The following is a 70,045-nucleotide window of genomic DNA, read 5'->3' as shown; positions in this document are numbered from 1 at the left end:
GGAAGTGAGCGTAACTGAATACAGTGAAGTGATAAATCACGAATATTTTAATTAACTGGTGCATTTGTCAATTAAATTTGCATATGGATAAAAACAATGGGTCTGAAGTAAACAGAAGACTTCCTTTGGTTTTAGAACCTGTGGCCCTCCAAAGTTACAACCCTCATCATCCTTAGCTTCTGGCCATACTGACTTGGCCTATGAAGTCCTGCAACACCTCAGCCGTGCACAGCCTCCTGTGTGCTTCACATCCAGTGTGCTCCCACCACAGGTTTGTGAAGCTGTGAACACACAGTGTTGGCCACAACCCACACCTATACTGTAGTTTCTTGAGAAATGCTGTGTCTTCCCTAAAACAGCTTTGATTCCATTTGAAAACATAGGACATATATGAAGTCATCCATGGCCCCTTTCCATCCACTGGTGCAGACAGACAGAAGGAAACTTGGAAACACATCCAACCACACTAATGTGTAAAATGGTGACCATCGGGTCCCCACCCATGTTTTAATTGATGCATGTGTCATAGATGGAGCACTGATCATCAACAGGATTTATAGTTACTTGTATTAAAAATAATGGGTTGGATTCAAAGGTGTGCAAGTTGAAGGCGACAAGATCCAACCTATCTATATATCTATCTGTCTGTCTGTCTGTTTGTCTATATCTCCTGACTAATCCCTGTAATTGAGTGATTTAAAAAGCTATCCTCAACTGCATGTTGCAGACTTACCTAGAAGCAAGCATCTCACTATAGTCTAAGAACAGGTTTTCCTGCAAATCACCTTGGACTTCTCTTAATAGCTGCACAGTATGCCAGTAAATGAATGACTCAACTGAGATAGACCTTAAGACTGTTGGCATTAGTAACATTCACTTTAAATGAATGCAAGGAGCCAAGGTGACAATATTAAGAATACTCCAGATAGAACCATTCTGGACAGCCCTATTAAGGGTTATACTCACAAGTGAGCAGAATTTACAATGTTTTTGGACGCTGAGAAAGCATTTGATAATGTCTCCTGGAATTTTATGCTTAAAGTAATGGAGTCTATGGGATGTGGGGACACTTTTATAAGGGGAGTGAAGGTGATATATACAGATCAATCAACAAAATTGATGGTGAATAATTTATTGACGGAAAATTGTAAAATAACCAAGGGAACAAGACAAGGCTGCCAGCTATCACTCTTATTGTTCATAGTAGTTTTAGAAGTATTGGTGCAAAGAACAAGAACTAATCAACAAATTAAAGGAATAAAAGTGGGACAAAGAGCAAACAAACTAAAGGTATTTTGAGATGATGTGATGATATCAGAAGAAGATCCAATAGAATCGATCCCAAGGGGACTCGATGAAATAAATAAATTTGGAGAAGTGGTGGGTCTCAAAATCAACAAGAATAAAACCAAATTGATGGCTAAGAATTTAAAAGATGATATTAAGAATAAATTACAAGAAATATCTGAGTGGATATCAGGGGAATCAGAGTGTTAGTTCTTCCTCCACTCCCCAAATCACTGCCCCACATGCCCTCCACAAGTTGACAGGGTGGGGGGAAATCTGCAGCTGAGTACATGGAGGTTCCCACCCATTTATGTACCGTATTTTTTGCTCTATAAGACTCACTTTTTCCCTCCTAAAAAGTAAGGGGAGATGTGTGTGCGTCTTATGGAGCAAATGCAGGCTGCGCAACTATCCCAGAAGCCAGAACAGCAAGAGGCATTGCTGCTTTCACTGCGCAGTGATCCCTCTTGCTGTTCTGGCTTCTGAGATTCAGAATATTTTTTTTCTTGTTTTCCTCCTCCAAAAACTAGGTGTGTCTTGTGGTCTGGTGCGTCTTATAGAGCGAAAAATACGGTACTTCTCCCTCTATTGTTAACCTCTTCTTGATCCATTGTTCTTAGCTGAAGAAATAACACTGCTTGCATGTAGCTTAGGAGTAGGGGGCGTGTTGTGGGAAGGCTGCTCCTCAGACATCCAAACTGGAGTCTCAGCGTTCCTGGATGGGGGCTTGAGCCAGAAAGTAATATAAGAAGAATATTCACGGCACTGAATCCAACCCTGAACGCTGACCCAAGGCTTACAGGCAGGGCTGTTTTTCAGCTGGAACTCATCAGAACTGAATTCCAGCACCTCTTAGGTGGGCGCCACTGCCATTCTAAGAGAAGGAGGGAGGTGCTCATGGCAAGCTCTGGCACCTCTTTTTCTAGAAAAATAGCACTAGTTATAGAGAACATTGCTGTGTACTAGTTTGAAAGCGTAGCTGCTGCTTTAAATGATGTCATCGCATGATGGTGTGTACCAATGCAAAACCCTGGGTACAAACCACTCCAGTGCGTTTTAGATGTTATGTGTGTACACAGCCTCTGTGAGCTGTGCAAGCTTCCAGCTCCCCCTTCTCCTTTCTTTTATTTACTCATGGGTATAATGCTTGAATTAGGATAAAGGATATGCCTTATGCCAAGGAGGCTTTTCCTCCTTAGAAAAGGCACACATTTAAATTTATAGGTGGCTTTTAAGCCACAAGGGCCCTCATAACAGTTTACCGTAAAATAATAACAGACCATAAAACCATCAAAAAGCAACTCATAAAAGAAAATGCAAAGGCAGAGCAACAGCTCCATCCCAAATTAAAAGAAAGGGGCAAGCTCAGTTTTCAAGAAAGCTTAATGGAATGTGTCATGCGTGTGTGTGTATGAAGTCTGACTTTTGCCACTCAGAAAGCCCTGTCTACATAGAAGTGGCCCATCAAGACAGAGGAAGCTGGGACCCCCTTGTAACTATGGGGCCACTGGGCAACTGTTTGGAACAGCAGAACACCCTGGAACACCCCAGAATTTCAGGGCTTTCCTCTGGCTGCGCACTGTGGAACTCTTGCAAGGTAAAGGTAAAGGAGCCCTGGACTGTTAAGTCCAATCAAAGGCGACTATGGGGTTGCGGCACTCATCTCACTTTCAGGCAGAGGAAACTGGCATAGACAGCTTTCCGGGTCATATGACCAGCATGACTAAACCACTACTGGAGCAACGGAAAACCGTGACAGAAACCAGAGTGCACGGAAATGCCATTTACCTTCCTGCCGCAATGGTACCTATTTATCTACTTTCATTGGCATGCTTTCAAACTGCTGGGTTGGCAGGAGCTGGGACAGAGCAACAGGAGCTCACCCCATCGGGGGAGACTCGAACCGCCAACCTTCCAATCAGCAAGCCCAAGAGGCTCAATGGTTTCACTTTGCAAGTAAAGACCAGCAGGGATGGATGGAGGGATGCCACTACCCAATCCAGCCCTACCCCCTGTTAGTTTGCCCCCTTAGGCAGGTATAGAACTGTGCTGTGCATTGCTTTAACTTTTACAATCCCTACATTTCTTATCAGGTTGTTAGCTGCCTTGAGTTCCGCTTTAGAGTGGTGTGGTTTTTTAAAAAATAAAGATATACACTGAGCACCATGCACAACAGCTACACATGCAGCAACATATAATTTCTGTTCCTCCCATCTAGTATTGTTCATGCATCACGTCAGACAGCTTAAGTGGGGGGTCCGCCAGGACAGCATCAGTGAGCGCACAAGTGCCTGCAGAGGTCTTTCTTGGCACTCCCGGGGTTTCTCTGTCCCCCCCCCCCAGCCACTGAAATGTGGTTTGAAAGAATCACTCTGCTGTTGCCAATATCAAAGGTCCTGGTGTGCTATGCTTTTCCTCCATGGCTAGATGCAGTAATGCTTCTGAAAACCAGGTTTCCCCCCGGGGTATCAGGCTGGCCACTGTGAGAACAAGGTGCTGGATTAAATAAACCTGTAGGCTCACTTTAAGCCTGTAGGCTCACTTTACGTTCTTCTGTGTGTGCTCGGTTGCTGGGTGGTTGTGGGGCCCACAATAGCTCCGCTGGGTTGTAAACGGGCACACAGGCCATTTACAATTTAAATTCACAATTCAAATAAAATACAAAAACAACAGTGATATAAATACAAAAATATATACACAACATGAATATACAACTATCGTGAGTTGTATGCATCTGTATGCACTATTAGTGGAGAAGAAGTGTCTCCCAAATCCAAAACACTGAATAGGGGAAACAGCAATGTTGTGGCTCCAAGCATAGACTGTTATGAATAAAGGAACAGGTAAAATACCTGGAATCTCCAGTTAATGGATCTTAGGTGGCAGGGCTGGAAAAGACATCTGCCAGGCTTGGAAAGCCAAAGTCACGGCCCATTAGATGTTAGTGGACGACTATTTCCTTCACCCCCATTACCTGATGAGAACTGGAATCAAACAATATCCAGAGAGCCCTTCTCTCTGTAGTAGACAGTTGACAGGATCAATGGTCTGACAGATTGCTTAACAGAAACTGTGGCTCAATGTTAGCAAGAGGACAATCTCTGCAGCTAAACTATGGAGGCTTTCATACACTTCAATGCTGAAGCGTACCAATCAATTTATTGTATCCAAACCTAAACTGATTGCAAAAGAATACATTCCACAGACATGCATTCCATTGTACTGTTCTTTAGGATTCTGATTTAAAAATAAAGGTCTGCGAAATCTGAACTTCAGTAAAGGAATTTAAAACTGAGCATACTGTTTGTTCCATCAAAAAACACACAGCCAGTTCATTCTGCAGCTTCATTTTGCATTGATAAAGATAACAAAGCATCTATTGTGTGTTTTTCCAGAACGGTGTTCCAGTAAATAGATCCATAGATCTTTCTTAAAGAATGTAACTGGCAACAATGCAATTGTGTCAAAGTCACAGGAACTAGAAAAGCAAGATTTAAGAAATGCCAGAGATAATTGCAACATTTGTTTGGTGACAAGTGTGAAAGCAAACAGCGCTCTTTATAAATCACTGGATCCAGTATTTGCCATCATTTAAACAACACTAGTGGTTTTTAACATGAGCAATTGGTGATGTTTCAGGCAACTATATAACCAAATCTTATCTAAATAATTCAGAAAGTTACCTAGATGTTGTGAAAAAGTTACTGTCAGGGCAATAAATGAATTTATTCAGTGTGTATATGAGCAAGGGAAGTAGACTCATGGGACTAAGATCAAAACAAGAAAGCCATAATTTTAAAACCATCATTTTGATCTCTAAAAGAACTTTTAAACAAAAATATACTTTTGTGGGGTTTCAGATATCAAAGCACTAGTGAGGAGAAAGATAACTATGCAGCCCAGCAGTGGGAGAATTTCATCTCTACAGATGTTGGATTACTGCTCCCATCATCCCTAACCATTGGGCATGCTGACTGATGCCCATCCAGCAATACCCAGAAGGCCATATATTAGCCGCCCCTGATATATAGCACACATTGTCCCTCATATAGTTGATTTCATATACCTTATACTAGCAATACATACAGCCGGACTGTAAAGTAGGACAATGATATCCCCATGTTTCAAACGAGGGACTGAAAGGAAGATCAGATGTCAAGCATTGTGAGATTTGAACTGGGAGCCATTTCGTTTGCCACTATGAGACATCATCTCTATTCCTACAACACTACAAAAATAAGCAAACGCAAACCAACTGTGTTTCCTGGTCAGCATTATGCCAGGTTTATACGACAGGGTTTTACAATAGGACACACCAGAAAAGGCACGTTAGACAGAAGAGGAGGCAGAGCTAATGGACCCGACACAAGTCCGAGCCTTATATTAACCATATACCTATTCTCACTTTAAAGGGGTAAAGGAAAAAAACAGGGCTTGATTCCAACAAGAACTTGCCCCCAAGCCTGTTCTCAGTTCTGGGTCATGCAAGGCTAATAACAGAGGACCCGTCAATCACAGGCATCTGGGATCAGGGGTAAGTGTTTTCAGGGCTAGAGATGCATTTTGGAAAAGAAACATTGCGCCAGGCAGAGAAGCCTCTCAACGATGGGGCTTTAAAAACAAACCTGCTAAGGGACTAGAGGAACACGGAAGCGAGCAACCCCAGATGTAGGGGGCGGGCTGCACTGTAAAGTGGAGGTTCAAAGCCAATGGCAAGGGACTCATCAACACGCAAGCACCGAAACGTAGGTCTCTTTTGAATTTATTCCAGGAATACTATTTCCACTCACAAGGTTGAGGGGGATGTCCGCTCCCCTACCAAACGCATATTTTTAGAAAGTGTGCATCAACACCACCACCACCCCACTCCACACACACACAAACACCATTTTCACACAAGAGGTGGGATAAAAATATACCAGCGAAAATTACCTTCTGTGGTATCAGCTTCTTGACGATAAGCCACCCCCCCAAAAGAATAATAAAAAGCCACCCCTAAGATTGAGGTCCGATCTTCAGCGCCGGACCCTCGGAGCGAGCACGTGCAGAGTGCCTTTCCCACGGCTACATAACCCCAAACGTTTTCGCCCCGGGCTCCCTCGCAGTCTTAAGCCCCGGCCCCTCTCGCGTGGGAAAGTGTGGGGCTCCCGTCTGATGCCAATGCCGCTCCGGGCAGGGCCGAGCCGCGGCTCCCCCCCCCCTTTTAACACGCGCGATCGCGGAGTGGGAGGGTGGGGAAGGGGCGGGCGCCCGCGGAGGCAGCGCGCACTTGACTCACCGCGTCCTGCGCAGGCACGCTGCCCTCCAGGACCGGCCTTTCTCCTTCCCTGCGCGGCTCCGGCGCCACGCGAGACAGTCGCCTCCTCGGCCGGCTATAAATATCCCGCGGGCGGACGCGGGGGAGGGCAGCCCGCCGGCAGCCCACGCCCTGGGGCCGCCCCTCGGGCCGCTGCCCTTAGCGGGCTTTCCCGGAGGACGTCTCCAAGGGATCGCTTGGCCAGGAGGAGCCCGCGGACGCCGGATCCGTCCCTCGCTGCTGGCTCCCTGCGACAAGGCCGGCTGCGGCTGCAATCCGGGCTCCCTCGCCTCTCTCCCTCCTCTCTTTCTCGCCTTCCCTTTCCAGGCCTCGCTGGAAGAAACTAGCGCGCATCCGCCGGGGGCATCTCGGATTTGGAGAGCTGGGCGCGCCGAGGGAACCAGGGCGCACGAGAGGCCCGGAGGAGGAGAGAGACCCTTCCAAGGTCGCCCGCCTCCCTCTTGTCGCACGCCGGAGCTGGCTGTAAGTCACCCAGAAGCCCAGAGATGCGTCTGGCATCTCCAGCTCTTCCCACGTGGAAGGTTCCTGGTAGCATAGACCCTGCAGGGTAGGACAGCTGTAGCAGTGGAACTCCTCAGAGTGAGCATCTGAGCTGAGGGTCTGCAACAGTACCAGCTTCCTCCTCCTCTCAGTTGACAAGGGTTCCAACTTGAATAAAATATTTCCCAGATAAGCCCTGCCTGGCAAAATCGATCACAATATGCAACACACACACACACACTATTTCAATGGCAGCGCCACTGTACATACACTTTGGGTGGGCCTGCCCCCCTAAAATATTTTTTTTTTGGGGGAAGGGTCCTCGGCCTCGAGGAGTTGGCTCAGGATCTTGCCTTAATTTTAAAATTATTAAAAATTTTATTAATCATTTTAAAAATTATTTAAAATATTACCTTGCACCGCTTTTCATCATTTAAGCATATCATTTCATGTTTATTACTGTTTTATGTTCTACATTGTTTTAAATTTCATATTTAATGTGTTTATTATATTGTGTTTTATGCATTCTGTTTTCTTCCTACCTTCTCTACTGGTTCTTGACCAAAATAAATATATGTACCAACTAACTGCTTCCTATGTTCCTAATTTGTAATAAAGGTGGATAAGTTCATGTAGCGAAGCATATAATCTGAAATTTCGGCAACATCTCTAGTTACTCTTTTTCCTGTTGGTTCTTTGTATTGACTTTTGAAGATGCAAACTGATTTGCACTTCTTATCTTGGAATGGATGGCCTTTGCAACAAGCCTGTGGGACCAGTGGCATAGCGTGGGGGATGCAGGGGGGGGCCGGCCGCACCGGGCGCAACATCTGGGGGTTAGGGTTAGGGGGCGCAAATCCACGGGTTAGGGGGTGCAAATTACTTGCCTTGCCCCGGGTGCTGACAACCCACGCTACGCCACTGTGTGAGACACACCACTAGGACAAACTCACGCATCACACATTTGTTTATGATGTACCATACAATACAATGCTTGCCTTGTTTGTATAATGGAAATGGTTCCTTATGCTTGTCCCATAAAGACACAGTAATTGGTTTCTTGACTTTGCCTTCAAGGAAGAGAGTTCTCTGGCACTACAAAATGCATCTGCCCTTTGAGGTACATATTTTATGTTTGCTTGTTTTCAGTGGCTATACTTCTTGCTATGTGTGCCAGCCGAACCGTCTCAATTTCTATTTATGTAACTTTTACTGCAACCCTACCTACTTTCGTAGAACTAAGTCTAATTGAATTCAGTAGGACTTCTGAGTAAACAGGGTTAGGATTGGGGCTTTAGGAAGCTTCACTGAAATCATGCTCTTTTTTATTATTAAAAAAGAAAGTTTTTGAGGATTCCAATGGAGACCCAAGTTATTGCTTGCTAAGCAAAATACCAAATCTCTACCAGAAAGAACAGTTTCTTCTAATCTGACAATACTCTGGTAAAATGTTTACATATACAGTGGTACCTCAGGTTACATATGCTTCAGTTTACAGACTTCACTAACCCAGAAATAGTACCTCGGGTTAAGAACCTTGCTTCAGGATGAGAACAGAAATTGCTCAGCGGCGGCACGGCAGCAGGAGGCCCCATTAGCTAAAGTGGTGTTTCAGGTTAAGAACAGTTTCAGGTTAATAACAGACCTCCAAAATGAATTAAGTACTTAACCTGAGGTACTACTGTATAACAACTATAGGCAGGCATCAACTACCTTGGCTATGACAGGACTTCCGGGATTGATGGTTTTCACAAGAAACAGGGCTGGCAGAAGATATTTTGCTGCCTATGGTAAAGGACAAAATGGCACCCTTTCCCATTCCATGTACAGAAGATGAATGTACTGTCAAATCAATATCCTACTTAATTTAACATGGCTGATGAGGCAGCATCTTCCAGTACATAAAGGCAGCAGGATAGCTTATTAAAGAATGCATGGCAGACTGTGTGGCACATGCCAGTGTGTCCTCATCTCACCTTGCTACTGCTCCCCGTAGCTCCAGCGTCTGCCGTCAGAGAAAGCTGCCTCAATCTGTCTAACAGTAGGGCCGGCTCTTACTAGAACTCTGATCTCCACGGAACAGAGACTGTTGCAAAAGGTGTACAGTGAGCTCAGAATTTTGTTTTCAGTTCTAGAATAAACTATAGCTTAGACTTTCCACACTGAATTGGGCCCAGATAGTAATTGGCAGTCAGTGCAGTTGGGTCAGGATTGGTGTTATATGCTCAAACTCAGGTGAGAAACCTGGCCGCTGCATTCTGCACCAGCTCTCCGCCCAGCCTTGAACAACGTTGTAATTTAACACCATGAGCAGAGTCTTCTATTCATTCCTGCAGCTTCTAAATTTGTCAATTCAACTGTACCACTATGGTGTCATTTACAGACAGAGAAGAGAAAAGCGAATTGCTGCACAATAGCTTTAGGACATAGTGTTCTATTCAGAAAGGAAAAGTCCATGATATGTATTCACTTCACAAGCCACAGTTTTCTGGAGTAGCAAAGTAACCCACTTTATCAGTCAATGCTAGCCAAGGTTATATATATATATATATATATCCTTGCATTAAAATCTATTAAAAATCTGTGTTGGGTTTTTTAATGTGAAATGCTGTCAGAGGCTGTACTGAGGAGGAATGGTGAGGACCGCTGCCCCCCCTTCGCCTCAACCTTCCTGAGAACAGGAGAACAGTATAGATTTAGAACAGTGGTTTGCAGAAGGTCATAGTTCAGAGGCTGCAGTGGGGAGAAGCTGGGAAATATTGGGAGAGGAACAGCAGGAAGAAGTACCAGGGGAGAGACAGATGGCAGACTAAGTGTCTTTGGAAAGCATTCCTGACCACCACCATCACCCCCTCCCAGGAACAGGCGAGCATTGAGAGTAGTAGAACAGAGAGCTCAGAGGCAGGAAGCTTAGAGTAGCTGGTGCAGGGGTGACTAGAAGAGATGGAGGGGGTGGGACTTTACTCAGAGCAACTGCATTCCTTCATCTCTCTCTGTGAATATTGAATAAATTACTTGGTGAGCATTCTTCTTGTTTATCTGCTTCTTGGCTGCCACCGTGGGACGGATGAGATTCCCTGAAGCCTGACAAATACAAGTAAACATCACATTTGTTGTTGTTTAGTCGTGTCTGACTCTTCGTGACCTCATGGACCAGAGCACGCCAGGCCCTCCTGTCTTCCACTGCCTCCCGCAGTTTGGTCAAACTCATGCTGGTAACTTCGAGAACACTGTCCAACCATCTCATCCTCTGTCGTCCCCTTCTCCTTGTGCCCTCCATCTTTCCCAACATCAGGGTCTTTTCCAGGGAGTCTTCTCTTCTCATGAGGTGGCCAAAGTATTGGAGTCTCAGCTTCAGGATCTGTCCGTCCAGTGAGCACTCAGGGCTGATTTCCTTAAGAATGGATAGGTTTGATCTTCTTGCAGTCCATGGGACTCTCAAGAGTCTCCTCCAGCACCTATGGACTCCATTGGACAAAGACAACAGGCATATAAAAACATCACATTTAGATCACCTTAAAAGTGATGACAGGTTACCTTTGACATTTCATTTATCCTCACCAAAGCCCAACTAATAAGAGATCCAGAAAATATACAATCAGCATGCTGAGGACACCCAGCCTTCTCCTTTTCATCTAATCCAAATTTGCAGGTGGATGCCCTTGACAGGTGTCTTGAGTCAGTAATGAGCTAGACTGGGCTAATAACTCAGCCCAAACAATATAAAGATGCTAATGCCAGCTTACAGAGAAGTCGGTATTCAGCTGCTGCATCCCCTTAAGCAGGCATGGGGAACCTCTGACCCAGAAGTTTAATTTGTCCTGTCATGGTCCAATTTGCCTGTGAGGTTGTATCCCCTAAATCATGACCACCTGCCTCACCACTTGACATCATATCTCAGGTGTGGGGCAGATGGGGATGCAGTTCCTCATGCACAACTGTGAGCCTTAAAGTGTTCACACAATTCTCCCTGGGCAAGGGAGGCTTGTGGTCACCAACATTCAGTTCACCGGCAACAAGGGCAAGCCTGCTGGGATTGGCTGAACTGCAGAGTTCCCGATGGAGCATCAAAATGATTGACAGGTGGGTGGTGCCCTTTAGACAGGGGAACCCAGGTTCCAGTAAACCCAATCGGGTTCCCCATCCCCTGCCTCAAAGATCAGCTTCACAACTTGGAGGTGCTGTTAGACATGGCCTGGAAAGTGATGGCAAAACAGCATCTGTGACCAGAAACACCTTTCACCAACTCTGGTTAGTCCACTCCTGGCAAAAGATGCTGCTGCTACAGTGATCCATGCCTTGTTACTGTGACGTTAGCCTGCCTCTGAAAGGTCTTCATTTTGTTCAAAACATAGCAGCAAGACTTCCTTGCCCAGTATACCTGTAGCAGCATCTCCACTCCCATTGTTCGGCCTGGACACTGAGGTCCAGCTCCGAGGGCCTTCTGGTGGTTCCCTCATTGTGAGAAGTGAAGTTACAGGGAACCAGGCAGAGGGCCTTCTCGGTAGTGGCACCCGCCCTGTGGAACGCCCTCCCATCAGATGTCAAAGAAATAAACAACTATTTGATTTTTAGAAGACATCTGAAGACAGCCCTGTTTAGGGAAGTTTTTAATATTTGATGAATTATTGTATTTTAATCTTTTGATGGAAGCTACCCAGAGTGGCTGGAGAAACCCAGCCAGATGGGCAGGTTATAAATTATTATTATTAGCTAGGACTAATTATATTGAGCATTTTATAAGGGGGCTTAATTGTCCTCACTGGTTTGCGGTTTGTTTCTGGATACAATTTCATGGTTGTGTTGACCTATAAAACCCTGTAAGCAGCTTAGGTCCTGCCCATCTGAACCTAGGCATCTCCACATAGGCCTGGCCATTTCCTGAAGTTGTCATTGGGCATCTCCCATTGCAGATCCCTCTAGAGATTAGGCAGGAGCTGATTACCGGAGGCTGGTCCTTTTATGTGCTTCCACATGGGATATAGAACTCCTTCCGATACATTTAGTCAGCCGCTGCTCTCTTCTATGGGGGAAAACCTTTGTATACATGAGGTTTTGCCTAGGCATCTCAGTCACTGTAATAAAGATGTGGTTTTATGGATTAACTGCGTGCTTCCGGGATCCAGAGCTGAAAGAGCAAAACTGTTGGGCTGACCCCTGTAATCATGAAAACAAGGTTAATAAAGATGTGATACTCAACCTTTACAAGACTAAGACAGACACATCACCTGGAATACTACTGCTTCCCTTTGCCTCGGGCAACAAAGTTGATTCTGCTGGCACTTGAACAGATGAGCAAACACTGTCACAGCTGAGTAGTCCTACTGAAGGACTGTGGGATGGCATCCAACCAAGGCATACACAGAATAGACTTCTTGAAATCAATGGACAAGTCAGAACATGTCTTAGGCCCTGATTTTCCATTTTCAAGAGAGCAGCATTGTGGAGTTCCGTCAGGAAATAGGTAGTGCAGTGGATTTTCCAAACCATCACCTCAAAACAAACTCTGATTAGGTGAAATGCCACCTACTCTTACATCAACCAGTTCAGTTACTAAATTATTATTCTGCCTCTGCACACCTCTCCGTAACTTTACAGGTGAGACAGGTGACTAAACAGCTTTCTTAGTAGCGGGGCATCTTTTCTGTGAAACTACCTTTATCCACTTTGTAGCTTGATGGCTCCTAGGCACCAAATATAAATGGGGATGTTTTAATGGTGAGCTTTAATTTCCAGAGAGGTAGCTGTGTTAGCTTCTTGCAGCAAAATCAACAAAGAGTAGCCTGGTACCTTAAAGACAAATCTATTTCTTATGGCACAGCTTTCGTGGGCACTTCATCCGGTGCCTGAAGTGTGATCCTGAATTGCAGGTGCATATATACATGGTTTGGGGTGGGGATTGCATACAATAAGGTCAGAAGGAAAGGCAATGCAAAGAAGTACAGGCACAGATTATTGCTTTATTAACAGTGAGTGTTCACACCCATTCTGACACTGGTAAGCTGAACATGTAGGAGATAATGTCTTGGTCACTGACTGGTAGGACCAGTGAGGCTTTACAATGCACCATGGCTGGACCCAGACCAGATTCTGGATCAGCTTAGCCGCTCCCTGCCTCCAAAATGTCCAAATGCCAGCTGTTGCCAGTGGGCATCCCTTCAGAAGTCAGAAGAGGATGCTCTGTGCCAGGAAGAAGCCAGTTTAGCTAGCACAGCTGGGCAGAAGGACACCTCAATCCAATTCTACACACTCACCGCACAAGGTAGATTTGGATTGCTCTGGGGGTATGATAAAACTGGATTATGCCAATTCAAGTTACAAGTGGCAGTACTGAACCTTGTGATGTATTGGAATACAGTGGGTTCACATTGCAATCTCCCTTTAAAGTTTTGTTCAATGTATGGCCACCTTCAGGTCAGTTACAGAGTGTCTTGGGAGGCTGAGCAGGACCTAATGTCCTCCCCCACATGCTCAGGAGTTCATTTGCCTGCTCATTTCCAATGCAAGCAGCCAACAATGCGCCACAAGGCAAACAGGCCGTTCTGCATGCAAATGAATAAAAGAACACAAATTTGACACGAGAAACAGCAACACAGAAAAGCCAGTAGGAGAGCATTTCGAATTACGTTGAAATAAATGTGTCTTACTCCTAGTAAGTGACTTAAAACGATTGTGGACTGGCAAAAACAACAAGCCCCTGCAATCCTATACCAAACACTTACCAGGGGGTAAGTCCCATTGAGTTCAACAGGGCTTACTTCTGAGTAAATCTGTAGAGCAACGGTGGGGAACCTCAGCCAAGTGTGGTCCTGTAATACTCTCTTTAGTCCTTTAGTTGGAATCTTCTGCCTGGCCACTGCAAAGGCAGGATGCTAGACTAGATGGGCTGCTGGCTGGATCCATCAAAAGCAAGCTCACGACTCTCACTGAGTTTGTATATACAGTACATACTTAAGGTACATATGTAAGAGGCTTGTTTATTATTATATTTTGGGAATCATTCAAGTTCTTATGTAGTTGCATTGTTTTACACTTTCTGGTTGCCCTGTGATCATATTATAAAGTCATCTTGTTCTATGTTATAAATCAAGCACTGCTTGGAGTTGTTTCTTTTTGTTTTCCAATGCATTTCTCACCAATAAAAAAATTCAGTGTGGAGCAAGCAAATTTTTATTTTTACAGTGTGGCCCAGAGAAAAAAGCTTGAGGACCACTGCTGTGGAGAAACTAGCCTCCTGTACAAAAGCAGACCCTCCAAGTTTCCCTATTTTCCAGGGACAATCCTGGATTTACAGAAGGCATCTCAGTTCTGATTTGATCCTGGGATGTCCCACTTTTCCTTAGGACGTCCATTTTCATCAGAGAAATGTTGGAGGATATGGAGTTATGCGACGCCTGAACCAAGGAGATCAGTAACTGTGCAACCATTAGAATACACCTGAAGGCAGCCCTGTGTAGGGCAGTTTCTGAATGTGTAATATTTTATTATGTTGTATATATGTTGAAAGCTGCCCAGAGTGGCTGAGGAAACCCAGTCAGATGGACAGAGTAAAATTATAATTTATTCTTATTATTCTTATTTGTTGTTGTTTGTTGTTGTTGTAGCAGGAACTCTTTTTAAAATAATAATAAGGTTTTTGTCATGGCGGGCTGGAATGGATATACACCCAATGCTTGAGCCAAAAAAATCCCCTATATCTGTAATCAATAAAGTCGTGGTCATTCCTAACCCAGGAGGACTCCCTTGCCCAGCGCCTGAGAGCCCCAGTCCTGCCACTCACTACCTGGCCTAGGGCAGGGCTGACAGACTCCATAAAGGACTGCTGCGCTGCTGCTGGGCAGAGAGGGCTCCTTTAAAAAAAAATTTTTTTTTTACCTATATCGTTTTAAACTGTGATATTAATGCTGTATTCTTAGTTTTAGATTTTATGTGGAAATTGTTTTCCATTTGGTTGTGTATTTTTTGATGTGGTTTATTGTTTATGATTTTTGTAAGCTTGTCATATTGTAAGCCGCCTTGAGCATGGTTTTTAACTGTGGAAAGGCGGCATACGAATAAAATGATGGTGATGATTGTCTGCTTGAGTTTATTAATCACATTTTACATTTAGTTACGGGGGTGGGATGGTGGCACTGCGACTGGGCCGCAACAAACAAACTTCGTGGTGAGTTTCTCCACCTTTTTCAAACAACAAAACCCCCACTGGTGATGATTATTATGGAAAAGAACTGGTGATGGAAAAGAACGTGCCTATTTTCATCGGAGAAAAGTTGGAGGAGTTGGAGTTGCCATAATTCAAAAAGTGAAGGGGGGGCAAAGTTATGGAGCTTTTTAATGCAAAATCTAAAGTTTTCGAGCTACTTTTAGGGAAATCTGCCAAAATCTAGACATCCGACGTGGGTTTCTATACGTCAGCTGGCGGTGCAACTTGCACAGGGACCGGGGGATGCCGGTTTCCAGCCGCGCCGGGGCGCAGGAAGAGCACATGGCGGCGGCGGCGACTCCGCCGCTTCCCCGGCGCCTCCAGCCCGAGTCCCGGCGCTGCCGCCTCGCCGGAAGGAGCCTCCGTCGGGGCCCAGGCGAGCTGGGCGCTGAGTGGCGGCGGCGCGTCACGTGCGCGTCCCGGGCCGGTCTGCTGGCTCTCTTTCCCCGGCGCCGCCTCCTGCCTTTGCCCCCGGCCCGAGAGGCGGCGGTTCCCGGCGGCGGCTGCTCGGCGTCATGTCCCACCAGACCGGCATCCAAGGTACCGACCCCCTTCTCGGGCAGCAGGACCCGCGGTTTCCCCCGGCGCCCCTCCCTTGCCGCTGGATCCTTCCCAATGAATGGCTCCCCGCCTCTCTCTGCCCTGCACGGCGATCGGGCCAAACTTCCGGCGTCTGAATGCAAAAGTAACTTGGAAGGAGCCGGTTCTCCCTTTCCACCCTCAACTTCATGGCATCCTAAAGCCGGTTCCGAAAGGGGAAGGGCGGCGGCGGCGGCTCAGCCTCTGAGCGCGCGCAGAGTGCCTTTCACCGCCTCTAGAATTGTAGTGCGGCAAGGGGGCCCGAGGGTCATCTAGCCCAACCCCCAGCACTGCAGGAATCTTGCCCACCGTGGGACTCGAACCCTGAGACTACAGACTGAGCTACAGCCGTGATTCACCCCCCACCCACCCACTAGGGGAAGAGGGTCCAAGTCAGTGGGTGTGGATTTCAGACGATCAAATTTGAGCCCCGGCTTGTGCATGCACACGCTCCCTCTTTTAAGATACCGCATGGGAGCAACTCCTGGGGCCGGTGTTGCTTTGCCCCCCCCCCAATAAAATATTTGAAGGGACTGCCCTCCCCCATAAGTGGATGGGCATTGCCATTCAAATGCGCCGCCCCCTGTGATGCATTACGCAGCCCACCCAATTTATCAGATTTAAGTTGGCATCCCTGGTGCACTTTAGTTTTTTTTAATTGCTTGTTTGCTGCGGACTCAAGTCCAAGGTCCGGGCAACTGAGTCTGATAGTTTGATCCAAACCTAAGGCGGCTAAAAAAATCAGAAGTCAACACACACACACACAAGCCATCCTGCAAAGCGGAGTTTTTGCAAAGTGCAACGTGCTCGGTTGCCCCCGGGGCGATGCTGGGGCGAGGGCGACGTGAGCAGATGTCCTCTTCCCGTTAAAGCCGGAGGGGGCGGAGCAGGCTGCCGCTGGCCTCCTTCGACCTGCACCTGCACGCAGAGTTGGCGACTGGCGTTGCTGCAAAGCGAGGAGCGACGGGGCTGCAAAGTTCTTCAACTCTCGCCTGCTTGCTTTGCGCTCCAGAATACCATATACAGAACAGGAATATATAACAGCCCGGTCCAGCATACAGTATATGGAACTGGAAGGAAAACCCACAGTGGGACTTAACTTCTCCCTAAGAGGAGCCTGGTGCAAATCCCCTTGAAATCTCTTAATTCCTAACAGGATCAGGGAGTTCCCAGGTGGTGGTGGTGGTGAGATCAAAGCATAGCTGGGTGAGGTGGAGTTTGGATGCACAGGCGGAAAAATTCAGCAACTGCTGGTTATTAATTGCTGTGTATTGTCTTGCTGCGGCGTGGAGAGAAGCTTTGCCAGTTAAATTGCTCCTTTTTTTAGATAGGAAAATTAAGTAGTGCCGGGGGGAAATTAATGCCGTATAAACGTGCAAAAGAGACTAGTTGCATCTTTTGAAAGTCTGTTGTGTATCGGTGTTCAGATTAAGATGTGTCATTTGGGCTGCGTGATTAGGATTAAGGCATGGTTTTTAATGGGTTTTCTGAAAAAAATCTTTCGCTTCCTAGAATGTTCTTCAAAACATTCAAAAGGGGAGAACTTATCCCTGCCCAAAGTGGCTTTGTGGAGCTGACACAATTCAGTGCTTTTGCTTTCCTTAGCCCAAGGAGGCAAAAGATCAATTTACAGCGGTTGTAGCTCAGTAGCTCATTCACGTGACTCTTTTTGTATGTTAGTTCCTGTAGGAAAATGTTTTTGCGTTGCTATGCATGACTCATCTATTGATTGTCATAGCTGGGCAGTTAAAGGCATATATATACCCCTAGGAAATTTCAAGTGATGGGTTGTGGCATCAGTAATTGAGAATGTAATTCTAACCCTATTTACCTGGGAATTTACTTCTGAATAGATAGACATGGTTAAGATAGTGTTTGTCAGCTCCAATTCTGTGCTTGCTTACCTGGACACAATCCACAGCACACTAGAGTAAACTGCACTGAAGATAGTGGGGTTTACTTCTGAATAAGCATGCAAAGGATTGTACTGTAAGTATAATGTTGCATTGTTTAAAGTTCAGATGAGCACTTTACTGCAAACTTTAAGGCAGATACCACTTAGTTTGTTGATCAAAAGGATGCTTATTTTTAAAAAATGAACAGTATATTTTATTGGTTAAACCACTTGGTGTTAAAAATAAATGCAACATTTTAATTACATGGAGCTTTTCATCAGGAAAGTTAGTTTACTTGCAGGGATATCGGTAAAAATTGCTCATATCTGTGCAGGTCCCCTTGTGACCTTTGTTGATTTGTCTGTTTGATAGAAAGCATTCACCTGTCACCAATCTGCTGTGAATTGTAGATTGACCAGTGTCCACAGCCAATACGCTAAAAAAAAAATACACCAGAAAAAGGTCCAAACACATCAGAAATTGTGGTTAAAGCTTTAGGCTGAGAGTAACATCATATGAAACAATGTAACTTTGTTGCATGGCAGCAAAAGAAATTTAGTAACACCAAAAGGAATTTAGGTGGCACAATTCCTTGCCTGAACCACTATCTTGATGTACACCTAATGAAGTCCACATTTCTTTGACTTGCATACCACTTTATACTTCAAGAGATCTCCTAAGAGGTTTACATATCTCGAGAAAAAAGTCAATATTTATGATAACCCCCTCTTCTGCTGATGCCAGTAAAGGTACATAGAACAGCTGAGAGCATTGCCTTTCAAACGTTTGCCAAAAAAAAAGAGTAATATAGATGATGACCTTACTTTAACATTTCATAATAGTCTTGGTCTGTACATCATCTTTTTGCCATGTGTTTCAGCTGTGCTCTATTGTACCACTTTGTACAAAGTGAATGGGGTCAATCTTCTTTCCTTTTGTATTTTTGCAGCTAGCGACGAAGTCCAAGAAACCTTTGCTAGAGCCAGAAACGGACAGTACAGGTTTTTGAAAATAGTTATCGAAAATGGTAAGTGGTTACTTTTCTAACCGTCAGTTTTCATTTACAAACTTTCATTTACAAAGAAGCATCGCTTCCCATCTTGAATATACCATTACTTGAACCAAGGGCTGCTTGTCAATAAGATTTGCTGAAATGTTCGCCACCTTAATATTAATTTTGTGGTTAAATAAAATCATAAACATAATTAACAGTGTAAACCTATACATGCCTACTCGGAAGCAATTCCCCCTGAGTTCAGTACGGCTTACTCCAAAGTAAGTGAGCATGGGATTGCAGAAGAAGAAGAGTTTGGATTTGATATCCCATCTTTCACTCCCTTTAAGGAGTCTCAAAGCGGCTAACAATCTCCTTTCCCTTCCTCCCCCACAACAAATACTCTGTGGGGTGAGTGGGGCTGAGAGACTTCAAAGAAGTGTGACTGGCCCAAGGTCACCCAGCAGCTGCATGTGGAGGAGCAGAGACATGAACCCGGTTCCCCAGATTACGAGACTACCGCTCTTAACCACTACACCATCACTGGCTCTCATGCAGGCTTAGAGTACTTTTTTACAATGGTTCACATAGGATTCATTGTTTTATGGTAGGATCTTCCCATCGGAGTCAAGGAAAACCAGCATTGACCAAAATCTCCTGGTATACTGGTTGCTTTGGGTTGTATCCAGTGCAAGTTCTACTCAGAGTAGATCCACTGAAATTAAGGACCACCTTAATTAAGGACCACTTACTCCTCTAACTGAAAGAGGAGGGTCTGTAGCTTAGTGGTAGTCATCTGCTCTGCATGAAGAAGATCTCAGGTTCAGTCCCCCCCCCCCGATATCTCTAGTTCCAGGGCTGGGAAAGAACCCTACCTGAAATTCTGCAGAGCTGCTCAGGTCAATACCACATAATAAATAATCTATAGCCATATTAATAATAATAAGAAGAAGAAATTTCATTTATACCCCGCCCTCCCCGGCCAGAGCCGGGCTCAGGGCAGCTAAACCAGTAAGATTACAGTAAAAACATAATAGGAAAAAAACAACCAATTTAAAATACAGGTTAAAATGCAATTTAAAATATTATTGAGACCTTATAGGCCTATGTTTTCCTCAGCTGTCAATCTGAAGTTTGTTTCTTTGATGGGTAACCCTGGTTCAGAATTTAAAGTGTTTCCATGATTATGATTATTATAATTATTTTAAAAAGTTTTATAATATATCTCCAAGGATAAATGCTCAATTTCTTCTTCAATCCCTTGTATCAGTTCTCAATTTCTAAATGCAAAATTGCATTTCAAATATCCCTTTTTAAAAAAATGATGAATATTCATATGTATTAGAGAAATATACAATCTTGGCCTTCTGTCTTTAGACACCTAACATTCCAGAGTAATTTTTTATGAAAAGATTAAACTTCTGGCTTCCTACCATTCTGTTAATCGAGTGAATTACTCTTTGTATTACTTCTTTACCCTCTTGTACTTAAGCATTGACTTAGTGTACATTCAGCAGATTTCAAAACAAAGTACAGTATCAGTTTTTGCCTACCATGTGCCAACTCTGTCTTCACAGAACAGCTGACTGTGGGATCAGCGAGACAAGCTGTTGGATCCTGGGAAGCGGATTACGATTCCTTTGTTCTCCCACTCCTTGAAGAAAAGCAGCCATGTTATATTCTTTATAGATTAGATTCTCAAAATGCCCAAGGATATGAGTGGATCTTTATTGCATGGTCACCAGACCATTCTCCTGTAAGTAATGGAATGAAATATCAAGTCACTTAAAAACACATGTTGAACTTCCAAGCCATGATTGACTGGTTTTGTGTTTTGTTTTTAAGCGAACTATTGACTTCCTTTTAATCCAGGGGTGGGCAACTTAAAAAACCCAACTGGTATCAAAGGTCAGCCAGCAATGTTGACCAAACTCTGTACAGCTGTACCTTGGTTTGCGAACAGCCTAGTTCCTGAACAAATCAGCTCCTGAACGTCGCAAACCTGGAAGTGACGGTTCCAGTTTGTGAACTATTTTTGGAATGTCTGACGGGGCTTCCGCAGCTTCTGATTGGCTGCAGGAGCTTCCTGCAGCCAATCAGAAGCTACAATTTGGTTTTCAAACGTTTTGGAAGACGAATGGGCTTCCAGAACAGATTCTGTTCAACTTCCAAGGTATGACTATATTATATTAATAGAGAGCTGGGCAATGTGTGCCCCTCCAGATATTGTTAGACTTCCATCTCCCATCAGCCCCAGCCATTATGATAAATGGTTAGGGATGGTGGGAGTTGAATCCTGGCAACATCTGTAACAGTTATTTGCTCTCACAACAAGTGTTTGAACCTCTCCTTCCCCTACACACCCACGTAGCCCCATAGTGCTCTCTCACATGGCTGTGGCCAGTATGGACATATTTTAACCATATGGATGAAGCCAGACTTAGGAGTCCTGGCTAAGAGACAACCAATTAGGTTGGAGAACACAGTTGATCTCTTGAATGTGATTGTGGCTGCCACAACTCTTGCATGGAATAACATCCCGGTACCAAGCTACAGGGAACCAGGCAGAGGGCCTTCTTGGTAGTGGCGCCTGCCCTGTGGAACTCCCTCCCACCAGATGTCAAAGAGAACAACAACTACCAGACTTTTAGAAGACATCTGAAGGCAGCCCTGTTTAGGGAAGCTTTTAATGTTTGGTGCATTACTGTATTTTAATATTTTGTTGGAAGCCGCCCAGATTGGCTGGGGAAGCCCAGCCAGATGGGCGGGGTATAAATAATACATCATCATCATCATCATCATTATTATTATTATTACCACCATGACTTTTTCTATGCCACTATGTGGGGCTGCTGTATTGGGCTAGTGGTTGAAGGAATGAGATCTTAAAGCACAACAAATACATTTAGGGAATGAAGCTGGTAACATTTGCTGTTTGGTTCCTCCAATGATACAGGGCTCGGTGCTCGTAGAGCTTTTACAAGCAGTAAGATGGCCAGTACTTCGGTCACAAATGGTGAACTGAGCTTGTTGGGGAAGGTTCACTGGGTTGTACCCAGAGCCAGCTTAGCAGTGTCTGCAGTGCACTGGCAGGCAGTAGTTCTCAAGGGTTTCAGGTGGAGCAGTCCCAGCTATACCTGGATGTAATGGTTATATGGGGTTGCTCGTGCGTAAGTTGCCGCCACTCCTGGCTAGGTGGCCTGGTTAAACCTTTCCTGGCTGGACAGCCCCTCACTTCGTGGCTGTTCAGTCGCTGGCAGAATCCGACAGTGGGCGTTTCTTAAACCTTTTCCAACATAAAAGTTGTTTGACGCCCAGTCTCCTCCTACTCTCCCTGCGCGGAAGTCTTCTGCGCAGGGAGGGCGTGGGTAGCAGAGGACCTGTGCTCTCCCCGCTGGTGTCCAGTGAAGAGTCTCTGAGCCTGCTCTCTGCTTCCCCCATTGGCCCCCCCTGCATCCCTGGTGTTGCACTGATTTTCTTCCCCAACAGGAGACCTGCCTCTCTCCCTACTTGGCCCCTCTCCAGCATCGTCATGGAGCCTCGCCTCCTCCTCTCGTTCCGATGGCAGTTCCCTGACACTGGAGATGCCAGGGATTGAATCTGAAACCTTCTACATGAGCTGTGGCTGAAGCTTGTCATAGCAGAAAGCAAGGCCCAGTGGTTTTATGCCTTTGAGGAGTCACTTTTGTCTGTAACATCCACTTATCTGGCTTCCAAGGCAAAAACTCAATCTTCTCTTGGCAGGTTCGTCAGAAAATGTTGTATGCAGCTACCCGGGCAACCCTGAAGAAAGAATTCGGAGGCGGGCATATTAAAGACGAAGTGTTTGGAACCAACAAGGTGTGTATTCTGCAGAGGGATTTGCTTTTGAGCGACACTTCGGAAGCAATATCTCTTCCATTTCTATGTGGCAACTGAAGTCCACTAAGTCCTGTGCAAGCGTTATAGGCAGGAGTAAGAAGCAGGGCGGGACGTGGGTGGCGCTGTCGGTTAAACCACAGAGCCTAGGACTTGCTGATCAGAAGGCTGGCGGTTTGAATCTCCGCAACGGGTTCAGCTCCCTTTGCTCGGTCCTTGCTCCTGCCAACCTAGCAGTTCGAAAGCACCTCAAAGTGCAAAGATGTCAAATCCCGCAGGGCCCTGACTCTTGTGACAGAGCATTCCACCAAGTTGGGGCCAGTGCTGAAAAGGCCCTGGCCCTAGTTGAGACTAATCTAATCTCCTTGAGGCTTGGGACCTCCAAAGTGTTGTTATTTATGGACCTTAAGATCCTCCTTGGGGCATACTAGGAGAGATGGTCCCGTAGGTATGAGGGTCCTAGGCCGCATAGGGCTTTAAAGGTCAAAACCAGCACCTTAAACCTGACCCTGTACTCCACCGGGAGCCAGTGCAGCTGGTAAAGCACCGGATGAATGTGGTCCCGCGGCAAGGACCCCATAAGGAGTCTCGCCGCAGCATTCTGCACCCGCTGGAGTGTCTGGGTCAGCTTCAAGGGCAGCCCCACGTACAGCAAGTTACAATAATCAAGCGTGGAGGTGACCGTCGCATGGATCACTGTGGCCAGATTAGGGCAAGAAAGGTAAGGGAGTAACTGTTGCACTCAATGGGTCCTTGGTCTAATCCAGCAGGCTTATCCCACATTCTTAACACAGGAGCCAAAAGGCCCACATAGCACTGTCATAAAGCTGTTCTTATAGTCAGAAGATCCCAAGTTGGGAAGCCTCAGAGGAGAATTTGGAAACTTGGGGGAAACGGCTGGGTGTTTTGTGTTTGCAGGACGATGTTTCGCTGAACGGTTACCGAAAGTACTTGGTAACTCAGTCCTCGCCTGCCCCTCTGACCGCAGCTGAAGAAGAACTTCGACAGATCAAGATTAACGAGGTATTGCGCTTAGGCTTGGGAGCCAGGCATTTCTGCAACGCTGAAGGAAAGACAGGAGTGTATTGTAGGCCAAATTGTGAAATAGCTTCCGAGAGCCTACCAGGGTGGGTGGAGGCTGCTTCTAGTCCTAATTACCTTGTGCATAAGCATCAGCACAAAGAATGCATCTCCCAGGTTTGGTTTTGAATATCTGTGACTGTTTATGCTTTGAGGGGAAGAATTTCTTCCAAGGCCCGCTATAAAACAGGAATTAAAATTTGCCACACTATATCCTGCATACATTCGTGAAGAAAGCAAAATGAGGATCTTACAGTAGCTCTGGAATCTCTCCTCCAAAAGTTTTTTTTAAATGTTTTTCTGGTGTCTACCAGCCCATCCGGGACGTGGGTGGCGCTGTGGGTTAAACCACAGAGCCTAGGACCTGCTGATCAGAAGGTCGGTGGTTCGAATCCCCGCGACGGGGTGAGCTCCCGTTGCTCGGTCCCTGCTCCTGCCAACCTAGCAGTTCAAAAGCACGTCAAATTGCAAGTAGATAAATAGGTACCACTCCAGTGGGAAGGTAAATGGTGTTTCCGTACACTGCTCTGGTTCACCAGAAGCGGCTTAGTCATGCTGGCCACATGACCCAGAAGCTGTACGTCGGCTCCCTCAGCCAATAAAGCGAGATGAGCGCCGCAACCCCAGAGTCGGTCACAACTGGACCTAATGGTCAGGGGTCCCTTTACCTTTACCTTTTACCAGTCCATCCACTTATTATTCCACATAAATTATTTGCATTGAAACAAATCCCCTTTTTTACTGTCTGACTCTCACACAGAAAGAGAGACAAACGTTCCACTCTCCTGTGTGAGCCCTATTTGGCACGCTGCCGTTTCCTTTTTGTGAAGAAAACCCTCTTAAAGCCTCATTAAGAAATAAAGGTTTTGATGAGTACGGAACAGTTTAAAGTTCAAGATTTGAAATTCTACCACGAGGATCCTCCTCCTCTTTTGCATATGAATTTTCCACATGGCTCTAGGTTGTGTGGAGCACAAACAGGATTCTCTAAGCTGTCACCTTTTTCAAGCTGCTTTGTTCTCTTGTTTTTCTTTTCAGGTACAAACTGACGTCAGTGTTGACACTAAGCACCAGACTCTACAAGGTGTAGCATTCCCTATAGCTAAAGAAGCCCTTCAGGCGCTGGAAAAACTGAAAAACAAGCAGCTTAACTATGTGCAATTGGTGAGTAAGCAGTTTCATCCTTTGAAGGTAATCCTGAACGTTATGAGCGTACAGGTTTCTCGTTGTTGTTTGTGGAAATAGAAAAGGGTCTCTGTTTTTAAAATTCCACATCTTATTACAAGCCGGATTTCTTATTACAAGTCTGGGTGGTGAACAGTTTGCCTCAATGGGCCAGATCCTTATCAGGATCAAATTTCACCAGTGAGGGTCATTTTGCCATCACATGATTGACAGGTGGGCGGGGCTGCCCATCTGCCACAATTCCTCTTTGTGGGATTCCTGCTTCGGAAGACCTATTGTCAACTCAATGCTGGCACTTTGGGAAGATCTGAGCATCGGACTAGCAAATTTCTTCTCTCCTCCCTCCCATGGAAATGGAGGCGGTGGGGAAACAAGGCTGGAGTTTGCAAGTGACAGCAGGGAGCTGGGCTCTTCCATTTTGCTGCTTTTGCATGCAAAATGTAGTTTTATTTCTCTCCTCTGCACCGTGTGACAGCGGTGAGAGAAAAAGTTGCATTTTGAAAGCAAAAGCAGCAAAGCAGAGAAGCCCCACTACAGTGGTACCTCAGGTTAAGTACTTAATTCGTTCCAGAGGTCCGTACTTAACCTGAAACTGTTCTTAACCTGAGGTACCACTTTAGCTAATGGGGCCTCCTGCTGTTGCTGCGTCACCGGAGCACAATTTCTGTTCTCATCCTGAAGCAAAGTTCTTAACCTGAAGCACTATTTCTGGGTTAGTGGAGTCTGTAACCTGAAGCATATGTAACCTGAAGCGTATGTAACCTGAGGTACCACTGTATTGCTGTCACTTGTAAACATCCACACCAAGCAGGTTCAGCCTCTCTTTTCATCAGCTGATTGTGGTGTGGAGGAAGGTGGGCAATCCTGCTTAATGTTGAGTTCAGTTGTGCAAGAAAGCTGTCGATTCCAAAAGCACTATTTGAAGCATTTCCCCACTTCTTCTTTCAGTGAAGGAGGTGGGTTGCTTCAGAGAATTGTTGGGCCAAGATCGGCCCACAAGATTTTCCCCGCTCCTGCTCTAGTAGTATTTTGCTTGAATCAGAACGGCTTTTGCTACGCATCTTAATTCCAACCAATATTATGTGTGCTAACAGCAAATTGATATGAAAAATGAAACGATCGAACTGGCTAGTACACTCCCAACGGAGCTGAAGGACTTGCCGAAAAGAATTCCAAAGGACTCAGCACGGTACCATTTTTTCCTCTACAAACATTCCCACGAAGGAGACTACTTGGAATCAATAGGTATGCAAGTATTTCTGTGTATGAACTTGATTAGGTCTTTATAGCAGCAAGATTGATTTAGGGGTTTTTTCCAGCTTAGTATCCCATATATATATATATATATATATATATATATATATATATATATATGCACACAGTGGTACCTCAGGTTAAGTACTTAATTCATTCTGGAGGTCCATTCTTTACCTGAAACTGTTCTTAACCTGAAGCACCACCTTAGCTAATGGGGCCTCCTGCTGCTGCCGCACCGCTGGAGCACGATTTCTGTTCTCATCCTGAAGCAAAATTCTTAAGCCGAGGTACTATTTCTGGGTTAGCAGAGTTTATAACCTGAAGCGTATGTAACCTGAGATACCACTCTGTGACACTCTCTCTCTCTCTCTCTCTCTCTCTCTCTCTCTCTCTCTCTCTGTGTGTGTGTGTATATATATATATATATGCAGGTTTTGGTGTCCTCGGGTGTCTTCCCGTGTAAAAGTTGGGGTGTCTATGCGACGTTTCGACGAGGTCTCACTCGTCATCTTCAGGCTGGTGCTTTCGGCTTCTTGTTACTGGAACAGAGCAGGATCTCAGTGTTTGAGTTCCTATAAATACTGTTGAGGGGGTGTGGTGTATAGCCTCCAATGTTCTGGGCAGAGAGGAAGTTCCCAGGCTAGTGTGCCTTTTCTTCTTTTGTTCCTTAATTACTTGAGGGATATCTTGAGTGATTTCTTGAGTGATATCCTGAGTACCACTTAGGTGGGTCATTAGGTGTGGATTAGTTGCTAAAGTCTTTGTGTCTTGACCTCTTGAACTTTGTGAAGAGTTTTTCTGAGAAGATGGCTGTACTGCACTTAGTTGTGCTCTGGCTTGGCTTCGTGTATAGGGGCGAGCTGTGGTTTTGTGGCCTGTGTCAGCCAGATCTGTGTAGGGATTGCAGGGGGGTGCAGCATCCGGAGGTGCCACCATGGTTTGGCTACTGGATGGTGTCTGTAATTTATCTGTGGAGAGGGTCTGGGTTTGGGTCTGGTGTGGTTGATTGGTGATGGCGTTCTGTGTGCCTCCACACCTAATGACCCACCTAAGTGGTACTCAGGATATCACTCAAGAAATCACTCAAGATATCCCTCAAGTAATTAAGGAACAAAAGAAGAAAAGGCACACTAGCCTGGGAACTTCCTCTCTGCCCAGAACATTGGAGGCTATACACCACACCCCCTCAACAGTATTTATAGGAACTCAAACACTGAGATCCTGCTCTGTTCCAGTAACAAGAAGCCGAAAGCACCAGCCTGAAGATGACGAGTGAGACCTCGTCGAAACGTCGCATAGACACCCCAACTTTTACACGGGAAGACACCCGAGGACACCAAAACCTGCATTCCTGTACCCGTGAAAATCTACGAAAGCATATATATATATATATATATATGCAGGTTTTGGTGTCCTCGGGTGTCTTCCCGTGTAAAAGTTGGGGTGTCTAGGCGACGTTTCGACGAGGTCTCACTCGTCATCTTCAGGCTGGTGCTTTCGGCTTCTTGTTACTGGAACAGAGCAGGATCTCAGTGTTTGAGTTCCTGTAAATACTGTTGAGGGGGTGTGGTGTATAGCCTCCAATGTTCTGGGCAGAGAGGAAGTTCCCAGGCTAGTGTGCCTTTTCTTCTTTTGTTCCTTAATTACTTGAGGGATATCTTGAGTGATTTCTTGAGTGATATCCTGAGTACCACTTAGGTGGGTCATTAGGTGTGGATTAGTTGCTAAAGTCTTTGTGTCTTGACCTCTTGAACTTTGTGAAGAGTTTTTCTGAGAAGATGGCTGTACTGCACTTAGTTGTGCTCTGGCTTGGCTTCGTGTATAGGGGCGAGCTGTGGTTTTGTGGCCTGTGTCAGCCAGATCTGTGTAGGGATTGCAGGGGGGTGCAGCATCCGGAGGTGCCACCATGGTTTGGCTACTGGATGGTGTCTGTAATTTATCTGTGGAGAGGGTCTGGGTTTGGGTCTGGTGTGGTTGATTGGTGATGGCGTTCTGTGTGCCTCTGGATCTGGTGTCAGTTTTTGTGGGGAGGGCTAATTTCCAGATGTCTGGCAAGCGGGATGTGTCGTCACGCTTGTTCATGTTGTGAGGGTGTTTCTCTATCTCGATGGCTTCCATGATTATTCTCTTGTGGTGATGTTCCATGTTAAAGAGCAATTTGGAATCTGCAAAATTAATTTCGTGTCCTGTTTCTTTCATGTGTTGGAAAAGAGAGGAAGTTTTTTCTTCTTTTTTGACGGCATTCTTGTGTTCTGCGATACGTGCATTTATTCGTCTGTTTGTTTGTCCAATGTACGTGGCTGGGCAGACTTTGCAGGGTATTTCATAGACCCCTTGGTTTTCCAACTGGATTTTATCCTTGGGGTTTCTGAGGATATTGGCTATTTTTTGGTTGGTGCAAAAGGCTGTTTTGATATTGTGTTTATGGAGGATTTTGCTAATTTTATCTGTAGTGCCCTATCTGTAGTGGAAATTAGCCCTCCCCACAAAAACTGACACCAGATCCAGAGGCACACAGAACGCCATCACCAATCAACCACACCAGACCCAAACCCAGACCCTCTCCACAGATAAATTACAGACACCATCCAGTAGCCAAACCATGGTGGCACCTCCGGATGCTGCACCCCCCTGCAATCCCTACACAGATCTGGCTGACACAGGCCACAAAACCACAGCTCGCCCCTATACACGAAGCCAAGCCAGAGCACAACTAAGTGCAGTACAGCCATCTTCTCAGAAAAACTCTTCACAAAGTTCAAGAGGTCAAGACACAAAGACTTTAGCAACTAATCCACACCTAATGACCCACCTAAGTGGTACTCAGGATATCACTCAAGAAATCACTCAAGATATCCCTCAAGTAATTAAGGAACAAAAGAAGAAAAGGCACACTAGCCTGGGAACTTCCTCTCTGCCCAGAACATTGGAGGCTATACACCACACCCCCTCAACAGTATTTACAGGAACTCAAACACTGAGATCCTGCTCTGTTCCAGTAACAAGAAGCCGAAAGCACCAGCCTGAAGATGACGAGTGAGACCTCGTCGAAACGTCGCCTAGACACCCCAACTTTTACACGGGAAGACACCCGAGGACACCAAAACCTGCATTCCTGTACCCGTGAAAATCTACGAAAGCATATATATATATATATATATATATATATATATATATATATATATATATATATATATGGTCTTCCAGTCTTAGAAAGGAAGTGCTTAATCATTCAACCTTTGCAACAAGTCTTATTAAATGATTATATTTGGAATAATCTTTCACCGCTTGAAACATTCTGCAGTTTTTATCTACTCCATGCCGGGCTATATGTGCAGTATACGAGAACGGATGCTCTACTCTAGCTGCAAGAGTCCTCTTCTAGAAATTGTAGAAAGACAACTGTGGATGCAGATCATCAGAAAGGTAAGGGGGTTGTGTAATTTTTGTGCTGCGCCATCCCACAGATGTAGGTCCCTGTATGCTTGTTCTTCTCATATATATACCTGAAAGATGGATGGAACAGACAGTGCTGAGCGCTGTTGCACAAAGACTTTGCACGTACAAAAGTGCAGGGGTTTGGAACGCAAATTTGGATGGCATGCCAAATCTTGGGTTCCCCCATTTTTTGCATACCATTTCACCAGCAGGCTGGGCCTGCTCAGCTGCCAATGAGCTGCTATCACTATGATGCAAGGCGATCAATTTTTCCTATGGATAACTAGATACACCTATGTCCATTGATTTCAATAGACTTAGGTTTACCTAATCCTGCAGAAGATTGGACTACATTTTTTTTTATATTATCCTTTCTATTCTCTGTTAGCCAAGTTTAACCAATATAAAATAACCACTAGTTAACTCTGATCCACCAATAGATGGTTCTGCATGCTATTTCATACAGCGCCATCAGAGTACATGGTGCTTTATAGCCATGCAGGGGGAAAAAAATCAATTATATTTTATTAAATTTCAACATTTTAAACATATACAGTCAAAACACAATTTTGCATTTTCTCTCATTTTTGTTGACTTCCCACCTCTTTTCCCAGTTGTTGTTTCTTTACTTCTGCTGCACCCTATCTTCTATCTATCAAATAATAACCATAATGTTATAATCGAAGTACTTTGGTTGCTCATAGCTCAAATCCTGCTTGCCCGTTCATCATACTATAATATTTCTTTAAATAGTCTGGAAAAGGCATCCATTCTTCATAAAACACTCAGCCATGCAAAGATGTTACACTGATGCTGACTCTCATGTGTTTCTTTGGATGAGAGTCATAAGGTGTATGAAACTGTCAGCAGTGCAGGAACCATATCCTTCGCATTTATCCTTACGCTTCTTCTCCAAATCACTTAGATTGAAATCGGCGATGGGGAAGAGTTAACTGCCGACTTCCTTTATGAAGAAGTTCATCCCAAGCAACATGCACACAAGCAGAGTTTTGCTAAGCCGAAAGGACCTGCAGGCAAAAGGGGAATCCGAAGGCTGATCAGGGGCCCGGCAGAAGCCGAAACACCTACTGACTAAATGCAGCGCCGGGAACAGAAGCGTTACGGTGGGGGTTAGGGAACCCACCCTAGCCTTTAGAAATGAACTGAAAGCATTCCACACCCCTCTTTTTCCAGGAGAATAAGGTGACCTGTGATTTTTCGCTGCACTTGAGACGCCACCTTAGATGTTACAAGGTCCACAGCCTGTGGTTGTAATGAATTGGGTTAAACTAAAACTAGAAGCTTGTATAAGGTTAATTCTAATATGAATTAATATCATAGCCTTACAGTTCAACACTACTCTATATGTAACATATATAGGTCTGAAGTCAGTTTAGTGACAACATAAAATGGATCATTAGCTAGATACTGAATTTTTCTCTCTCGCATTATCTACTTTTTAGGGGGAAATTGGCAGGACTGGGCCCTGTTTTTCTCCATTGTACTTCCCCTGTTCTCCTACAAACTAACAGTGCAATATTTTATTCCACTGTTTTCATACCATGATCCTAAACATTTATTTGGAAGCAAATTCCGTGGACATCCATGGGCCTTTATTCCAACTAGATGTTTAAGATCTGGCTGCCGCAAGACTGAAACCTGACTCATTTGATACAGGGACCCAAAATTATATTCTTTGTAGCCTTCTAACAATACATTTCTGGTCTTCTGAGAGAATAACACTATTTTTTACATAAATCATGTTTGGCAATAAAGTTAAGCACTACATGTTTGAAAAATGTGATTCTGTAAGCAACACCAAGTGTTATGAAATAAGAATTTTCACCATCCAAATCATTCTGATCTAATTAAATTATGAAAGCTGCTGTGCTGTGATTGACTCTCAGTTCTGGCCCGGTTCATGAGCAAACCATTAAGCGTATCCTCATGTGTTTCTTGTATCTAAGTAAAGATGTTCTCCAGGCAGCAGGTGTGAAATAATAAAATGGTTGAAGTTTGAGACAAACTAATATGTTTAGGTTGAGGAAGCAAGCCTTTCCCAGCTGATTTAATGCAATCAGATTAAGCAAAAACTATCTGTTTCTGTTGAACAACAGCCACAGCTGATGCAAACCATGAACAACTGCTTCCCAGTAAGTGAACAGTTAAAGTACACATATGGTCACCATCCCAGCTTTCTATGTTAAATAATCTGTGCTTCTTACTGAGGTCCCCAAATGTTTATCTCCTAGCCATTTCTAGTAGTTTGTTTTGGAAGTAAATTCTGTTGAATTCACTAGGGCTTTATGTAACCGACGTTCCCTGTCTTAGTTGGTCTTTCTTAACCTTCAGATCACTAAACTGCTTCCGTGGCTTTTTGTCTCTCCCTCCCAGTATAAATGGTAGGCGAGAGCTTGTTTTAAAGGAAACAATTTTAAATTTAATGGGCTGCTGAAAAGAAAGCGTTTCACCTTTCCATGGAACTTTCGCAGATCACTGTTAATCACAAACGTTTGGCTCTCTTGTAATGTCAGCATATTAATGCCGCTCTGCTGTGATCATGGCTAAACACTTCCTTACTGGAATAACAAAAGGACTGAGTTGTAAGCTAATTTGGATGGCAACTGGCCATCACTGCTGTAGATCAAGAATGGTGCTGCTGGGGTATCCCTGACCTATAGCGAAGAATGGTATCCCTGACCTATAGCCAAGCTGTATGGGGCTGAAGGGCGTTGGAATCCAATGAAATCTAGAGGACCACAGATTCCCCATCCCTGCTGTAGGTTGTTCCAGGTTCAGTGCAGGAATAGCCCACCAGATGTTAGGACTCAACTCCTACCAGCCCCAGCCAACCTGACCAATAGTGAGATATGATGGGAACTGTACTCCAACAACACATGGAGCATGCCATGTTGGTTACTTCCTGAAATGAAGACACTGCATCTGACTTCGGTTCTGCTAGGGGAATAGTTCCCTCTTTACAGTAGCTGCATAGCTTGCTTCTCCTCCCAGAACGCTCCAATAAATTTGAACCCAGGGGAGCTGGTGAAAGGACTTCAGACCTTCACTTCCTGTCCTAAAATGGCATTGGCTGGAACGATGAGAATTCGGCTATGCTCTTTCGGCAACATGGAACTGCCGCAAATGAAAAGCGGCATAGGCTCCTTGTTTTAAAACAGAATGGAAACCCCCCCCGAACCGTGCCTTCTGTTGCATATTTTAACACATGCACCACTAGACGGTTTTGCATAGTGAATTGCTGCAGATTAAGCAGACGTATTTTAACTGCATAACTATTGCTAATCTTTTCCATGGGACAAATGGTGTACAAAGGAGATGATTTGTAACTAAGCGTCCCACGTCGAACCCTAATACTTTTGTCTTTTGCAGCCCATGACAAATAGCACATTGTTCTTAGTTGTTATCTTCTCAAGATAAGCAGGCGTTGGCATTCGTGCACCAAGTAAACTGCTGTGGAAGGGTAATTCAAGCAATCTAAGAGGCTGTTTTAGCAGGAGCATGGAGTGCATGAAATGTGGCTGCAGTTAACCATTTGGGATATGTTATTCTGAAAATAGCCAAGTGTTTTATCACTGGGGTGGGTCAGACTGCAAAGGGCAGGGTCAGGTGACTGCACGATATGACAGGGGTTGGATGAGGGCCTTTCCTCTTTCCTGTCACTGTGACAGTGGAACAAAGAGAACTGCTTTCCAAGCACAACATTCCAGTGGATCCTGACTACTGAAAAGGATCATCTCTTTGCCCTCTCCCCCAAAATCCATACAAGCGCCTCTTCAAGCAGGACTTCTGCCAGGTCTAAATGGGCCTGGATTCCCCACTGCTGCGCTACCACTTGTGACATGTGTTCTAGGCTAGTCCAGCGATGAAAAAACTCACTTCCCTCTGTGGCCCCAAATACATTATTATCATTTATTAAACTTGTATACCACCCTTCATCTGTAGATCTCAGGGCAGTGCACAGAAGTACAATACAAAAATACACAACAAGAACAAAACAAAACAGTAACTCCCCAATCTTCCCTCCCCCAAGCATATTTAAAAGGATATAGGATGTTAGTCAGCCAAAGACCTGGATGAAAAGGAATGTTTCTGCCTAGCACCTAAGATGTATAACGGAGGCACCAGGCAAACCTCCTTGGGGAGAGCATTCCACAAACAGGAAGCCACTGCAGAGAAGGCCAGTTCTTGTGTTGCTACCCACTGGACCTCTTGTGAAGGAGGCACATGAAGAAGGGCCTCAGAAGATGATCTCAGGGTCCAGGTAGGTTCATATGGAGAGAGTCGTTCCTCGAGGTCTTGCAGTTCTGTTTATGAGGCTTCTGCTCTTCTCTGTGCTGTTTTCCACTGCCTGCATGTATTACCTGGCCGCACAAAGGCACGGTAAGTGCATCATTTCACCCACTGCAATGTTGAGTTTGTGCCCTGTAATTTCTCACCTGATGTATCTTCAGAAGTGGGGTTATAGGCAGACACATCATCATGCTATAATCAATGAGTCGCCAGACCAAAATAAAATCTATAGGAAAGCATGCCAGGGATGAAATTTATTCTACACTGATCAACCCTGAGTGTCTGTTAATTAAATAGCAACATACTAGGAGATGGGCAGTGACTATCTTAGAAAATTTTTGCAAAATAATTTATGGAAGAAACTTACTTTGAGAAACAGATATATGCAGTTAGACTAAAGTACTGAATAAAGTGATTTTGATTATAGGTACTTATGTTCATCTTTTAGATGTTATCTTCTGGTTGAATAAATGAATTCTTTCGTCACCTACTTTGAATTTATAAAGGTTCTCGAATCATTGTCTCATGAATATACTGTATCTCAAAGCCTTCATATGCATTAAGTAGAAACAAGAACTGGAAAAGAAAATACAGGAACTGAAAAGGAAAATACAATGTCCATGGTGTGTATGGTGTCTTCCATCTTAGAAAAGGGTAGCAGCGTTGTTTGACAGCACAAAATTGTTTGATAGTCCAAGTTGATGTGCCAACATAAGCAGGATTGAATCTCTAGCACTCTTCAAAAGGCACAATGGTGCAGAAACAAAAAAACCAGGGCAATTCACATACTCTTTGATTATCTTTGTATGCCTATGTGGCTTTATTGCTGGCAAAAATACAATGGCGGAACAGGTTCAGAGTTTCATGGTTCCCATGAGAACTGCGAAATATACCGTATTTTTCGCACCATAGGGCGCACCGGACCATAGGGCGCACCCATTTTTTGGGGGGGAAATAAAGGGAAAAAAATTATTCCCCCCCCCCAGGCGCGGGGCTGGGGCGGGGGAAGCTCGAGCTTCCCCCGACCCCAGCCCGCAAACAGGCAGCTCTCTGCAAGCCGTGGGAGCACTCCCGCTGCTTGTGGAGAGGTCCGCGAAGCCTGGGCGCGCTGAGCTCAGCGCGCGCAGGCTTCGGCATGCTGGCAACTCTCCGCAAGGAGCCGGAGCGCTCCGGCTCCTTGCGGAGAGGTCCGCGAAGCCTGGGCGCACTGAGCTCAGCGCGCGCAGGCTTCGGCATGCTGGCAACTCCCCGCAAGGAGCCGGAGCGCTCCGGCTCCTTGCGGAGAGGTCCGCGAAGCCTGGGCGCGCTGAGCTCAGCGCGCGCAGGCTTCGGCATGCTGGCAACTCCCCGCAAGGAGCCGGAGCGCTCCGGCTCCTTGCGGAGAGGTCCGCGAAGCCTGGGCGCGCTGAGCTCAGCGCGCGCAGGCTTCGGCATGCTGGCAACTCCCCGCAAGGAGCCGGAGCGCTCCGGCTCCTTGCGGAGAGGACCGCGAAGCCTGGGCGCGCTGAGCTCAGCGCGCGCAGGCTTCGGCATGCTGGCAACTCCCCGCAAGGAGCCGGAGCGCTCCGGCTCCTTGCGGAGAGGACCGCGAAGCCTGGGCGCGCTGAGCTCAGCGCGCGCAGGCTTCGGCATGCTGGCAACTCCCCGCAAGGAGCCGGAGCGCTCCGGCTCCTTGCGGAGAGGTCCGCGAAGCCTGGGCGCGCTGAGCTCAGCGCGCGCAGGCTTCGGCATGCTGGCAACTCCCCGCAAGGAGCCGGAGCGCTCCGGCTCCTTGCGGAGAGGTCCGCGAAGCCTGGGCGCGCTGAGCTCAGCGCGCGCAGGCTTCGGCATGCTGGCAACTCTCCGCAAGGAGCCGGAGTGCTCCCGCTCCTTGCGAAGAGGTCCGCGAAGCCTGGAGAGCGTGAGGGGTCGGTGCGCACCGACCCCTCTCACTCTCCAGGCTTCAGCGAAAGCCTGCATTCGCACCATAGGACGCACACACATTTCCCCTTCATTTTTGGAGGGGAAAAAGTGCGTCCTATGGTGCGAAAAATACGGTACTTCTTGAAAAAGATTGGCTTTGGCTTCGTGAGCAAACAGAGCCATTTAGGTCACAGCTAGAGCACATAATTTGGCAAGGAGCTTAGAATTTCCTGAATATTAGCATAGCCTTTTCAAAAACATCTTTGAGACCATGAATTCGGTATAGCCTGCACTCTTGCAAGCCTGGTAAAAATCCCCGAAACAAAAGCACAGGTATATACAAATCTGGATTGTATCATTGCCACTTCCTCCACTTAACAAGGTTGGCAAAGGCTCAAGCACATTTATGCAGCTTACAAAATGGATTTTTCACCTGGCACAGGATGCCAAGTGTGTTGGACCATGCAGTCCTAGCTCTCTCTAAACTTGCTCTAGGCACCCCCGTTTCACTTGCTTTTACATGGCTTGAGCTATGCGAACGGCAGCCTCATTAGCTGCTGCTTTTTTCCACAGAACAGCTTAGAGATCTACTTGCCGGTGCTACAGGCAGTGTTTGCTTATTCTGTTTCATCTCACCAAGTTTGTTTTGCTCCCTTTTAAAGTCAGGCTGCAATTGCCATTGGTAGAACTGATAAAAACGGCCTCGTTTCTGCATCTGGCACAAATCGGAATAAGTTGCCCAATTAAAATCATCAGCAATTGTTTTTATATAGTTTGAAAGTGGGGACGGGGAAGCTACAGTACCATCCCAGCATTGAGCTGTTTGACCATCCCAGCTGTTCATTTTTATTATTATTAGTTGCTTGCATGTGTTGGCTATTATTTCAGAAATCAATTACAGAAGCAGCAAGTATACCCAATTCCTCTTCGATTCCATTTACTTTTGATTAGGCACACTGGCAAGTCTGGAATATGGGCTCCAGCAGCTATAGTTTTCAAGAGGGGGGGGGGGAATCAAGATTGACAAGTCGGCTGCAGACAACTTTCTTAAGCAAATAGAGGCCAACAGGAAACCAGGAAACTGCTAGCGTGGATTTGCATGTAATAGGGCAGCTCTTGCACCTTCTTGTTATCGGAGTGTCACACACAGGCTTAGAACAAGGTGGATCAGGAAGCTGCTCAGACAGAAACATTTCAGATTTGTAGCAGAGATGCTTAAGGAATATATCAACACCTGGATTTCTGCTAGAAGGAGCCAAACCTACAGTGTTGTTCTCCAAGCTGGAGGCAGGCAGAATTGAGGGCGATAAGTTTGCAAGGACAACAGCATACACACAATGTTGTCAGAAAGGTGTCCCTCTTGTACAGTCCAAGATCCATGACAAAGTAACCGGGCCTCAAAATAACATTCCCTTTTTAAAGAAGTCTATGAAACTGTAAATAACGGCACAGGAAAACAAATGTAAAATTAGCATCTAAGTCCATTTGCCCCCTTATCAGGTGGGTGGCTTTGCAGGCAGGCCCTGGAAAACCGGCCTATCGCAGGCCAGATTGTATCCCTGCCAAATGGACCAATGGTGGTAAGTGTTAATGGGCGTTCCCCTGGGCATGGGACCAACCGACCAATCGTGGCCCTTTGTGCTGTGCTCAGGGGAAGTTTAAATGTCTGGCTGGTGGGGCCTTTCAGCCTTTCTCTTGCCGTGCCGGTCCTTCCACCCACTCTCCCTCAGATTAGGGTTTTTCAGGGATGGTTTGACCTTGCTATGGACAATATCGGTGACCTAATTTTCAAAGGCCGGGCAGGAATTTCCCCCACTTAGCTAATTGGCACCACCATTTGGGTTTTCGCCTACCTCATAGGAAGTGCCACAACTTCATAAGGCAGATAGGCATTGGGTAAACCTAGTATTCGTTGGAGGAGAGGCTGTAGCCTCTGCCTACCCCTCCACGGGTAAGGGTATCCTGTTACAAGGATCCAGGAAGAGTGGCTCCTGTCCAATGCCCAGGCAGGGGTGAGGGTGATACCACTCCTCCAATGGGAACTACTTGGGGGACACCCCAATTTGACATAGGTCCTACGGCATTCCACCCCCCCTCCGGCTTCACCCTTAGAAACACTCCCAGCGAGTGGGAGTGACGTGCAGTTACTTATCCCAATGCCTATGAACAAACCTCACATCTGTAACCAATAAAGTTGTGGCCTTATTTGATCCCAAGCCAATATCCTGTGTTGCGTCTAGTTTTTTACACCTTAGGGAACAGAGTGGTCACAAGGCCTCAGTACGTCAATAGACTTGCTTTTAAGTCACAGCACAGGAGAGACCTTACTCAGCCAGCATGTCTTGCAAGTGTTGTCTGACCTGCAAGGGAAGCAGAAATACAAATTCACACTCGCCAAATGTAAACACTCTCTCAAAAGCCATACAAAGGACAAGAGCATAAAAATATCTTGGTACCGTGTTACTATCTGGCCTCCTGTTCTTTTTTTCGTGCAGACACTGGCATGCAACTGAATACATCTGTTCAATTGATGCAATATTCCAGCTGCTCATCTTTTCATCAACATAATCTTGAATAGTCTTTTCTTCATCTTCAATTTCCTCTTTGATAGACAGCTGTTTGGAAGCAGAAACAGTGTCAGAGGAAGAGAAGGACTATGGAGGCTGGGAGGGAAGATAAGCCCAAGGAGGAGGAACCATAATGTCCCAGGCCCTGCCACATTCACACAAGCCAAGTCAAAAAGAGAGGGTAGTCGCTTTTTATTCCCCACCATCCCATATCAATGGTTCCTTTTTATATACTTCTCCTCCCATCAGTTTGATCTGAATGCTGCTCATATTCTGTAACCAACTCTGGCTTCTTGTCCTGTTGGTTAATCCCTCTCCTGGAAAAAACAAGTGTTTTGCCCTAGTGCAACATGACTTTAGTTAAAGAGATCCTTGGCTCTAGTTGCATGCTTATGCAGAAAGGTAAAGGGACCCCTGACCATTAGGTCCAGTCGTGGCCGACTCTGGGGTTGCGGTGCTCATCTCGCTTTATTGGCCGAGGGAGCCGGCATACAGCTTCCGGGTCATGTGGCCAGCATGACTAATCCAGTTCTGGCGAACCAGAGCAGCGCACGGAAACACCGTTTACCTTCCCGCCAGAGCGGTACCTATTTATCTACTTGCACTTTGACGTGCTTTCGAACTGCTAAGTTGGCAGGAGCAGGGACCGAGCAACGGGAGCTCACCCCGTCACGGGGATTCGAACCGCCAACTTTCTTATCGGCAAGCCCTAGGCTCTGTGGTTTAACCCACAGCGCCACCCGCGTCCCACAGACGTTGTAGCAACACACTTAATTACAACAAGACAATGGTGGTAGATTCACTGACATTCTAGTCAATTCTTGTTTTAACCTAAGTCATGGTCTTTTGATGCTGTAGACTCTTCAACAAGCTTGAGGCAGCAGCTAACTTCTAGTTTGCTGAAAAATGCAATGTGTATTTATTCCAAATGTATTTCTAAAAGAAGAAATTACCAATAATTGGGGGTCCCGGTTTTCGTCCACAGGAGTAAGTCCAGTTATTATTTCAAGTAACACCTAAAAGAAAGATCAGAAAACAAGAACAAAGAAAAGTGAAATGCATGTGATGAACTACTATCAGAAACCAGTGCACAGAACCACTCAATGAAAAACCTTGTGTAAGGAAAGCTTTTAAAGAAAGGGTTGTTATGCCTTCCTTCAACAATTGATCCCAAGGCAGCTGATACTCCCTTTGCTGAACCTGCCTATTATCAGACTACTAGCCTTGCACATATTAATAGCTTTACTCTCATATATATATATAAGCTTCCGAATAACTTTTCGGTGTTTTTCCACTCACCACACCAAAGCTGAAGATATCAGATTTCGGGGTTATCTCCCCACGCAAAGCTTCTGGGGCCATGTAGGCTGCTGTTCCCACTATTCTGTCCGTTAGGATAGTGTGAGTCAACCTTACTGAAGCCCTTGCAAGTCCGAAGTCAGACAGTTTCGCCACAAAGTTCTCAGTAAGTAAGATATTTGCACTGAAAAACATAAACCAAAAAAGGGGACTGAATTCTGATAGGTTCTTCAACACTCCTTCTCAAGGAGATGGTGCTGAAATAATCAAATGAAAAGTAAGGTGGGAGCTGCGTTTTTAGCTAATACTGCTGGTTTCATTGTTATTCCATGCTTGTAGTTTGTGGGATAAAAGAGAAATATGGCCACATCCAAAACTCTTTTCTCTACTAAACAATCACACACCCACAACAATTATCTTTACACTGTTGCCTTCTTCTATTCAGTGTCAAGAAAAACGTAGAACATAAATATTGCCCTGTCCGCAAATCACCATAAATGTTTTTTTTAATTGAAAAAGCATGTTTGAAGAATACTGACAAAACAAAGATGGAACTATCTGTCCTTAGTGCAATAATTAGTTTTTTAGATTTTACCTTTTAACATCCCGGTGAATGTGGTTATTTTCATGTAAAAAACAGATTCCATTGGATGCCCCATAAGCAATCTTACATCTTGTTTCCCAAGGAATTGGTGCCGTATTATCCTTAAAAACAAGTGGAGAGTGGAAGTGAGTCAATATTTCTAGGCAGAGAGGCCTAGAATATCAAAGTGTTGAAGCAATGATTCTTCAGCTTCGCTGGACTGGTCATGTTATGTGGATTATCGGCTTCCAAAGCAACTACTCTATTCTGAACTTAAAAATGGCAAGCTTAATGCTGGTGGTCAACAAAAGAGGTTCAAAGACTCTCTCAAGGCAAATCTTTAAAAATGTAATATAAACACCGACAATTGGGAAACGCTGGCCTGCAAGCGCTCCAATTGGAGAACAGCCTTTACCAAAGGTGGCATGGGTTTTGAAGATGCTCAAACTCAGGATGAAAGGGAGAAACATGCTACAAGGAAGGCACATTCAGCAAACATTTGGTGGCACTGTGGGTTAAACCACAGAGCCTAGGACTTGCCGATCAGAAGGTCGGCGGTTCGAATCCCCATGACGGGGTGAGCTCCCATTGCTTGGTCCCTGCTCCTGCCAACCTAGCAGTTCTAAAGCACGTCAAAGTGCAAGTAGATAAATAGGTACCACTCCGGTGGGAAGGTAAACGGTGTTTCCGTGTGCTGCTCTGGTTTGCCAGAAGCGGCTTAGTCATGCTGGGCACATGACCCGAAAGCTGTACGTCGGCTACCTCGGCCAATAAAACGAGATGAGCGCCACAACCCCAGAGTCGGCCACGACTGGACCTAATGGTCAGGGGTCCCTTTATCTTTACACCGCAATATGACTCCCACCCGGAAACCTATGTCCCCACTGTGGAAGGTCGTGTGGATCCAGAATTGCCTTTCACAGTAACTTACGGACTCATTGTTAAGACCGTGTTCATGGAAGACAATCTTACTCAGCTACGAGTGATCGACAAAGAAGAAGAAGAATATCACATTCATCTCCTGGGCCTTTGCATTCATCTATCGCATGAAGGAGCCTAATGGGGCTCCCATGCGACTCCCTCTCTCATCCTTGCTCAGTACTGCTAGAAGGAAATTGAACACTTTCAAGGTTTGTGTTAAATTAACTAGAATTGTGACCAGACTAGTTAGCACTATGGTTCACTGAGCCATGGGCTTTGGTCAACAAACCATGGTTTGAATTAACCAGAGTTCTCCTTAGTTTGGACACAACCATAAATTCTGGGTTAGTTTAAAACAGGAAGTCAAAGCTTCTGACCTGCTCACTATGGCCATCTCAGATGAAAAGGAGGTGCATAAGCCCAAGCAGGCTCATTCGCATAACCCTGAAGCCAATGCAGTATAAAACTATCCAAACCAGACCAAAACAGAGATGTTTTCCTCTTTAAAGCTAACACCATAGCCTTCTTAAGAAAATGAAGCTGATTGCCCCTCAAAATGGAATAAAATTGTGCCAGAGTAAACAATGAAAAGATGATTGACATCATACCAGTGATATACACAGTGATAAGAGGAAAACCAATCAATGCCACCAAATCATATTTGCCTGATGTTCTTGTTTCAAGTAACCAGCTTTGCAAAATGTGAAATATCATGTGCTCCAGTTTTTATACTGTCTACAAAGCTTCTGTCTACAAAGGCTGCCCTTGCCACTGTATTAAAAGGTAGCTCTGTACACATGTATCTTTGCAAGTTCAGAGCTATCCTTCATCACAATCAATAGGAGAGGCCTGTAAGGGAAAGAGGTCCTTGTGATACTTCACATCTACAGTAGATTCCAGATATTTCAGTTTTCCCCCTCTCAGTTTAGCAGTTTCAAAGAGGCATCGACAATAAGCAAGTATTTCACTTACCAGGCAAGCTAGCCTGTCAAGCAATGAGCCATTAGGCATATAATCATAAACTAGGCAAGGCTGATCGGAGTCATTTGAGAATCCAAGCAATTCTACTAGGTTCTCGTGCTGACATCTGTGACAAAAACAAATAAACGGCCTTGTTAGTCTGGGTTTTCGTATTTACTGTTCTGAAAGGTTAGGAATAAGAGGGCTCCAATGAACCTAGACATAATCTTGATCAACAATCTTAGTAACGCGAACTACATAAGTTAATTTGATGCCAATAGTTTGCTTTCATGCACAATTCAGTGGCAGAGAACATGCATGCCAAAGCTTCTGGGTTCGATCCTTGGAATTTCCATGTAGGGATGGGGAAAATTCCCATCCCTTGCTGGAGGGCCACTGCCAAGCAGTGCTCAAAATAGTGAGGATCAAAGTACACCAGGTGCTATGCTCATCTTTAACCCCAGCATGCATTATTATTATTTTTCTGTAAAATAAGCAGTCAGAACTGGGGAATGGTTGGGAGCTGGATTTTGTGCTACGATTTTGGTTGTGGTTGTATAGAGGGGGGAAACCGCTCACAACTTACTCTGCCATAATGCTGATTTCTTGTTCGAACTGCTTTTTCAGGTCTTCGATACTTACATTGGTCACCTATAATGACATTTAAAACAATGGGAGGTTAATGGGAAACAGACTGGTTCTAGGCCAACCACATAATGAAAGCTTTGTACTTAACAGTGGCAAATAGGGTGGTTTCCAGAGCCAGGCCCTCAAGGTTTTCTGTATCTTCCAGGTATTGCTCAGAGATATTCAATGAGGTGCATCAATAGAAATACAGCAGTAGGGAAAGCTAGCTCTGAGCCTTTGAAACCCAATGGCAAGTGAACTCATTAGCATCTTTGTATTTATTAACAAGCAGCCTGGAAGCTAACTGACTGGTGGGAGTATTCCACAAGCAAGGAGCCACAATGGGGGGGGGGATACATAAATAATCTCCCTACCCTCAAGGATCTAGAGTTTGCTGGGAGCTATTCCACCATCACTTTTATGCAATATTTATTTATTATTCTATCTCACACCTTCCTCCCAAATGAGCCCAGGGCACTAAGGGGCCAAAAAAGAAAAGAAAAATACTCTAGGGTGCAAGGGATAACAACAAGTTTACACGAAGGGGCATGTTTAGACTGCATTTGAGAAAGCCCCACTGAATTCAATAGGGCTTGCTTGTGAGTAGGATTTCACAGTAAAATATTATTCCTTATTGGATTTATTACAAAAAAAGCATAATATTAAAAGCCCCAAAATTTGCAATACTTCCTCTGCTCTGCTCTTAAATGTTATATGATAAATGTGTGATACATAGGGTGCCTCATCACATGGTTTTCTGGCCATTTTCATTCCTCAATTTTGCTTACACTTTGAGAGAAAAAAGATCATTCACGGTGCAAATGATGATATACATAGTAACAGGAAACCTACAGAAGTAAGTTTTTTCACTGCCACTGTTCTGCCATTAATGCATCCTTTGTACACCACTCCAAAACCTCCTTCGCCAATTTTGTTGCCACCAGCCGACACAGTTCGATCATCAAAGTTATTTGTAAGATGTTTCAGTTTATCAAACGGAAAGCTCTGCAATACTGAAAGAGAAGAAGTGTGAGTGGAGATCTCAAATTCAATATTTTATGGGGTTGTTTTTTTTAAAAAAAAAATTCAAATCCCAGCACCACAAATCTTGCCATGATTTATTTACCTTACAGAGATTTGTCTTTCCTTTTCAGGAATGCCAGCAAAAGGTGGAGAGAAAGCAAGATGTAGATCAGTTAGCTATTCTTATGCAAGGCTGTATAAGTCAAAAGAGAGCAATCTGTGACTCAGGGCTTTATGAAACGCTCAGACTGGTTTCACGCAGGTAGGAACAAGGGAGAAATAGGCGGCAAAGAAAGTAGGTGAGAGAGCACAGGTGCCCTACCTGCTATCAGCATGCAGCCCCAAAAAGAATAGCCCCAGGGATATCTGCTCCTCTAGAAAAACAGTTTCCCACCCCTGAAAAAGTTTGCAACTTGCTAGCTACAAGCAGTGACCAGAGTTTTCTGGAAGTTTTTTTTTTTTAATTGGAAAGTCTTCTGCTCACATTGGAACAATTTCTGATGCCCCAGAAAGTGATCAAGTTTAATGTGTTTGTTTTCCTTGTATTTAGTAAACAAAAGATAAACCCCTGAAAACTGCCATGCTTGCTAAATACTGAATTTGCAACTCGCTTCTGCTTGCTGCTTCCAATTTGCTTCTGAAACAAAAACTTTTCCATGGGGGGGGGGGAGCGATTTGCCACCCAACCACACTGGCCATGAGTAAAGATATCTTTAAGCAAATAGGTTGGTTAGCAAAGGAAGATGGGGGGAAAAAACATTCCAACATTTTATTTCAGAACGGAAATTTGGCATATTTTGACAGCAGGTTGCTTAAAACAATGCTATAGTAGTTGTTATAATGTTAAGATCCAGCACGTAAAGAGACCACTTGCCCCTTGCTCCTCCTCCCTGGAACTGCCTAGGAGGCAATCATCTTGAGTAAACAACTCTGGATTTATATAACCTGCTAGTCTGTTAGGGTTGCCATATTTACTTACTTCACCAAACCTTTATTTGGTTTATATAGGCCACCATAAAACGTCCATATATAAAATTTTATATACAAAAACAGCCATGTAAAATATGCAATAATGAGGATTTTCATTGGAGTTTCTTTCTGCTAAATAGTGCCATTCACCACTCTAAGATATACTATTGACAAAAACTCAGCCACCCTTGCAGTTACTGTCTGGTTAACATCAGACAGATAGAATCTGATATTTTCATTGTCCTGTGATATTAAGTCTACCCAAAAAGGAGGATAGCATGTGTTTGCATGACTGGTTGCACAATGGACAGTAGTAAAGAATGTTTTACAGTTTCTGGCACATTCAAAGAACATCCACAGTGTCTATCATTTCTGGGGATGTTTAAATATCTCTCCTTGACAAAAGGTGAGGAAAAAACATTCAGTCGGGCTAACATAAAGTCCCTGCATGGGACTGGAATTATTAATTATGAAATATAAATGACCCTGTTATCTGTTGTATTTAAACCATAGAACTTGGGGGAGCAAATTTTATTTACAGCTAACTTGTTGTTTTATTCTTCAATGTCCCTTAATCTGGTTTAAATATTGGTTGCCATATTTCAAAAAGAGAAACTCTGGACACAAAAGTTGCTGTGCTTTATTTTGAAGGGTTTTTTGGAGCTATTTTTAAGGAAATTCACCAAATTCTACACATCCGACATGGGTTGCCATACGTCCGGAATTTCCCAAACATTCCAGTGATTTCTGCCAGGACACTGTTTCCAGCTAAATCCCGGCTATGTCTGGGAAATTCTGGTCATATGGCAACCCTAATCTTCACCTCAGCTTTGCATGTGGTTGATATTACGTCCCCTAATATCGTGTTCAGGGACACGGGTGGCACTGTGGGTTAAACCACAGAGCCTAGGACTTGCCGATCAGAAGGTCGGCGGTTCGAATCCCCGCAACGGGGTGACCGCCCGTTGCTCGGTCCCTGCTCCTGCCAACCTAGCAGTTTGAAAGCACATCAAAGTAGGTACCGCTCCAGCGGAAAGGTAAACGGCGTTTCCATGCAACGCTGCTCTGGTTCGCCAGAAGCGGCTTAGTCATGCTGGCCACATGGCCCGGAAGCTGTACACCGGCTCCCTCGGCCATTAAAGTGAGATGAACGCCGCAACCCCAGAGTCGGCCACGACTGGACCTAATGGTCAGGGGTCCCTTTAATATCATGTTCTACAACACATAATGGACTGGACTGAAAGGCAGGAGGGGAGTGACAGAAGGAATAATTGCCTACCTGAATCATTAAGAGGCAAACAACTCTCTTTTGTACTTGGGCTGCAAGAAACTGAAGTTAGGCACCCTTTTTCTGGAACCGAGAGAGGCAATACAGGTGCCACTTGATTTTCTTTTTCATTCAGACACGTAGTTTCTTGTAAAGATAAGGGCACTGTAGTGTCTGTTGTCCTCATGGAATCTGCCATAAAATACAAAACAGTCAAAGCAGGTTTTAGGTGGGAAACAGGTTGCTGAAAGCTGCTCTGTACCAACAAACAGAACAGTGATGGCTTAATAGTGCACTGGACTCTATCGTCACAATGTCTTAAGGTTGCATCTAATCACACAGAATCTAATTTCTGTATCAGTTTTGGACTAGTAAGGAGAGCAATACACAATGTGCCAGCTTCACCTGCAGCAATAATGTTGTGCATCAATATAAAGTGCCTTCCCTTGTGGTGGTTGCCCGTGTGAAACAATCTAGGGTTATGCTAATATGTAAAAAGTTGGAATATTCTAGAAAAACCTTGCATTTCAGGAGTACAAGGAGACCAGGTTTTGTGGCATGATTCAACATATTTTAGAATGCCTTTCAGGGCCAAGTCATCACAATGTAGCTTGCATGATACAAATACGTGGGATATACGTTTGTCAGATTTTTAACATAGTTTTCTGATGGTGCTACAAATCCATAGCTCCAACTCTGTTTCTGGTGTGGCTACAGGCCTACTTGGATTTCTACCATAGTTCCTCCTGACCCAAGGTGAAGATCCTTTTCAGAAAAGAGGAGTGCTTTATATGTCTTTCTCAGCTATTAACCAAATTAAGGATTTCACAAATGGCTACATGAAAAGATGCTCACCTGAAAGACAATTGCTGTATTAAAAACCACCATCTAAAATAAATAAGAACACCACCATACCTCCCCTTTGAATACATGCCAGAGACACCGTGAAGACCAAAATTACCTGGAAGCAAAAGTTTGGCTGGTGCGAAGAAGTGATTCCTGATTAACAAGTCTACTAGATCACTAACAGTGCAATTTTGTGTCCCCCAGTCAAAAAGCAATTCACAAGTGGGGCTCTTTCCTACTTGTTTTAATGCTTCAAAACGCCTTTAAAAAAAGAAAAGAAGAAAAATCAAATTAATTTTGAAAAAAAGATTGCAAAAAAAGATACACAGAATATAATTTTTAGTCACAAAGTTCAAAAGCTAATACGTCAACAGCAATGTTGCTTGCATTATATATTCCACTTCAAATATGGCTTTGGTGCAAGCTTATGATAGATAGCTGGATAGAGCATCCAGCTCTTCATGCATTAATGTGTCTAACATCCAAAAGGATGTCTGACAGTATACAGGATGAACAGGGCCACCATGTTAAGAACTCAGCTGTGACTGCAACAAAAAACTCTAACTACAGTGAGGGTGCTGGCCTTAAAAGATGGTGGTTACATGCTCCACCAAGTAAGCTGTCAAAGTTATTGGGTTCAAGCTATACAAATAACATACACCAAGTATCAGTTTAAGATGCTAAATTGCAGCAAAAGATATCTAAAACAAAGAATGCAAAAACTTGATGGGAAATATTCCAACAGCAGCTAGAATTGTTATTCTTCAATGCCAGAAGCATCTATCAATCAAAACTACCAGAGAATGGTTCCTTAAAGTATTAGATATTGTATATATGGACAGGTTAATATAGTTGTTTTCTGTAGCTATATTAATCTGTCTCCATGTGGAATATCTAATATTTTGTAAGGAGTTGGAACAAGCTACACAAATGGAGCTTTCCCTACCTAAAATGGCCCTCTTGGTAGACACTTGGTGGGTTAGAAAATCTAAATATGTCAACAGCAAAGTGTGCAATATCACATATTAAAAGTTTCCATGTCAAAAGACAACAGCCATGCAATCTCTTGTAGAGAACTTGTAGAGTTGGAAGGAACCTCAGTCCAACCCCCTGCAATGCAGGAATCTCAACACATCCAATTTGAAACCCTACTTAGTTTTGCAAGATAAGGATAAAATAGCACACACACACACACCCTTGGCGCCAGTACACTACCTTATGTGCAATTGGCTGTATATGTTTGCGCCAGAGGGATCTTTTATATCTGCTGCTAATTTTTTCCATCCATCCTGCGGATCAATAAAATCAGCCAGTTGCCTCATCATGCCGAAGCCAAGGCAACGCACACACATTGAAGGCGTTATAGGGCAGTCACTCATCTCCGATTCCTAACAAATGTGAAAGAGATTGCTTTCAAATATGACTTATTTGAAGATGTGAAGCTGGCAGCATGGTACAGTTTTCATGGGGGTTTAAAACCCACCTGTCATATTTATGTCCAACGTCCGTGGGCACCTATGACAATGAAATCACACTCTTTTCCCGCTCAGCTACTTTTTAAAAAACACTCACAGAACTACCATTTTCAGCACCCTTAAATTACAGTTCCCGGGACTCTTTTGTGGGGAAGTGACATGCTTTCCTTCGGCATTTCCCAAAGTTGGGGTTCTCCAGCTGTCCCCCCCCCCGGACAGCAATTCCCATCATCCCTGGCCACTGATCTTGCTAGCTAGGGATGATGGGAGTTGTAGTCCAGAAACAGCTGGAGACCCAAGTTTGGGAGAAACTGCTTTAGATGTACACACATCCATAATAAACTTGCCTGTGGAAGTGTGCAATGGGGACAGAGGTGGTAGAATGAAGGCATTACCAAATTGTAGTGCATTATGAGAAAACATTTCCTGTGCGCAAGTTGTGAGGGGAGGACAGAACGAGGAAGGTTCCTATTTTTATTTTTATTTTGGACGTTTCCGGATCAGTGTTTTTAGGCGGGAGTTCATAGCTGGCAGAGACCCAAACAGTGGTAGTTACCCTGCATTGCACCTGACCCAAATAAGCCCAACACATAAAGACAACAGAGACTTTAAAAAAGGCTGGGAACCGTGTATGATGTATATACAGAAACACTGTAAAGAAGTAGACTCGCTTGCAGGGTTTGACTAAACACTGACGATTAAGAAAACCAGGATAAAGTTTAAGAGGTACCAATTGGGTAAATAAGAAAATGTATGATGTCATATGGAAAACAGGGTATAAAAATGAAATAAATGCAATAATATTTAGCTAAACGGTTACAAATTAAGGTAGAATAAAATAAGCAGAAGAAAAAAAAAATTTAAAGGACCAGAGGAGGAAGTTGAGGGAAGTCGGGGGAGAAGAGTGGGGTTGGCTGGGCATTTGTTTTTCTCTCTTGCTCTTTTTTCTGTGATAAGGATGATTGAATTGAATATAAAAATATAAAACTCAATAAAAACTATTTTTTAAAAAAAAACAAAACACCAACACAAATAAGCCCAGCACCGCCTCGGAAGAAAGAAAGAGAAAACAAGGAAGCTCTCACCCGCCGAGCGAGGACTCCGCTTCCGAGCCCGGAGATGCAGACGCGCGCCTTCCCTCGCCCCGCCCACCGACGTCACCCGGGAACTTCCACCGCTCTCGCTTCCCTTGAAGCAAGCCGCGCCCATCTCGCCTTCGGAGTTGTGCGCATGCGCTCTATTAAACAAGCTCGGCCCCATCGAGAAAGGATCTACAAACCTATGCGGGAAGTACCAAGGAGGCGGTGGGCAAGGGGGGTAGCGTGGCGTTTCGCCACGCTTTATCGCTTCTCCGACCGAAATGTTTTAATCCGCTACCCTGCGCGGGGTTTTGTTCTATCTTTGGTGAGACAATGATACAATCCTATCTTCTTCTCCTGCTCTACTCTTCTCCTTCCTTGCCGCTGGCTCCACCCCTACTTAGATGAAAGTGGTATGCTCTCACTTCCTTGGCTACGCCTCTATATCCCCCCCCTCTACTAGATGGAAGATTCCTTCCAGTCGCTCCAGCGCTATTGCCGCCAGGGGTCCTCCTGCGCCGCGCGGATCGACCTAAGTGTTTGCAGGGGGATTTCCGTTCAATTGGATACAATTGCAATTGGAGCGTTGTGCCGGCGGTGCGGAATCGGCGTTGTGCGAGCCCGCAAAAGAGCCTTGACAGCAGGTCAGAGACCGCTGGTGTTGCCTACTCTGACTGGCAGCGGCTCCCCAAAGGGGTCAGAAAGCGGGGGGGGGGCATTCCCAGCCCTACCTGGATTGAACCTGGGAGCTTCTGCCTGCAAGGTAGAGAGAACTTAAGATCAAGGAGACACGTGGTCCTCCAGATGTTCCCCTGCTGCAAATCCCAGTGTGGCTAATGCCCAGGGGTGATGCGACTTGCCCTCCAGTAGCATTTGGAGGTCTACGCATTAGTCCACAACTGAAGTAGAGCCTTGCTAGCAATAGGAAGCAACAAGCAGCAGCTTCCTGCAACCGTAGGGAATGGGGCTGCTCTCGCAAGGATCGCTGAGCCCCCTTCTCTCTCTCTTTCTCAGAGAAAGAGAAGTAATGTGTGTCTGGCTTGATCACTGTGAGATCATTTGTTGTTTAGTCGAGTCCGACTCTTCGTGACCCCATGGACCAGAGCACGCCAGGCACTCCTGTCTTCCACTGCCTCCCGCAGTTTAGTCAAACTCACGTTGGTAGCTTCGAGAACACTGTCCAACCATCTCATCCTCTGTCGTCCCCTTCTCCTTGTGCCCTCCATCTTTCCCAACATCAGGGTCTTTTCCAGGGAGTCTTCTCTTCTCATGAGGTGGCCAAAGTATTGGAGCCTCAGCTTCACGATCTGTCCTTCCAGTGAGCACTCAGGGCTGATTTCCTTCAGAATGGATCGGTTTGATCTTCTTGCAGTCCATGGGATTCTCAAGAGTCTCCTTCAGCACCGTAATTCAAAAGCATCAATTCTTTGGCGATCCGCCTTCTTTATGGTCCAGCTCTCACTTCCATACATCACTAGTGGGAAAATAGAGAATCATAGATTTGGAAGGCACCACAAGGATATTGTTGTTGTTGCTGTGGATTCACAGAACAAAATCAAAATATAAAACCACAACATATGTAATCAAAATAAAAATAACAACCCAATAACACTCCCATCCCCACGTAAAATAAAGAGCCACATTTTAAAAGGGCATAGGATATGCAATGCAGGAATATTTTGCCCAATGTGGGGCTTGAACCCATGGCCCTGACATTATCAGTCTCATGCTCTACCAACTGAGCTGCATGAAAGGTAGCAACCTGGATGCTGGGGTTTTTGGCTTCATGGTGGGTAAAATACAGTTCCCAGGATTCTTTGGGAGAAGCAGTGTGCTTTAAATGTCTAAAGGGAGCAAAGGAGTGGGATGAGTACAGTGGTACCTCGGGTTACAGACACTTCAGGTTACAGACTCCGCTAACCCAAAAATAATGCTTCAGGTTAAGAACTTTGCTTCACGATGAGAACAGAAATCGTGCTCTGGCGGTGCGGCGGCAGCGGGAGGCCCCATTAGCTAAAGTGGTGCTTCAGGTTAAGAACGGACCTCCAGAACTGATTAAGTACTTAACCCGAGGTACCACTGTACTGCTCTCTTTCTCTCTGGCCGGTTCTGTGTAGGCCCAGTCCAGCTCTGCTCCCCAGCATTTCACCCAAAGAGAGAAGGCAAGTGGAAAGGGGAGGCAGAAGCTTCCCCGCCTGTTCACCTCTACTCTCTGGACACAGCGTGATGGACCCAGTCCTTACCACAATAGCAAGTGAGATAGCAAGTGAGCAACCGGAGACAGTGGTAGCTGTTCCATGCAATTGCAACTCATTTATGTCTCCTTTTGCAGGCATGGTATGTCCCACAGAGGACCTTACAGTCTTCAAACAAAAACATCCTGAAGGTCCCAGGCCACAGAGAGGTTAGGCTGGCCTCAACTAGAGTCAGGGCTTTTTTGGCTGTGGCTCCAATCTGGTGGAACGCTCTGCCACAAGAGACTAGGGTCCTGCGGGACTTGACATCTTTCCGCAGGGCCTGCAAGACGGAGCTGTTCTGCCAGGCCTTTGGTCGGGGTTCAGTCTGACTCCCTCTCCCCTTGCATAAGAACTTGCATGAAAGTGGCCTCCCAATTTTTCTCACAGGCCCATATAAGTTCAGCACAAACAGTTGGGCCTGGTGAGTATTTAAGGTCCCCAACCCTAATCTGTGGGTTGCCATCTGATTGGATTTTATTCTGATCCTGATCTGATTTGAGGATGTATTTTAATTGATTGTCTGATTTTATGTTAATGTGTTATACATTTGATGTTAGCCACTCTTGAGTCTGGCTTCGGCTGGGGAGGGCGGGCTATAAATAACTATTATTATTATTATTATTATTATTATTATTATTATTATTATTATCTGCTCTGGGGGATCTGTCTAAGGAGGAGGTGATACTGCTACAGAACTAATGGGTCCTGCTGAGATCCTGGCCCATCAGCAGCTGCCCCAAGGTGTTGACCCCTGATGTCAGCCCTACTCAAAGCACTTCCTTCTATCCATTCATTATATACTCACTGAATTATGGGTATGTTGCAGCAGAGGGCAACAGTGAGCACAAATACTAAGTCTTCAGTGCTAAGGAAAAGATCCTGTTTAATCGACCATCCTTTGAAATGTTATGTGCTTAAGATTTTGGCCTTTGTACAGTATACAGATCTTAAAATTGCGCTGATTTGTGTAAAGAAAGAAAGAAAAGGAATATAAGCTACTTCCTCCAAATTTTACTTAACAAAGAGTGATTGTGTATGATTTTCTAAGACTTGGCTCCAACTTGTCTTCATTTTTCCAGGCTGTATTATATTGGAATGGAAGAAGATTCTGACAGGGCAGTGGCGTTCCACTCTTGCACTTACGTGAATGATCACATTGGCTTCTGCGGCAGCTTAAAAACGTTCCCAAAGGACTTTGTAGTAACAGAAATTAATGCATTTGGGCAGTTAGTTAATGAGATCACAGCAGATTCTCCTAATAAATCCTGTGAGAGCTTGTCGGAACAAGCTGGGTTCTGTCAACAGGATCCCAAAAAGCTGAGACTGAGTCGTCCAGAACTGTGCACAGATGAGGAATATTGCAACATTCGGGATGATGATGATGTTCACTGTTCCCCAGAATGTCCTTCTTTCTCTGCTGGAGAAAGTGAAGAATCTAAATCTGATAATGTACCTGAAAACCACCTTGTCAAAGCTGTTAACCTGGACTCCTTATTAGATAAGCCCTTAAGGGAGCAACTCGGTCAGTTTGCTTGCCGTGTGAAAGACATGTGGGAATCTAAATCTGAACTAGGGGTTCCTCCAGATGAATTTTCTCTTGGTCGAGTCCTTGACAAGAAGAATCGAGCCAGCTTGCATGGTGCTATCAGACAGGAATACCCTTTCTTAGCCACGGTGACAAAATGTGGCGAGATTATTGTAAAGGCAAATCAGGACTACCAAGATCTTTGTCAGCTGGTGTCTGAAGAGGAAGCATGTGGCTTTATGAAATTTTTAGATGCCAAACTAGAACGATCAAAGTTTGCTTTCAGACCAGATGGAGATAAGGAACACCGGAAGATGGTTCACCACTTTATCAGTAAAAAATTTGGGAAGCTTGTGGAAACCAAGTCTTTCACCGATGCTCAACAAAAGGTAGTCATTATAGTAAGGTTTCGCGAGAAAAGTGGTTCAAGGAAAAGGGCTGCTGTTGACAGTGAGATGAGAAAAGAAATTTACACAGGTCAGTATGCAACAACAATTGTGTCACTTCCTTGGAAGGGTTTATATGTCCTTTGAAAACCCACCAGCCTATAATAGACTAACGTATCACTGTCTTATGGGACGCGGGTGGCACTGTGGGTTAAACCACAGACCCTAGGACTTGCCGATCAGAAGGTCGGCAGTTCGAATCCCCGCGACAGGGTGAGCTCCCGTTGCTCAGTCCCTGCTCCTGCCAACCTAGCAGTTCAAAAGCATGTCAAAGTGCAAGTAGATAAATAGGTACCACTCCGGCGGGAAGGTAAATGGTGTTTCCGTGCACTGCTCTGGTTCGCCAGAAGTGGCTTAGTCATGCTGGCCACATGACCAGCTGTACGCTGGCTCCCTCGGCCTGTAAAGCGAGATGAGCGCCGCAACCCCAGAGTCGGTCACGACTGGACCTAATAATCGGGGTCCCTTTAGCCTTTACCTTTATCACTGTCTTAATGAAATCTACATGAATGAAGTCACACACAGCTTTATTGCGGTCCATAGACCCAAAATACACAGTACAACAATAGTAAATGTCAATAGTTATTAAGGTGTAAGATCAGCCTTGCTTGAATGAAGTCAGCACTTGTTAAAAAGAGCCACATCACACTAAGATGGTTCACTCTTAAGGTTAAACCATTGTTTAAAATAAACTATAGTTTAAGAAGTACTTTGCTCCTCCCCTACTCCTGACTGCTGCATCGGGGAGGACACAAGCCAGAGTTTGGTTTGTTGTGATGTGTACAACCAGGAATCGAGTGGGCTCATGTTTGCCTCAGACGTCTCGGCTTCCGCTTGTAGGTTTGTTTGGAGGAAAACAAACAATGAGCCAAGGTTCACATGCCACAAGAAATCAAACCTGCTTGTTCCTGGCTTGCTTCTGCCCCCCCCCCCCCGTGGCAAAGTCATGAACTGGGAGAGGAGTAAAGTCCTTGTTTTTATTAAACTATGGTTTGTTTTAAACTATGGTTTAACGTTGCATGTGAGCCAGGCTGGAACTGATGAGAGTTGTAGTCTAGCAACATTGGAGGGGGCACTAGGTAGAACCAGTGATGCACAGGCAAGAATATCATTTCTGCAAGTAATTGCTGTGTAGCATAGAGTAAAATATATTACTAGTTTATATGAGATCTATGCTTATCTACAGGGTGGATTTGATTTAAATCAAATCGATTTAAATCACTAGTCAGTAAGACTTGATTGAAATCTTTCTTTCTTTTTTACAGAAAGACTCATTCTTGCTGGTATAATCTTAATATTTACAACCAGATGAAGGTTTCATTTTAGGAATAATAAATTTTCAGAGTAGTCTTTACAATTATATCAGAAATTACTGATTTGGCTATACTATTAGAAATACCTAGACAGGTAATTATGAAATTATTGTGAGGTTTAATAAGTTACCTATTTATATTTGGACAGCATCTCTGCTGCACTTTGTTGGAAGGAGAAAAATAATCATTTCCTTAATAACAATTTAAACAATTTATTTAACTAAAACAATAACATTATGTATCCATGTATCCATATGTATCCATGTTTGTTAACTGATGTGGTTAAAACTTTTTTTAAAAAACACACACACACAACAGAGTTTTAGCAAACATGAAAAACTTAAAACAAATCCTTATTTCCTGATGAATAGCCTTTTACTATAATGTAACTTGAAAAGGAAACTATCTTTAGAAAGATTTTTCCTCCAAAAGCATTTTATTTTCAAAATCCAATTTAAATTTAAAAAGTGATTTAAATTTAAAAACATCATTTTTTAAAAAAAAAGTTTTAAAAATTGATTTTTATCCACCCTGGTTACCTACAGACAGCAGCAATAACTTTGATACTGCATCTGCTAACATTTAGAAACTGCTTAAAACAGGGTATTTCTACTCCAGCTTAGTTTTACTGGTTTCCATAGAACAAGGATTAATAAGTAAATAACCGATTTTTCTCAATTGCTTAGCTGATGCCTACACTGTCCTATCAACAGATCTTCCATTAGCTCAGTCATTTGGGGAGGACACCATTCATGTTTTTTCTGAGCAACGCCATCCACTTGGGTGCACTGACTCTGCAATAATGTGGTTTCAGCTTTTACTCTCCGGAAAGAGAACCTGGAGACGCTTGAAGCCATTAGCTTCTTGTCTGCTGAACTTGACGTGCTCCCTTCAGACTTCAGTTACACAGGCATTAAAGACAAGAAGGCCATTACGTACCAAGCTATGGTTGTGAAGAAAGTGACGCCTGAAAGGTAATGAGAGATTTGTGGTTGCACTTTAACATCATGGTTTGACTTAGACTCTAGCTCTCTTTTTAAATTCAGATCTAGTATTTAATTTTGCTGGTTAGAAAGGAGTTCCATTTTGTTTTGAGTTCTTAACACTTGAAGCAATACGGAAAGTTAAAAGTCCTTTGGTATGCTTTAATAATAAATAATAATAAATTTTATTTATATCCCGCCCTCCCCAGCCGAAGCCGGGCTCAGGGCGGCTAACAACACCAAAGCAGGGGTAGAGCAGGGGTAGGAACCCGGGGGCCAAATGTGAACTTCCCAACTTTTCTGTCCGGCTCTCTGGACTCTTGATTAATAAGCTGTGTTCTTGAGTACCATTAAGATAGAAATAATTTCCTTTCTTTTCAAAGCATTGCTCATTTAGTACATGAGAAACATGTTGATCTGGGTGTTTATTTCTACAGCTGCATATGTAGCAAAATGGTGTAATGTTACTTGTCTTAAAGCAATTTTCACGGTTAATCGGCTGAACCTTTCACTTGCATTCTCATCGTTCTGATCCCCAAGAATCTGTTGTTCATCAAAGGGAAACTTTGTCTGCAACGCTCTCTAAAGCATAATGACTCTTTCCTTGTCGGCCTTACAAAAATAAACTCGCAGGACCATTTCTCTCCTTGGGTGTGTAATGTACATGCTTGTAATTGAAAACACAGCTGACAGTTCAAATATCTGACCTTGAAGTGTTCATTTAATCTTTTACTTCTAACACACATGAAATCCCCATTCAAGCCAAGGAAATGTTTTTCCAAGTAAAACTGCCACAGAATTGTGTGTGAGATTGGGGCAACACGTTGAAAATGCAATGTCGATTAAGTCCCTTTTTTCCTCTCTCTCGCAAAAGTATTTTGTAGAGTCTGTTACTAGTTAGCCTTCCCTTTTTAAGCCATTTCTGCTTATACTTTTTTTATTGAATACTACGCTGTTCTCACTCCCCAACTTTGCCTGCCAGTCTTGGTTAAATTCTTATTCCTCGGCGCAAGGATACCTTTCTATGTATCAGTTGCACTACTTTTATTTAGTCATCATGCATATTGCTTATAATGCATGTCCCTATATAGTGAACAAATAAACAAACAGAACTTGAATACAGTGTCTTCTTTAGCTTGTCTTCCACAGCTTGAGAAAGTCTTATTCTCTCATTTCCAATAATCTGCACACTGGTTGTTTTTACTTCTTTGTGGTTGTTAGTTGTCCAGGACATTTTGCAAAAATTAAAAATGGGAAAGTAGGATACGACTGTGCAGATATACAACCACAATGAAAAACACAGTTTGAGCTGAGAGACAAAAATAGGTAGTAGAATCAGCCCAAAGAGCAAAAACAGGAATATTTTCAAGCGGCATAGGAATGACAACAGGGAGAGAAACCAAATGGAGTTCTGTAGTTTCAACCACCGCACACAGCCTGCTCCCTGAATACGCCCATGCTTTCCCTGCTCCTATGCACTTATCATGAGCTGGGTAATACATGTACAACATTAGCACTCTAAAAATTGATTGTCTGGGTGGTCTTCATATGGACACATATAGTATGCACATTAAAAAGTGGCAAGGTGTGTGTGCAATGCTTTTATCAATAAGTACATTTTGTTTAGCCTTCCTCCTGCAAAAATCAGGCCACAATCTTAGCACATTGTGGGGCTGAGAGCACATTATTGCAGAATTTCTGCTAATGCGTATTTTTCAGCAGTGTTTAGTGGTAGCAACGAAATATCAAAATTTGGAAGGTCCAAGCAAGGGCATGCTTTCCCCTTCCCCCAGCAAAACCATTGCCAATAAAATGCTATAGGAAGCTCATTTTTTGAAAACTGCTTCCTTGTTAAAATATTCAGCGTCTAGAAAATAACACGGCATTTCCGACGTCTCCTTTCTGCAGATTGAAAGAACTTGGAAACACCATTGGGAAAAAAGGAATTGGTGTGTCTAATGTACACTCTGCCAGTCAGCCGCTGAGACTTGGTCAATTGCAAGGAAACCATTTTGATATAATTGTAAGAGATTTAAAACTTAAAAGCAATGACTGTTCTGCGAGCCTAAAGGAGAGAGTATATGAAGCAACTGAGAACGTCAAGGTAAAGCAGTAGTACATTTCATAAGATCCTGCCTCTAGCTTTCCATGCCTCTGTGATTTTAAAATACTATATAGTGTCCAGATCAGCATTGCAAGCTAAAGATGCACCTCTTTGTCTTAGCTTTCGGCACCTGAAGTGTGTATTTTTGGATCCACCTTATTTTTGTAAGTCTAAACTGTGTTTAATACTATGTAACATTGGACGCAGGTGGCACTGTGGGTTAAACCACAGAGCCTAGGACTTGCCGATCAGAAGGTCGGTTGTTCGAATCCCTGCAACGGGGTGAGCTCCTGTTTCTCAGTCCCTGCTCCTGCCAACTTAGCAGTTCGAAAGCATGTCAAAGTGCAAGTAGATAAATAGGTACCTCTCTGGTGGGAAGGTAAACGGTGTTTCCGTGCGCTGCTCTGGTTTGCCAGAAGCGGCTTAGTCATGCTAGCCACATGACCCGGAAGCTGTACGCCGGCTCCCTCGGCCAGTAAAGCGAGATGAGTGCCGCAACCCCAGAGTTGGCCATGACTGGACCCAATGGTCAGGGGTCCCTTTACCTTTACCTTTAACATTGTATATTAATATGAATGTTGTGTTTTAATCGTCGTAATCTGCCCCAGAACCTTAGGATGAAGGGTGGGAAATAAACTACTGTAGTAGTAATAGTAGTAGTAGTAGTAGTAATCATAACAACAACAACACAAGAAGTAATAGCTCCATGCTATTCTGCATCTGGGGAGCACTGTGTACAGTTCTGGGTGCTACATTTGAAGAAGGATATTGATAAATTGGAGTATATCCAGAGAGGGGTAGCCAAGTGTTCTAGAGAACAAGCCCTATGAGGAATGGTTGAAGGCTGGAGAAGGTTAAAGGGAGCCATGATTCATTTTCTTCAGATATCTGAAGGGCTGTCTCAGGGTAATGGCCAGAAGGCACATGGGGCCACCATCTTTCTGAAGCTAAGCAGCAATGGGTCTGGTCAGTGTTTGGATGGGAAACCACCTGGGAACTGTATATATTGAAGGAAGAGGTGATATATAAATGTAAGAAAATGAATAGGAATAAATAGGATGGAGCAGACTTCTTCTCTGTTGCTCCAGATGGCAGGACCTAGAGCCCAGGGAAAGAAATTGCGGGGAAGCAGATTCCAGCGAAACCTTAGCAGAAACTTCCTAACAGTAAAAGCCGATGGGTCTCCTTCACTGGAGGTATTCAAGCCAATGCAGAACGGTCAGGCGTAGTTGCAAGATTCTTGTATTGAACATGGGGTGGGCTACACAGCCACCTAGGTAAAGGTAAAGGGACCCCTGACCATTAGGTCCAGTCATGGCCGGCTCTGGGATTGCGGCACTCATCTCTCTTTACTGGCTGAGGGAGCCGGTGTACAGCTTCCGGGTCATGTGGCCAGCATGACTAAGCCACTTCTGGCAAACCCGAGCAGCGCATGGAAATGCCGTTTACCTTTCCACCGGAGCGGTACCTATTTATCTACTTGCACTTTGATGTGCTTTCGAACTGCTAGGTTGGCAGGAGCAGGGACCGTGCAATGGGAGCTCACCCTGTTGTGGGGATTCGAACCGCCTACCTTCTGATTGCCAAGTCCTAGGCTCTGTGGTTTAACCCACAGTGCCACCCGCGTCCCATACAGCCACCTAGGTCCCTTCTAACTCTAAAATGCTATGATTCTTCATATGTTTAACTTTTCCTCTTCTGCTTTGCAGAGAAATGGTTTTATAAATTTCTATGGACCTCAGCGATTTGGACAAAGGCAGACTATACAGACAGATCAAATCGGATTGGCTTTGCTGAATGAAGAACTGGTACACACACAGAGATATAATTTTATATTTCTCTCCCTCCTAAGAGCTATTGGGGTGGGGTGGGGTTACACTAAGTTCTCCTTCCCTATTCTAACATTGCAACAGTTTTGTGAGCTAGGTTAGTCTGAAAGAGATGCACTGGCCCACAATCACTCAGTGAGCTTTATGGCGGTGTGTGTGAGAACACGCTCTTTTTTAAAAATCGGATTATCATTCCCTCAATTTCCATTGTTTACACTGTGTGTTGTTCCTTATGTAGCCAAAACAGCACCCACTGTGCAGACTTTGGGGGACTCCCAAGGTTTGCAGAAGTACATAAAAATCTTTAGAAAAGGCAAAGTGGGAGGGGAAGAAACCACAAACAGCCCATGAGGACTTAGTGTGTGCCACATTTGGACGTAGATCGCCCTTGTAAAAGTCCAATCATTTGGAATCAAAGCTGGTGCTAACTTTTAAGAACACATAAAGCAACATGGCATTTGTGTTTACTTGCCTTAAAGGTCAAAGCGGTGAAATTGTTTCTCACGCCAGAAGATTCAGATGATCCTGTAAATAAAGCGAAGAAATACTTCCTTCAGACCGGTAAATATGCCATCTCCTATGAAACATATCGCAGGAAGAAAACCTTGCTGCGTAGTGAGGAAGAAACGTTTGGGTTTACTAACAGAAGCAATATTAAAATCAGTGGAAATGGGTAAATAGTTATGCACTCGCGTGTGTATGTGTATCTTAAAAGGTTCTCAGAATTTGCTTCTTTAAAGATATTGATATACTGCTTAATATTCAGAATTTCATAATGTATATATAAAAATACATAAAACATATACAGTTGTACCTTGGAAGTCGAATGGAATCTGTTCCAGAAGTCTGATTGACTTACAAAACGTTTGAAAATCAAATCACGGCTTCTGATTGGCTGCAGGAAGCTCCTGCAGCCAATTGGAAGCCGCAAAAACCCCATTGGACATTCAGGTTCCTAAAGAACGTTTGCAAACCGGAACAGTCACTTCTGGGTTTGCGACGTTCAGGAGCCAAAATATATGAGTTCCATGGCATTCGACAAGCAAGGTACGACTGTATTTAAAGCGTACAAGGAATAAGAACAATTCAATTCATTTATTCAAAGGCTGAAAATTCCCTCAGAATGCCTGTTGAAATAGGAAAGTCTTTGTTTGATGCTTGAAGTTCCTTGGAGGGCAGTGTGTGTTGCCTTTTTCAGCTCTGCATTGAGAACAATGGGTTAAATCACACAGTACTTGGCCCATGTCTTGAGTTAGCACATCTCACATGTCTGTCTCCACCAGACCTTATTTATTTATTTAAAAATACAAGTGCAAGTAGTAGAACTACAATGACAAGATATGACTTAGTTGTTTTGACAAGCTATTATATGGGCATGGTGCCCTTTTACGTGACTGCGGCAATTACTGTCACCCTTCAGCGACCCACCTTAGGTCTTTGCCCACGAAAATCTCTCCTCTAATTTTAAACACTTGCTTTCATTTCTGAACGTTCGCTGCAAAGTTTCCCTTCCATATTGCCCTTTCCTCCACGGGGCTTTTCTTTGCTGCTTCCAGTGTAACTGGAGCTCCCTAGAAAGTTGGCTGCTTCAGTGATGTAACTAACCTTTTCTTCAGACAGCCAGGAATTAATTGCTTTCCCATGCCCTGAAGAGCTGCATAGAAAAAGGGAAGTAATCATCACCTAATTGAGCAGTGAGCTGCAGAATATATACCACAGCATTACATCATTTTCAGCACCTTTTTAATGGGGGGGCACTATTTGCAGAAAGGACCCCCCTCTCCTCACAAGATTATACATTTGCCCATGTTAGGAGGTTAGCAGAAAGGAAGTGAGTAACTGAGGGGAATGGCCGTGTCTGATAGGATCTTCAGATGCGAGTGTTGCTGTTTTTTTCTGGGAAAGGGGTTTTCTGAAAATGTCATTTCAGATTCTGCTGTAATGATGCTGTTCTTCAGTGATGGAAATCAAGCAAAATAAGGAAAAACTTTTTTTATTTTTTGATACATCATTTTCCCCTTTGAGCTGAGTTGATGGACACGTTTAGTATTCCCCTTGCCTCTAACACATTCAGAAGAGTGGACTCTCTCAGCATTAATTACTTGAAGCAAAAACACATTTACCTAACATTCCTTGGTTAGAGGAATTAAGGGGTGCGTGTGGGTGACGAATTGGAAACAGAAATATTAGTCTTCTCTAAGTTTGAAATCTGAAGTACTCCCTCTTTTCCGACAAATGTTACCACCCACGCCAAAAAGACTACTTCTTTTTCTTAATGATTTTCCTGCTTTCCTTATGGAAATGCAACTCTTTTCATTCTCACTGCCTTCTCTGGCTCTCAGTTTCCATTGACTTCGCTTGTCCTTAACGATGCCGTGATGTAGTCAAATCACATGGATGCATAGTGCCAGGATGATACCCTATTCCCTTGTGATCCCAGATCACCTGAAAATGCCAAGGTGGGGATAAGAAGATAAGAAGTAGCAGGAAGAAATGGTGCAGAAAGTGGAAAGGAAACAGTGAGCCAGTTTGTACGTGACACTAAGCCAAACCATGGCTAAGCTAATGCATCTGCATGCAGGTAGCTGCAGCAGAAATCATGGCCGCTTTGCTTCTCACCTTGGTCTCCTGAAGCTAAGCCATGGTTTGTGTTAGTATTGTGTCCAAACCCAGGCTCATTGTTTGTCTTCCCCAGAAAACCAGGAACAGCAAACCAGGAACAAACCTTGGCTACAACTTATGGTTTGTCTAGAGCAAGGCAGGTAGACTGGTGACTGGGAGTGGCCGCCGAGACCACATAACACTGGTCCTGAAAGACCTACATTGGCTCCCAGTCCGTTTCCGAGCACAATTCAAAGTGTTGGCACAATTCAAAGTCCCTGACCACTGGTTTTGTTAGCTAGGGATGATGGGAGTTGTAGTCCCAAAACATCTGGAGGGCTGAGTTTGCCTATGCCTGTTTAAAGCCCTAAACAGCCTTGGCCTAGTATACTTGAAGAAGCATCTCCACCCCCACCTCTCAGCCCAGACACTGAGGTCCAGCTCCAAGGGTCTTCTGGCAGTTTCCTCACTGTGAGAAGTGAGGTTACAGCGAACCAGGCAGAGGGCCTTCTCGGTGGCGGTGCCCGCCCTGTGGAACACCCTCCCATCAAATGTCAAGGAAATAAACAACTATCTGAGTTTTAGAAAACATCTGAAGGCAGCCCTGTTTAGGGATGTTTTTAATGTTTGATGTATTTATCGTGTTTTTAATATTCTGTTGGGAACCTGCCAAAGTGGCTGGGGAAACCCAGCCAGATGGGTGGGATAGAAATAATAAGTTGTTGTTGTTGTTAAGTAAACTGGGCTGGGGGGGGGGGAGGAAATGAAACAAGTAAAAAATAATCATCATCATCATAGTAGTTGAGATAAATATTTATCCACCCTGAAAGTGCTATTTTTGACATGGAAAAGTGGAGAGCAAATCTGCACATTAGCCTCCTTTGCTTTTCAGTTTTTTCAAACCAATGAATGAATACAGTGGTACCTCAGGTTAAGAACTTAATTCGTTCTGGAGGTCTGTTCTTAACCTGAAACTGTTCTTAACCTGAAGCACCACTTCAGCTAATGGGGCCTCCTGCTGCCCCTGCGCCGCCGCTGCACGATTTCTGTTCTCATCCTGAAGCAAAGTTCTTAACGCGAGGTAATATTTCTGGGTTAGCGGAGTCTGTAACCAGAAGCACGTTTAACCTGAAGCGTATGTAACCTGAGGTACCACTGTAAATCCAACAGCTTAGAGTTGGGGCTGCTTGAGTCTTGAAAGTCTAAGCATCTTTGCGAAGTCAAGAGGGCACAGTCTCAACCGGGAACAAACACAGAGCATAATGGACGTGGTGGAGAGGACTCAAAAGGGGGGAAATCAGTGGGCAAAAGAAGCAACCAGCACCTTTCAACCACCCACTGCTTCTCATATGATATGTGTAGGAGAAACAGAAGTTGCGCTACGAAGGTGCACCTTAGAAGCAGAATGTGTAGAAAGAAGCTCATGATCAGTTTTCTCTGTTTTTCAGAGGACGCCAAAGGTACCCTCGCAATGCTGCCTGACTTCAAAGTCAGAGAGACGATGCTACTGCGTGCCTTGAACCGCTACGGTATAAATCACGAGGGATGTGCACGAGGGTGGCTCAGTATTCCTCACTCCATGCGTATTTTCTACGTCCATGCATATTGCAGTAAGATTTGGAACGAAGCCGCTTCCTATCGGATTAAGAACTACGGTACAAGAGTTGTGGCTGGCGACCTCATCTTTTCGGGAACACGTTCTAAAAGCTGTTCGCTGAATGACAAGGTAAACAGGAGCTTGAAAGGCACGGATAGCAAATCTGATCCTCTCTGGGTCTGTTAAATTTCATTAAAATTCGAACGAGGCCTTTCATCTTCCTGGTACTCCATAAATAAACATGCTGTGTTTACAAAAGGTGCAGTCTGGTTTGGCAGAACCAGTCAGATATAGATTATTTTGCTATGCATGTTTATGAGAACCAAGCCTTTTTTTGTGTGAACTATAATGTGGCCCAGGATGTTGCATGCATGAAATGGGATAGTGCTCCTTTTGGAATAAGATGAATGGATGTCAATTCATGATGTCAATGTGTTCAAGGAAATTAATTGGTGCAAGTTCAGGTAACATACCCCCTTATAAATCAGAACATCCTATAATTTTATATATATATATATATATATATATATATATATATATATATATATATATATATATATGCAGGTTTTGGTGTCCTCGGTGTCTTCCCGTGTAAAAGTTGGGGTGTCTAGGCGACGTTTCGACGAGGTCTCACTCGTCATCTTCAGGCTGGTGCTTTCGGCTTCTTGTTACTGGAACAGAGCAGGATCTCAGTGTTTGAGTTCCTATAAATACTGTTGAGGGGGTGTGGTGTATAGCCTCCAATGTTCTGGGCAGAGAGGAAGTTCCCAGGCTAGTGTGCCTTTTCTTCTTTTGTTCCTTAATTACTTGAGGGATATCTTGAGTGATTTCTTGAGTGATATCCTGAGTACCACTTAGGTGGGTCATTAGGTGTGGATTAGTTGCTAAAGTCTTTGTGTCTTGACCTCTTGAACTTTGTGAAGAGTTTTTCTGAGAAGATGGCTGTACATGGAACATCACCACAAGAGAATAATCATGGAAGCCATCGAGATAGAGAAACACCCTCACAACATGAACAAGCGTGACGACACATCCCGCTTGCCAGACATCTGGAAATTAGCCCTCCCCACAAAAACTGACACCAGATCCAGAGGCACACAGAACGCCATCACCAATCAACCACACCAGACCCAAACCCAGACCCTCTCCACAGATAAATTACAGACACCATCCAGTAGCCAAACCATGGTGGCACCTCCGGATGCTGCACCCCCCTGCAATCCCTACACAGATCTGGCTGACACAGGCCACAAAACCACAGCTCGCCCCTATACACGAAGCCAAGCCAGAGCACAACTAAGTGCAGTACAGCCATCTTCTCAGAAAAACTCTTCACAAAGTTCAAGAGGTCAAGACACAAAGACTTTAGCAACTAATCCACACCTAATGACCCACCTAAGTGGTACTCAGGATATCACTCAAGAAATCACTCAAGATATCCCTCAAGTAATTAAGGAACAAAAGAAGAAAAGGCACACTAACCTGGGAACTTCCTCTCTGCCCAGAACATTGGAGGCTATACACCACACCCCCTCAACAGTATTTATAGGAACTCAAACACTGAGATCCTGCTCTGTTCCAGTAACAAGAAGCCGAAAGCACCAGCCTGAAGATGACGAGTGAGACCTCGTCGAAACATCGACTAGACACCCCAACTTTTACACGGGAAGACACCCGAGGACACCAAAACCTGCATATATATATATATATATATATATATATATTTGCAAAAAATAATAATAAACCAATAAAAACCTTTCCCCATGTGTTTTTGTAGATACTACCAGCTTGCTTTCAAACTCATCACTATCATGAGGACTAGAACCGTGTATTTGGTTTGGTTTTGTTGTTGTTGTTTTTGCTTAGTTTAATTGGATCTTCTGAAAAATAATGGCTAGGGAGCCAATGAAATTGTATGTTGAGGGCATCTCAGAAGAATCAGCCCTGCCCAGTTAACCCAGCTATATTTCACCTGGGCTGAAAGGCAGGGCAGAGATATTTAGATAGGTTAAAAACATAAAATAAACTCTGGATTATTCAAAATGCTATTTCAGAAAAATAAAAATCAGAAGACGTCATCCAGTTGGAAGCCCATGTAGTCTTTAATCATGAAGTTATTTCAGCATGGCTAACATTAATTTCACATTCTTTACCATTTAAAGTGGTGTTTTCTGTGATTACGAATGGGATAAGTACACAGCCAAGTCAAACAGTTGTTTCTAATTTTGTGTTGGTTGAAGCCAACCATTTGCCTTTGCAATAAATAACTTGGAAATGTTTTCTCTTAAAGGATGGCGAGGGTTGCAATCTTACACCAATTCACCTGAAAGTAAGCTCCATTGAATCAATAGAATTGAATTCTGAGTAAGAGTGCATAGAACTGCATTGTAGGCGTACAGGTGTAGGTATATGATTGCTTCACATTCTATGGAAATTCCACTGCCTCTCACTAGTGGCAATGTCCAAGTAGTGAAGTTCCACTCAAGAAAAGCTCCTGTGGGTAAACCACTGTGCCCCTTGGGCTTGCTGATTGAAAGGTCGGCGGTTCAAATCCCCGCGATGGGGTGAGCTCCTGTTGTTCGGCCCCAGCTCCTGCCAACCTAGCAGTTCGAAAGCACACCAGTGCAAATAGATAAATAGGTACCACTCCAGCAGGAAGGTAAATGGTGTTTCCATGCGCTGCTCTGGTTTCACCAGAAGCGGCTTAGTCATGCTGGCCACATGACCTGGAAAAACTGTCTGCGGAAGCGGACAAACACCGGCTCCCTCGGCCTGTAAAGCGAGATGAGCACTGCAACCCGAGAGTCATTCACAACTGGACTTAATTGTCAGGGGTCCCTTTACCTTTACCTTAGTATGGAAACACCGTTTTGAACGCATTATAAACATGCAACACCAGGTGGCAACAGAGGGTAAAATAAATTCTGTGCAATTTTCCGTAGTGATTCCCCCCTTTTGTTATAACGATGTAATTTCTGACTTATTTATAGCATTTTTCCTGTGTGTAGATCCATCCTTAGTCTGTTTATAGACTGTATTTTTCACACGTTGTGCTGAAAGCAGTTTATAAGAAGCAACCCTATGAATACAATAATGCAACAACCATTGTGCATAATCAAAATTGCCATCAAAATGATAGCATCGCTGCAACAATTCATTTTTCTTTTGAAATATATCACAAAAAATGAAGCGAGCATGCCAGTTAATATCCCAAAATAGCCCTAAATCTAATATCAGATCTAAACACCAGACACAGTTTTTTGGGCAGCTGTTCCCTCTTGGGGAACCGGTAGGATTGAAGCAGCTATATCTTGATGGCTAACACAGTCTCTTCCTTCCCTTTACTAGTTGAGCTCTAACAGTACAAGCCTAGCCATGTCTACTCTGAGCAAGACCCGCTGGGGCTTACTGCCTGGTAACGGGTTAGGATTGCAGCCTGAATCCTTGCATTTATGTTTTTAACCTTCAATACTGCATTGCAAACTGGCCTGGGAATTATTTGAAGGATGGGAATAGAAATCTCTAGAATAAGTCAATAAAAACATGTTACATACTTTCCCCCATTTTTTTATACTAGGTCCATGTAGTAACAGCTGCAGAAGAAGAGGCCAATGAATATGCAATAAATCAGGTACGTTTGGGGGAAATGCATTTCTTTAAAGCATTAAAGGAGCACTAGGCTTATAACATACACTTTAAGTTATAGGCATAGCTTGATCACTGGAAAATATAAATACAGTTGTACCTTGGAAGTCGAACAGAATCCGTTCCAGAAGTCCGTTTGACTTCCAAAACGTTCGGAAACCAAAGCGCGGCTTCTGATTGGCTGCAGGAAGCTCCTGCAGCCAATCGGAAACCACGCCGGACGTTCGGCTTCCAAAATCATTTGAAAACTGGAACACTCACTTCCGGGTTTCGATCGTTTGGGAGCTGATTTGTTTGGGAGCCAAGGCATTCAAATGCAAGGTACGACTGTAGAATGAAATGCCAACCCAAACCAAAAATCCAGATATGTGTGCATTTTGCAGGGTTCTCTCGCTACCACCCTTCCTCCATTCCCCCCGCCCCATAACCAACAATTCCTCTGTGTTCCTTTGTTCTGACATCTCCTGGGCATGTATAAAGGTAAAGGTGAAGGGACCCCTGACCATTAGGTCCAGTCGTGACTGACTCTGGGGTTGTGCGCTCATCTCGCTCTATTGGCCGAGGGAGCAGGCGTTTGTCCGCAGACAACTTCCGGGTCATGTGGCCAGCATAACTAAGCCACTTCTGGCAAACCAGAGCAGCGCATGGAAATGCTGTGTACCTTCCCGCTGGAGTGGTACCTAATTATCTACTTGCACTTTGACGTGCTTTTGAACTGCTAGGTGGGCAGGAGCAGGGACCAAGCAATGGGAGCCTACCCCGTCACGGGGATTCAAACCGCCGACCTTCTGATCGGCAAGTCCTAGGCTCTGTGGTTTAACCCACAGCGCCACCCGTGTCCCTGGGCATGTATACATGTGCTTTTATGCAAACCTGCTTCCCTTCCACAGATACGCTCACCTTACTTTTTTCTTCCCAAAGGTGATTATCCCAATGGCTGGCTACAACGTCCGCTATCCCACTAACAAAGTCGGGGAGTGGTATCGCAAAAGACTTGCCCGTGATGGGTTGCAGATGCACCAGTTCAGGCTTCCTTCATTACAGCTGAATGTGCCTGGGTGCTACCGACATCTCCTGAAGTATCCGCGCGATCTGTCGTACAGTTTCTTAAAAAGCGGCGAAGAACCGGTGGAAACTGGGGACAATTCCCCCAAAGATCCCGAAACTTCTCTTTCGGTGTCGTTTTGGCTCGATCCTTCGTGTTACGCAACTGTTTGTTTGGGGGAAATAATGAAGTGCAATCTTTAAAAGAAAAAAATGGCAGAGCTTTGCTGTGTAGAAATACGGCATGCTCAATAAAAATGGCATGGGGCTGCGTAGAAAAGAAATGGTGCTGCACCTTGGCTTGGGGGAGGTAGGGGCTGCTCCTCAGGCTGCAAAATGTATTGGACCAGATCACCCCACCTTGGATCTACTGTAACAAGACAGTGCAGGAATACAGCCAAGCTTCCAGCCTTATGCTTCCCAAACAGGTAAACCCAACATCCCTGTGCTCCTAAATTGGACCAGCGTCTAATTCTTTGTCTTGTCCACACATTAAGTTTCAGCTTGTTATTGCTCACCTAGCCTGCATCCAGGTATTCATAACACAGGCCCTGCATTTCATGCAACTCTCTGGAGCTTTCCAATTTCTCTTTGGCACTGGGTGAAAACCGTACGTGCCTGATTTTCGAAATCTGGCTTTCAGTGTTCTTTTAACACTGATTCTCCCCCCGCCCCCCCGCTCCAATCTGCTTTCAAATCACTTTGTTTTTATTGGCCATCATGGCAGCCTGGTCTTGGGACTTGTTTGGGGCCGAAGAGCAGGGTGAAAGTGCAGATAACAAAATGGAATGAAAAACAGAACCAGGGCTGTCTTAAGCATATGCGGCACCGGGGTGCAAAGATCTGCCTGGCGCTCCCCCCAGTCCCAGGCGCACAGGAGGGCGGAGCCAGACGGCTGCCTAGTGTCTCGCTGGCTCGGTTGCCCCCCAACTTGCGGTGCAGAGCCGCCCACAGCAGAAGAGCCCGTCACAGCGCTCCGACCGATGAGCAGGCGCTTTCTCGAACTCAACTCTCAGGCCCTGGACTTTCAGCCTGGCACCCCTGAGAGTCCACCGCCCGGGTGCCCCGCACCCCTAGCACCTATGGGTAAGATGGTCCCGAACAGAACTGTGTGTGTCACCTGCAAGTTGATGATACTAACTCTGAACTTATTCTGTCCCAGCCATTGCATCGTAGTGCTAGGAAAATTATTTGAAGTGCCGTAGACAAATCCTGCATGGTAAATAATAAGAATAAGAGTAATTTATTATTTATACCCCGCCCATCTGACTAGGTTTCCCCAGCCACCCTGGGCAGCTCCCAACAGAATATTAAAAACA

General features: G+C 44.5%; 4 protein-coding genes across 10 annotated transcripts in view; 2 read left to right on the top strand and 2 right to left on the bottom strand.

Moving 5' to 3' along the window:
* Window positions 1–6,991, bottom strand: part of TMEM117 (transmembrane protein 117) — a 198,424-nt gene extending 191,433 nt beyond the window's left edge. The window contains exon 1 of one of the 3 annotated variants that reach the window (XM_081928987.1): window positions 6,566–6,991. The gene's annotated coding sequence lies outside the window, so the exon portion shown is untranslated. Of the gene's footprint in view, window positions 1–6,219; window positions 6,471–6,565 lie in introns of those variants that run through there. The other 2 variants (XM_081928985.1, XM_081928986.1) reach the window with 2 other exon arrangements.
* An 8,711-nt stretch (window positions 6,992–15,702) lies between these two features.
* TWF1 (twinfilin actin binding protein 1) lies at window positions 15,703–31,463 on the top strand. Of its 2 annotated transcripts, XM_081929032.1 has the most exons (9): window positions 15,703–15,827; window positions 18,711–18,788; window positions 20,333–20,511; window positions 22,500–22,595; window positions 23,532–23,636; window positions 24,732–24,857; window positions 25,973–26,123; window positions 29,440–29,561; window positions 30,499–31,463. In XM_081929032.1, the coding sequence occupies exons 1-9, from the start codon at window positions 15,803–15,805 to the stop codon at window positions 30,667–30,669; spliced, it is 1,053 nt and encodes a 350-aa protein (XP_081785158.1). In that variant the 5' UTR covers window positions 15,703–15,802; the 3' UTR covers window positions 30,670–31,463. The 2 variants fall into 2 exon arrangements, with proteins under 2 accessions (XP_081785158.1, XP_081785159.1); XM_081929033.1 differs by lacking the exon at window positions 15,703–15,827 and having other exon boundaries at window positions 20,338–20,511.
* Window positions 31,464–33,489: 2,026 nt separating this feature from the next.
* IRAK4 (interleukin 1 receptor associated kinase 4) lies at window positions 33,490–49,489 on the bottom strand. 2 transcript variants are annotated; one of them, XM_081928988.1, is made up of 13 exons: window positions 49,409–49,488; window positions 48,064–48,236; window positions 46,964–47,109; window positions 46,015–46,194; window positions 43,596–43,756; window positions 42,703–42,767; window positions 42,129–42,243; window positions 40,248–40,357; window positions 39,653–39,836; window positions 39,307–39,369; window positions 38,243–38,401; window positions 38,115–38,146; window positions 33,490–33,942 (listed from the first exon to the last, which is right to left on the bottom strand). In XM_081928988.1, the coding sequence occupies exons 2-13, from the start codon at window positions 48,225–48,227 to the stop codon at window positions 33,903–33,905; spliced, it is 1,419 nt and encodes a 472-aa protein (XP_081785114.1). In that variant the 5' UTR covers window positions 48,228–48,236; window positions 49,409–49,488; the 3' UTR covers window positions 33,490–33,902. The 2 variants fall into 2 exon arrangements, 1 of the variants encoding a protein (XP_081785114.1); XR_014172563.1 differs by having other exon boundaries at window positions 38,037–38,401; window positions 49,409–49,489.
* A 108-nt stretch (window positions 49,490–49,597) lies between these two features.
* On the top strand, window positions 49,598–69,576 carry PUS7L (pseudouridine synthase 7 like). Of its 3 annotated transcripts, none has more exons than XM_081928978.1 (9): window positions 49,598–49,613; window positions 52,719–53,641; window positions 55,738–55,897; window positions 57,815–58,010; window positions 59,720–59,818; window positions 60,319–60,400; window positions 63,889–64,166; window positions 67,615–67,668; window positions 68,604–69,407. In XM_081928978.1, exons 2-9 carry the CDS (start codon window positions 52,735–52,737, stop codon window positions 68,928–68,930), a joined length of 2,103 nt encoding a protein of 700 aa, XP_081785104.1. In that variant the 5' UTR covers window positions 49,598–49,613; window positions 52,719–52,734; the 3' UTR covers window positions 68,931–69,407. The 3 variants fall into 3 exon arrangements, with proteins under 3 accessions (XP_081785104.1, XP_081785103.1, XP_081785105.1); XM_081928977.1 differs by lacking the exon at window positions 49,598–49,613 and adding an exon at window positions 49,866–50,046 and having other exon boundaries at window positions 68,604–69,576; XM_081928979.1 differs by lacking the exon at window positions 49,598–49,613 and adding an exon at window positions 50,144–50,165 and having other exon boundaries at window positions 68,604–69,576.
* Window positions 69,577–70,045: the final 469 nt, after the last annotated feature.

Source organism: Podarcis melisellensis, assembly GCF_964234715.1.
Source record: "Podarcis melisellensis genome assembly, chromosome: 10".
NCBI lineage: Eukaryota > Metazoa > Chordata > Lepidosauria > Squamata > Lacertidae > Podarcis > Podarcis melisellensis.
The sequence above is the reverse complement of the archived record's forward strand: the minus strand, read 5'-3'. Positions and strand labels throughout refer to the sequence as shown.

What these genes read in the sequence shown, in the direction of transcription:
- TWF1 (XM_081929032.1), top strand. Translation starts at nt 15,803, where the DNA reads ATGTCCCACCAGACCGGCATCCAAG. An exon ending in AAGTGTTTGGAACCAACAAG is followed by an intron (nt 22,596 to 23,531) that starts GTGTGTATTCTG and finishes TTGTGTTTGCAG; the next exon opens with GACGATGTTTCGCTGAACGG. An exon ending in AGCTTAACTATGTGCAATTG is followed by an intron (nt 24,858 to 25,972) that starts GTGAGTAAGCAG and finishes GTGTGCTAACAG; the next exon opens with CAAATTGATATGAAAAATGA.
- PUS7L (XM_081928977.1), top strand. Translation starts at nt 52,735, where the DNA reads ATGGAAGAAGATTCTGACAGGGCAGTGGCGTTCCACTCTTGCACTTAC. An exon ending in AAGCAACTGAGAACGTCAAG is followed by an intron (nt 58,011 to 59,719) that starts GTAAAGCAGTAG and finishes TCTGCTTTGCAG; the next exon opens with AGAAATGGTTTTATAAATTT. An exon ending in GCTGTTCGCTGAATGACAAG is followed by an intron (nt 64,167 to 67,614) that starts GTAAACAGGAGC and finishes TTTTTATACTAG; the next exon opens with GTCCATGTAGTAACAGCTGC.
- IRAK4 (XM_081928988.1), bottom strand. Translation starts at nt 48,227, where the DNA reads ATGAGTGACTGCCCTATAACGCCTTCAATGTGTGTGCGTTGCCTTGGC. An exon ending in AGCCAAACTTTTGCTTCCAG is followed by an intron (nt 46,195 to 46,963) that starts GTAATTTTGGTC and finishes ATTTTATGGCAG; the next exon opens with ATTCCATGAGGACAACAGAC. An exon ending in TTGACAGGCTAGCTTGCCTG is followed by an intron (nt 40,358 to 42,128) that starts GTAAGTGAAATA and finishes CTTGTTTTTAAG; the next exon opens with GATAATACGGCACCAATTCC.